Source organism: Electrona antarctica (assembly GCF_951216825.1).
Source record: "Electrona antarctica genome assembly, chromosome: 15".
Taxonomy (NCBI): Eukaryota; Metazoa; Chordata; class Actinopteri; order Myctophiformes; family Myctophidae; genus Electrona; species Electrona antarctica.
This window is the reverse complement of record NC_136796.1, coordinates 44,101,690-44,173,778: the sequence shown is the minus strand read 5'-3', so window position 1 is coordinate 44,173,778 and position 72,089 is coordinate 44,101,690. Positions and strand designations below refer to the sequence as shown.

The window sequence follows — 72,089 nt, the reverse complement described above, 5'->3', positions numbered from 1 at the left end:
CATGGTTCCCATCTAGCTGCTCTACTGGCCACTCTACCCCTGAAGCACTGCCGCCCCATAGCCCCATATAGGCCTATATGTAAAGAGTTCTGCACTGAAATCGAAATTGTGTTGTGTTGTGTTGTGTTGTGTTGTGTTGTGTTGTGTTGTGTGTGTGTGTGTGTGTGTGTGTGTGTGTGTGTGTGTGTGTGTGTGTGTGTGTGTGTGTGTGTGTGTGTGTGTGTGTGTGTGTGTGTGTGTGAGTAAACCAAGTTCAGTGAACTTGCCAGACTACACCCTAAAATCCTGAATCTTAATTGAACTCAACCTATAGGGTACATTTGCAAGTGTATGACCCAGATGGTCCTGTTACATGTAGCTAAAGCAATCACATGGGTTATCATTTCTATAGTGCAGTAGTGGAAGAAGCACTCAGATTCTTTATTAGAGTTAAAGTAGTAATGTTGAGGTACTCTGTTACCGGTAAAAGTCCTGTAATCATAATTTGACTTGGTATCAATAGCACCTCTACAAGCACACACACAACATTGTGAGGTGCTGTGAACTTCTAGATCAGCTATTTTTTTAAAAGGGCTTAATTGAGTATGTTTTGTCTTTATAATTTAAATCTTCAGAGAAACTAGTAAAGCCGTTTGAAATAATTGTAGTGGCGTTAAAAAGGGTACAATATTTGCCTCTGAGATGTACTAGAATAGAAGTATAAAGTGTCAAAAATAGAAATACTCTGGTTAAGTAAAAGTACCTCAACATTGTACTGAAGTACAGTACTAAATGTGCATAGTTACTTTCCACCACTGCTGTAGTGTACTAAATAACCAGCCACAGTTTCTCCCAAACCTCAGCCACATATTAAAAGCATAACATTGACTACAGCAGTATAGAGGGTATGCGCTAGCCTGGTTAATAAACCAGACCGAATCAGCCGTTGGCAAAAAAAAATTGCCTACCAGCGTGTTGTGTGATATTAGTCTGGCTTATTAGCCAGGCTAGGCCTGAGCTCACACCTTTCATGCAATTCTCTGTGCTCGTTGGGTGTTGTGTCATGGCCGCCCAGCCCACCGCCCGATGCGCCCCTCCCCCTCACACAACACAATGTTGGGTCAAACCATGTGACCTCCATTGGAAATACATTGGGCGGCCATGACACTACACAACATGCATCCAACGAGCACCAGAATTGCATGAAAGGTGTGAGCTCAGCCTAGGTATGCGCATGCTTAAAGTGAATGGCACATCGAGTGGCAAAGCAACATGCAAAGTGAGTTTAACATTGTTTAACGCAATCAGAGGCCTTTTCTGTTTGGATGCATGGGTTGTCAAGGCTAGAAAGTAGTTTTTTTGCCACTCAGTAGGCATTCCTGCTTAACTTCCGGGTTTGATGATGATGTCACGCACATACCCTCTATTAAAATAATAGCTGTAGTTACGGTTAAGCTACATTTGGAATAATATTTCCATTTAATGCACCTCTGTTTACATGAATTAGTCTAGAACTGAAAAAAGGAAACGGTTACAACATGTTGATAAAAGAAATCTCCAACTTTGAGCTTATTTCTCATTCACAATTTATTATTTGCAACTTGTTGAGCGCAATACATTGTGGTGTATTTCGACTATTCAACATTGACTAGTATGGTGTAATTTTAACAAAACAGTGTGTTAACAGTTTTATTATCAATCAGCATCAATCAAAACTAAGTACATATAATAATATTATAATATAAATATGGCTACTGTGAAAAAAGGACTTAAAGCTACCAAAAAATAAAAATAAACTGCCACAAAATAAACACTATAAAATATATAACATAAAAGTCTACAAGCCATATATACTATGGCTTGTAGACTTTTGCAAAGCACCCCATGCTGGCTAAAGTGTGAAAGAGTTTCAGAGGAATCAGATTCTCAACTGTCACATGCCAAAACAAAAACTAGCGTTTCACAGGGGTTGAAAGATTGAGGTTGTTGTCTGACTTATCTCTCAAAGAGAACTTCTCAGTACTTGAGTTCAGAATAGAGGAGGGGGGCATGGCTCTGATGGCTGTGAAAGCATGGTACAGGTCCAGGATGCGTGATTTCTTTCTACGTCCGTGATTAGACATGGTAACGCCCCGCCTGGTAACGCCCCGCCTGCCTCTGAGGTGGTGAGGCGAGGCAATAAATAAATAATACAAGAGAATGACAGCTTGGCACGTGCGACAGTAACTTTTATTTTTTGTAGAAGAGGCATTATTGTACTGTAAAAAGGTCTCTTTTCCCTTGATCTTTATCTTTTTAGTATTAGTACTATTAGACAGCCAAATCAAATCATAGTTGTTCAATCAATTATTAAATCAAAGCAAACGGTACAAACAATATTGGTTTGCCTCTTCTACAAAAATTAAAGTTACAAGTTACTGTCGCGTGTTGCCATTCTCTTGTACTTGTATTATTTCCCACCACGGAGTACCCTTGCATCTCGGAGGACAGGCAAGACGGGCAGTGTCGGTAGGCCAATCAGAGGCAGGCGGGGCGTTACCATGTCTAATCACGGACGTAGAAAGAAATCACGCGTCCAGGATGGCTCCACTCTGGTAAGGCTCAAGGTTGTGTTCCAGGACTCAGACTTGAGTGTCCAATAAGAGTCACCGGTTTGGGGCGACAACCTGGTAAAGGTAAAGAAAATGAATCAGAGTCATTCTTTAGGATTTTGATGCAAACTACGTAACTGTTGATGAAACAAACTTTCAAATCAGAACATTATATAATTGTGGTGGGAGAACCGAAGCAGGTATTTAGATCATTTATCTGTGTAAATGAGGTATTTATCACAGTAATATGTTATTCAGGTATATCTGTGCATCTGGTGTACTACAGATGCATAGTAGGTGTGCAGAAGATTCCATGCATTGACACGCATTGATGCGTCTGGTATTAGGGTTAGTATTGGATTAGTTTGCATTCACGTGCATCTCTTTTACCTAGCAGCTTAAGGCACACTTTCTCAGCCATGTGTTCAGTGAGGTTTTGTCACTCCCCCTAATGTCAAATACTCTGGTGTCAGAGGAAGATATCTCGTAGATAAGAACAGGCTGCGGTTTGCCAGGACCAACTCAGCATGGTGTATTTAGAACTGGGGAGCATCCTGGAGGCCAGAAAATAGAGCAGGTGGTGTGTGTGTGTGTGTGTGTTTTATTTTAATATTAAGAAGTATTCAAAAAAGTTTAGTCTGTGAAATGAAGTCCCCTCACATCTATATATAAATTACACCCTGCACATAATTCTACATTCACTCAAACTCTGGGCTCTGACTGGGGAGTGGGGAGGGAGTCTGAGATGGGTGGGCTCTGAGTCTGTGTAAAAGAAAATAAGCCACATAAAAAGGTTATGTACAGCCTATGGACAATCACAATCAGATGGAAATATTACATTTTTATGTGGTGACATAATTCAACTTTATGTTGATACCGCACACTGATTATCAAGAAAATGAAAACATGGCACTTCATGTCAAAAAGGTTGCCAACCCCTGTCTACACTACAGTAGGCTATGTGTCCTGTAACCTGTTAAACCCTTACTGCTCCTCTGGCGCTGAATTAATAGCAGCCACTGCTCCCAATATGGTAGGTTAAATGCAGAGATCAACCCCTTTCCCATTTCCACTCTGGACCTATTTGGGCACATTTGTTTCAGCTACCACAAAAACAGATTATATTTTGAGAGTAAGGTTTATATTATATTTTACACTAGTATTTTGGCGATGTAATGAGAGCATTATTTATTTCTCATGCTACAACTTTCCTCCCCTCACTTTAATGACTCCAATTTGGTCACAATGCCTTCTACTATTGTGACACTAGGGGGAGTAAAGTGCTGCTAAAGAATATCCCCCCTTTATTTTAGATGATTTCCAAAGGGAAACACTGAACCAGATAACAGATGTTTAAAACCACAGTAATTTATAAGTCTATGAAACAACTTTCCACCCAACATGAGACCAATATTACATAATTTACATGAGGCATTCATGATCCTCTGAATAATTAAAACCACCATCTTCACTTCTTTGGTTCAGCCAGAGCCTAGGGCAGTGTGTGTGTGTGTGTGTGTGTGTGTGTGTGTGTGTGTGTGTGTGTGTGTGTGTGTGTGTGTGTGTGTGTGTGTGTGTGTGTGTGTGTGTGTGTGTGTGTGTGTGTGTGTGTGTGTGTGTGTGTGTGCGTGTGTGTGTGCGCGAGTGCGATTGAAGTATTTATTAACAGTTTGCAGAATGGGTACATTTCACATGAAAGCACAACTCAATACAAATACTGTTACTGTGGACGACACACTGATAAAGCATTACACTTGTTTACAACAGGTTCCACCATTTTCAATTCATCAGAATGTGTGTGTGTGTGTGTGTGTGTGTGTGTGTGTGTGTGTACGTGTATGTGTGTGTGTGTGTGTGTGTGTGCGTGCGTGTGCGTGTGCGTGTGCGTGCGTGTGTGTGCGTGCGTGCCGTGCGTGCGTGCGCGTAGTCTGCACGGAACTCAGATGGCCAGTACACTCACGGTTGCCAGAGAAAGTAGAAACAAGAAACTCATCGGGATTCGGGCCAGGGTGATCATGATCCGGCCTCATCCAGACCAGTAGCAACTAAGAGAATCCAGAAGCTCCAGTCCAGTACATTCTTCAGAACAGTGCAGCTAGGATCCATTCCTGATGAAAGTTCAGAAACATGATGATACACCTTCCTACCTCCTACACCCATACCATACATTATAGCCTACTCCAATAACTCCATTCGGCATTCGCTACCCTGGCTTCCCGTCTCCTACAGTAAAGGTCGCGTCTCCCTCCTTCATTTGTGGAGACTCCGAGACTGGAGACTGCAGACTGACAGTGCATCCACACAGCAACAATGCCTCCTCCTCCGAGTCACTCCTCAAACCCCCGAGCTCCACCCGCCCCCTTCACACTGACTGAGTGAAAAGTGAAAACTCCCATGACGAAGCTCTACTCCTCGGCTGGGGAATGCGGCCCTCGAAGCCATCTCTTATCTGAGAGCCCTGCTATACTGCCAGTGCCAGTCCGTTGACGCTTTTAAAAGCGGTGTACTGTAAAACAACACAAGAAAGATGAAAGATGCATTTGTGTGTTTTCTGGAACTTTTTCGGAGAGTCTCTTTTTGTATTATTATTTTTTTTAATTATCCATTTTTATTTGTTGTGTGTGACTTTTTATGCCATGTATATAAATGGCGTTACTAACAAATACATTGGTAAATGGTAAATGGTGCATTTATATAGCGCCTTTATCCAAGGCGCTTTACATTTATTATTATTATTATTATGAATGTATTCATGTATAAATCCAACGCTATTTGTATTTTTAATACAACTCTACTCTGATTCCATTTCTGAAAACGATAACCACCCGTTGCCTGGCGACGAATCTAACCAATCAGGGTGTGATCAACCGTCCGGGGTATGGGATCACCAGAGCCATAGAAGCTCTGAGCCCATGCTCTGAGCGAAACTAGTCTGGCTGAACTATGGTGATTTACTTGAATGTGCAGGTTGTATGACACAAAATTCATTAATAAGGAAGAGGTGTTACACCAACTTTTATAAATATGAATGTGATTCAGGGATGTGATTCTACTGAAGCACTGAACACTGAACAACTACTGAACACAATGATCTGCTGGTCAGACTAGGTCAATAAATGTATATAATCTGTTAATACCACTTTTATACATATTGTTATAAATTATCTTAACTTTGTTGATGTTTGAATTATAAAATAAAATTGTTGCGTTTTATTCACGTCTGTCTTTCCATTCTTTGTATTTGTATGAAAGATATTTTATACAAATATATTATTTTATTTACCAATGCACCCTCAATTAAATATCTCAGTGAACATATTTTAATGGTAGTCAGATAAGTGTTCATAATTATCTTCATTATATTCATTTAAAATGGCCGGTGTATTAAAAGGAGTCGGTTGGTTGTATAGGAAAACGTTACGACTACATTTTAAAATTGGCCCCAATAACTACCTACAGTGTAAAATGTGGTCCTTGTAGGTCAACTTTACACTCAGATCTCAACAGACTTGACTGCATCCAATACTGCATCCACACAATGTAGGTTTCTTGCAAGCAACATAAAGAAACTAGATAGATTATCTAATTTCAGACATACTACCAATCTGTTCACACTGTTAGACAGTAAGGTTGAGGTTCATATCGTACCTGATTTCTTTCAAATAGTCTCCTATAACTACAACCTACATACATTGTGTCTCAATAGCAGCTTCATAATCTTTCCATCCTAGTAGTCTCAAACTGTTATTCAAACGATGCATTGTGGCAGGTAGCAAGTAGATCAGTGACTTAGCACACTGGCTGCATGATCTGGAGGTTGTGGGTTCAAACCCCACTCAAATCTTTACTTGCCAAAATCTGCCATTGACCCCCATTCTGAATTTCTCAAATTTGAAAGCACTATATTTCTAAAACTATGAAACATTTCAAAGATTCCTTTTCAGGCAAACATGTCCCCCATAAGATGAACCTAAATAGGTTTGAATGGGGTTTCTAGGTCTAAGTATGTAGGACTAGTAGCATGCCAAAGTTTGTGCTATTGCCATTGAGAATGCACTGGGCGTTTAAGTTAAATAACTCAGAAACTACAAAACATTTCAAAGTAAAAAGTTCCAGCATGTGTCTCCACAGTACGCTGAATTATAAAAAGTGTGAATGGAGTTTCTAGGGATAGTGATTTTTTGACGTGCCACTATCTGCCATTATAAATTTCTCAAATTTAAAGCACTATATTTCTAAAACTATGAAACATTTCAAAGATTCCTTTTCAGGCAAACATGTCCACCGTAAGATGAACCTAAATAGGTTTGAATGGGGTTTCTAGGTGTAAGTAGGTAGGACTAGTAGCATGCCAAAGTTATACATTTTTTCGGACGGCATACTATAGCATGTCGTTTTTCGGGATTTTGGAGGATTTGAAAAAAAGATGAAAATCATGAAAAAACGACATACTATAGTTCATGGTTTCGGACGGCATACTATAGTATGTCATATTTTCATGATTTTGGAACACTATGTCAGAGCCAGGACTTGAACCTGCGGCCTTCTGCTTCCCAGGAAGGCTCTGTACCCAGTGAGCCACTGTGCATGCTGTTCTTAAAAGGCCGAATAGATAATGACAGAAGAGCCAGGGACTTGTTTCCATTGTGGTTCATAAACATTCGAACGTCTAGAGACAAACAACAGCAAAATAAACAATAGACAAATCTCCTGTTATTTTATTTTTTGTATTTTATTTTTGTATCAATGTTGTACTCAAAGGGAACAGCAGACTGTATTGTGGCAGGTAACAAGTAGATCAGTGACTTAGCACACTGGCTGCATGATCTGGAGCTTGTGGGTTCAAACCCCACTCAAATCTTTACTTGCCAAAATCTGCCATTGACCCCCATTCTGAATTTCTCAAATTTAAAAGCAATATATTTCTAAAACTATGAAACATTTCAAAGACTCCTTTTCAGGCAAACATGTCCACCGTAAGATGAACCTTGTTTGAATGGGGTTTCTAGGTGTAAGTATGTAGGACTAGTAGCATGCCAAAGTTTGTGCTATTGCCATTGAGAATGCATTGGGCATTTAAGTTAAATAACTCAGAAACTACAAAACATTTCAAAGTAAAAAGTTCCAGCATGTGTGTCCACACAGTAAGCTGAATTATAAAAAGTGTGAATGGAGTTTCTAGGTGAAAGTGACTTTTTGACGTGCCATAGAGCTGCCATTGAGCCACATTATAAATGTCTCAAATTTGAAAGCAGTATTTTTCTAAAACTATGAAACATTTCAAAGATTCCTTTTCAGGCAAACATGTCCAGCGTAAGATGAACCTAAATAGGTTTGAATGGGGTTTCTAGGTGTAAGTATGTAGGACTAGTAGCATGCCAAAGTTTGTGCTATTGCCAATGAGAATGCATTGGGCGTTTAAGTTAAATAACTCAGAAACTACAAAACATTTCAAAGTAAAAAGTTCCAGCATGTATGCCCACAGTAAGCTGAATTATAAAAAGTGTGAATGGAGTTTCTAGGTGAAAGTGACTTTTTGACGCATTGCGCCCCATTATAAATTTCTCAAATTTGAAAGCACTATATTTCTAAAACTATGAAACATTTCAAAGATTCCTTTTCAGGCAAACATGTCCAGCGTAAGATGAACCTAAATAGGTTTGAATGGGGTTTCTAGGTGTAAGTATGTAAGACTAGTAGCATGCCAAAGTTTGTGCTATTGCCATTGAGAATGCATTGGGCGTTTAAGTTAAATAACTCAATAACCAGAAAACATTTCAAAGTAAAAAGTTCCAGAATGTGTGCCCACAGTAAGCTGAACTATAAAAAGTGTGAATGGAGTTTCTAGGTGAAAGTGATTTTTTTGACGTGCCAATATCTGCCATTGAGCCCCATTATACATTTCTCAAATTTGAAAGCACTATATTTCTAAAACTATGAAACATTTCAAAGGCCCACCGTAAGATGAACCTAAATAGGTTTGAATGGGGTTTCTAGGTGTAAGTATGCAGCATGCCAAAGTTTGTTGTGCTATTGCCATTGAGAATGTATTAGGCGTTTAAGTTAAATAACTCAGAAACTACAAAACATTTCAAAATGAGCGCAGTGACATTTCAGATCAGTGGAACGCAGCGAATCAGGCTGGAACCCAGGCTACATTAATATATTCAGGACTTGCACACATTTTCACAATTCTCAGTGGAAGTGGAACATGTTTCTTTCATTGTCTGTCAGCATGTCACATGCAATATGTGCGTAAATCTCCAAATCCCGACTCTCGACTTTTCTCTCCATATGATTTAAAAATGATAGACACTTTCGACACTTTCCCATTGTTCTGGCGACTTGGCAAGTCCTGCACAGAAAATAATAGCAGAGTCAGACCTATGAAATGAAATGAAATCTATATTTACCCAGGGTATCTGGGCTAAGCTCAAGAACTTGTTTCCAGCCAGGCCCTGCTCATAGAACACATTTCATCGTAGTGGTTCAATGCCTTGTTCAAGGGCACTTCAGTGGTGGTAATTTTAACGTGTCGGACGGCTGATTCGAACTGGGAACCTTCCGGTATCAAGACCGCGCCGCTATCCGTTCGGCCAGTGTCGCGTCCACAACCAGTTGTGAGCTTGTAGAGTGGCTATATTTTCCAGGTGTATAACACATGTCACGTTATAATGTAGGCTAATAAAAGTTCACGTGCGCACATTGTCGGCATGCAGGCGGAATGCAGTCAAGGGTGCGCCCTTTATTACCTGAACAGGAGAGAGATCATGTGCCATATATGCGCTCACTGTATACTTTCTTCTCACCAACCACGCTATATGCGATTGCATTCACACCTCTCTCTCTCTCTCTCTCTCTCTCTCTCTCTCTCTCTCTCTCTCTCTCTCTCTCTCTCTCTCTCTCTCTCTCTCTCTCTCTCTCTCTCTCTCTCCTCCATGACCATGACATGGAGAGCAAAATATAGCACGAGAATATATAGTTTCACATGCGGCTATGCACACACCACGCATAGACATGTACTGCACAATGGCATTTGGCCTGGGTCCTTTATTGGTAGGTTAATATCCACAGTTTATCTGTAGCGGTCCGCAATTAACCTATTGTTCAAGCTTCGCTTTTAAAGTTGTTAACAGTGATATATAAACATGAAGAAATACAATCGGAGATATCCGTGTAGTTTCCATGCAGGCACAAGCTGCATTTCTCACCTAATTATAGTAAAAATTATATGCGCTAATAAGCGGTGACATCATCGTTTCTCAAAAGTTCCGTTTCGCATGACTACACAGATCCACTGATCTGGATATTTTCGAAAATCTTCACTTATTAATCCGTTTCCAAAAACCTACGTTTGGCCGAAAACGCCGTTTGTGTGTGGCTGAAAGGCCCAAACGCACAAAGAAATCCATATACGTGTAGCCTGGGCCTTAGCATGATCTGTCCATTGCAATGTTGACATGATTCAAAGGGTTAGTTTTTTATTTGTGTCAGCACTGAACCACATACCGGTACACTAAGAAAGGCCTTTCAAAGACACACCCGATGCCAGTGTGATTTCGTATGGACTTTCGTATGGACTATGGACAACAAGCACATGGTCATAAAGTGACCAAAGGTCATATTTCTCTGGGTAACACTAACTATCACTAGGGTTAGCTTATATGAAAAGAAAGGTATGGATCAGATGCTTCTAAAGCTGCAAGTGTTATATTTCTCTGATGTTTGGTTCAATAGATAATGGTCTTTGTTTGACGTTAAAACCTATTTGTCAATTCCCCTATGGGACATTTCTTGTAAAGGTCCAAATGTCTCAGAAATGTGTTCCTAACCCCCAAACAAGTGTCTGTGAACAACCTTCATATTGGTTATTTGGCCTCTGACCACTAGAAGTGTGTGAACTTTGGATTTGAATTTAAAATAAAATCACACCCATGTGAAGTGAGGGGCGCTCTTACGGTATCATCATACATCATCTCATGCCAGCCAATCACAATTTGTGTCCTCACCTTATCAATGTTTGTGTTACGCAATGTTTGTGTTTACACAAACACTCAAAATGGTCCATTCATTGTCAATGGCATTTAATATTTGTGTTGGGATAAAAAACACTAAAAGATGGACAAAACTGCCTCAGCCTGTAGTTTCCGCCCCGGAGGCCCTTTAGGGCGAGGTCGCTTCTCACCCTTAGGCGTCTTACTGGTTATACCCTGGGAAATACCCAGGTTGATTGATCGATTGATTGATTGATTGATTGAAAATGTTATTAACAGTTTGTAGAATGGGTACATTTCAAAGAAAGTACAGGTCAATACAAAAACTGCTATGAGCATAAAAACAGAAAAAGCACCCTGAAGACTTGTTTACATCAGGGTCCTCCGTTTTCAATTCATCAAGACATTTATAAAGACATACAAATACACACATCTATGCAAAACAGAAATACAAATCAGCAAATACAAAACTTCAATGTAAAAATGTCCCAAAAATGTCCCATACTGTTGGACGGGCCGTTAGTTCAGGTATGAAGCCGCGGGCCGTCTAAAGTTAGACCCCGGGCCACAGTTTGGACACCCTGCAGTCTAGAGTCTGGGAGGTGAGAACAGGAACAAGTAATCATGGTGTCACACCTTAGTTAAACATTGACCTGCACACTGACAGTGTGTGTGTGTGTGTGTGTGTGTGTGTGTGTGTGTGTGTGTGTGTGTGTGTGTGTGTGTGTGTGTGTGTGTGTGTGTGTGTGCGTGTGCGTGTGTGTGTGTGCTGGTTGCAGGTCAATGTATCACATGGTGTCATCATTCATAGGTTCTTGTTGCAACAACACCACCTCCAGTATGACAGAACTGTAAGTGTGTTGATTCACAGTCAACTGAAGCGTCTGGACGCCATTTTGTTTTTTGCCACGTCGGATCAAAGCATAAAGATTATTGCAGGGTAAGTGATTTTAAACTATACACTATAGCAATAATCTGTCTAGTCTGGTGTAGCATAAAGATTATTGCAGGGTAAGTGATTTTAAACTATACACTATAGCAATAATCTGTCTAGTCTGGTGTTAAACCATTTTGTGCAAGAACCCCTCTTGGTGTTTTAAGCATTAGCTCGTAGCGCCGCGCTACGAGCTTGTAGGTCTGCAATTTTTGAAAAATCGTGAAAATGTGGCGCAAATCTTTGAATATATTCTTTCAGAGCGAACGTTTTTAACTCAAATCTTTGCCTCTGGGTGGTCACTGGAACAAAACATTTTTTCAGATGGGGGTCGGCGGCCAATTACATATATTTTTGGTGGTCCTTGACATGAAAATGTTGACATAGAAACATAGGGTTTTTCAGAAAACTGTCAGGATTTAGAAGACATTTGTAGAATCGTTCTCAGGTCTAAATGGGTTAAAGGGATAGCATTAAAATAACTTATGGAGACACAAAGGAGACTCTTTGTGTCTCCTACCGGAACCGCTGCTTCTCATCAAATGATTGGTTTAGGAATGTGACGAAAACAAACAAACAATAAAATAACCATGGATTCAAGTCTCCATGGGGAGAGTAGTCCATAGACAAAAAGTCATTTTGGGGGTGAACTGTCCCTTTAGCTGAATTCCAATACCCATAATCTCTGCCACTCACTCACTCCAGCATGGAGGTGTTACGGTGGAATTGGTGACCTGCTGAAATATGTGACAATCGTGTAGACATCACATAACGTCAGTGTCTGAATGTAAATCATTGTGGTTTGTTTATTATCAGAGTTCAACCTAGCGGTATTCAGGCCACGTATTTAAAGACCTCCATGTAAGTTATGTGAAGTCCACAAGATGGTCACGTATTTCAGCAGGTCACCAATTTCACCATAACATTCTGGCGTGAGTGAGTGAGAGGCAGAGATTTTGGGAATTGGAATTTGGTTAAGAATGTTAACCACCCCAGAGAGCCTATTTTATTCTGGGGGGAACGTTTGGCTTTGTTGTGACGCATTGTGAGCTTGTAGATCTGATATTTGTTCATGTTGTGACGCATTGTGAGCTTGTAGATCTGATATTTCTCCATGTTGTGACACATTGTGAGCTTGTAGATCTGATATTTATTTATGTTGTGACGCATTGTGAGCTTGTAGATCTGATCTTTCTTCATGTTGTAACGCATTGTGAGCATGTAGATCTGATATTTCTTCATGCCGTGATGCATTGTGAGCTTGTAGATCTGATATTTCCTCAAAGAGATTTGGTGTAGAGGGAAACGAGCGTTCCAAGTACAGAGCCAGGTGTGTTTTACTAAGAATACAGAAGTGAAGGGGTTAATGTTGTTGTTTTATACCATATACTAGAATAATCAATATCTAAGCGATGTGTGTGTGCGCACACAATGTGAGTGGTTTTATTTTATAAAAAGTCAAAAAAGTTTCTCTCTCTCTCTCTCTCTCTCTCTCTCTCTGCACCCTCTCTTCTTTCTCCTCCATGACCATGACCATGACCATGACATGGAGAGCAAAATACAGCACGGGAATATAGTTTCACATGCGGCTATGCACACACCACGCATAGACATGTACTGCGCAATGGCATTTGGCCTGGGTCCTTTATTGGTAGGTTAATATCCACAGTTTATCTGTAGTGGTCCGCAATTAACCTATTGTTCAAGCTTCGCACTCGGCACCAATACAAGTGAAATCATCCGCACTGGACTAGTAGGCTGATATATTTGGATGCAGCAGAGCAGAGCCTTTCCTCGCTGCAGTTGATGCAACATATGTTTTAAAGTTGTTAACAGTGATATATAAACATGAACAAATACAATCGGAGATATCCGTGTAGTTTCCATGCAGGCACAAGCTGCATTTCTAATTATAGTAAAAATGATATGCGCTAATAAGCGGTGACATCATCGTTTCTCAAAAGCTCCGTTTCGCATGACTACACAGATCCACTGATCTGGATATTTTCGAAAATCTTCACTTATTAATCCGTTTCCAAAAACCTCCGTTTGCCCGAAAACGCTGTTTGTGTGTGGCTGAAAGGCCCAAACGCACAAAGAAATGTGCATTTTGCAAAAGATCCATATACGTGTAGCCTGGGCCTTAGCATGATCTGTCCATTGCAATGTTGACATGATTCAAAGGGTTAGTTTTTTATTTGTGTCAGCACTGAACCACATACCGGTACACTAAGAAAGGCCTTTCAAAGACACACCCGATGCCAGTGTGATTTCGTATGGACTTTCATATGGACTATGGACAACAAGCACATGGTCATAAAGTGACCAAAGGTCCTATTTCTCTGGGTAACACTAACTATTACTAGGGTTAGCTTATATGAAAAGAAAGGTATGGATCAGGTGCTTCTAAAGCTGCAAGTGTCATATTTCTCTGATGTTTGGTTCAATAGATAATGGTCTTTGTTTGACGTTAAAACCTATTTGTCAATTCCCCTATGGGACATTTCTTGTAAAGGTCCAAATGTCTCAGAAATGTGTTCCTAACCCCCAAACAAGTGTCTGTGAACAACCTTCATATTGGTTATTTGGCCTCTGACCACTAGAAGTGGTGTGAACTTTGGATTTGAATTTAAAATAAAATCACACCCATGTGAAGTGAGGGGCGCTCTTACAGTATCATCATACATCATCTCATGCCGGCCAATCACAATTTGTGTCCTCACCTTATCAATGTTTGTGTTACGCAATGTTTGTGTTTACACAAACACTCAAAATGGTCCATTCATTGTCAATGGCATTTAATATTTGTGTTGGGATAAAAAATTTGTTAAAAGCTGGACAAAACTGCCTCAGCCTGTAGTTTCCGCCCAGGAGGCCCTTTAGGGCGAGGTCGCTTCTCTCCCTTAGGCGTCTTACTGGTTATACCCTGGGAAATACCCAGGTTGATTGATTGATTGATTGATTGATTGAAAATGTTATTAACAGTTTGTAGAATGGGTACATTTCAAAGAAAGTACAGGTCAATACAAAAACTGCTATGAGCATAAAAACAGAAAAAGCACTCTGAAGACTTGTTTACATCAGTGTCCTCCATTTTCAATCCATCAAGACATTTATAAAGACATACAAATACACACATCTATGCAAAACAGAAATACAAATCAGCAAATACAAAACTTCAATGTAAAAATGTCCCAAAAATGTCCCATACTGTTGGACGGGGCCGTTCATAATACAGTTCAGGTATGAAGCCGCGGGCCGTCTAAAGTTAGACCCCGGGCCACAGTTTGGACACCCTGCAGTCTAGAGTCTGGGAGGTGAGAACAGGAACGAGTTATCATGGTGTCACACCTTAGTTAAACATTGACCTGCACACTGACAGTGTGTGTGTGTGTGTGTGTGTGTGTGTGTGTGTGTGTGTGTGTGTGTGTGTGTGTGTGTGTGTGTGCTGGTCGCAGGTCAATGTATCACATGGTGTCATCATTCATAGGTTCTTGTTGCAACAACACCACCTCTAGTATGACAGAACTGTAAGTGTGTTGATTCACAGTCAACTGAAGCGTCTGGACGCCATTTTGTTTTTGCCACGTCGGATCAAAGCATAAAGATTATTGCAGGGTAAGTGATTTTAAACCATTCACTATAGCAATAATCTCTCTAGTCTGGTGTACCATAAAGATTATTGCAGGGTAAGTGATTTTAAACTATACACTATAGCAATAATCTCTCTAGTCTGGTGTTAACCCATTTTGGGCAAGAACCCCTCTTGGTGTTTTAAGCATTAGCTCGTAGCGCCGCGCTACGAGCTTGTAGGTCTGCAATTTTTGAAAAATCGTGAAAATGTGGCTCAAATCTTTGAATATATTCTTTCAGAGCGAACGTTTTTAACTCAAATCTTTGCCTCTGGGTGGTCACTGGAACAAAACATTTTTTCAGATGGGGGTCGGCGGCCAATTACATATATTTTTGGTGGTCCTTGACATGAAAATGTTTGACATAGAAACATAGGGTTTTTCAGAAAACTGTCAGGATTTAGAAGACATTTGTAGAATCGTTCTCAGGTCTAAATGGGTTAAAGGGATAGCATTAAAATAACTTATGGAGACACAAAGGAGACTCTTTGTGTCTCCTGCCGGAACCGCTGCTTCTCATCAAATGATTGGTTTAGGAATGTGACGAAAACAAACAAACAATAAAATAACCATGGATTCAAGTCTCCATGGGGAGAGTAGTCCATAGACAAAAAGTAATTTTGGGGGTGAACTGTCCCTTTAGCTGAATTCCAATAGCCATAATCTCTGCCACTCACTCACTCCAGCATGGAGGTGTTACGGTGGAATTGGTGACCTGCTGAAATATGTGACAATCGTGTAGACATCACATAACATCAGTGTCTGAATGTAAATCATTGTGGTTTGTTTATTATCAGAGTTCAACCTAGCGGTATTCAGGCCACGTATTTAAAGACCTCCATGTAAGTTGTGTGAAGTCCACAAGATGGTCACGTATTTCAGCAGGTCACCAATTTCACCATAACATTCTGGCGTGAGTGAGTGAGAGGCAGAGATTTTGGGAATTGGAATTTGGTTAAGAATGTTAACCACCCCAGAGAGCCTATTTTATTCTGGGGGGAACGTTTGGCTTTGTTGTGATGCATTGTGAGCTTGTAGATCTGATATTTGTTCATGTTGTGACGCATTGTGAGCTTGTAGATCTGATATTTCTCTATGTTGTGACGCATTGTGAGCTTATAGAGCTGATATTTGTTCATGTTGTGACACATTGTGAGCTTGTAGATCTGATATTTCTCCATGTTGTGATGCATTGTGAGCTTGTAGATCTGATATTTCTCCATGTCGTGACGCATTGTGAGCTTATAGATCTGATATCTCTTCATGTCGTGATGCATTGTGAGCTTGTAGATCTGATATTTCTTCATGCCGTGATGCATTGTGAGCTTGTAGATCTGATATTTCTTCATGCCGTGATGCATTGTGAGCTTGTAGATCTGATATTTCCTCAAAGAGATTTGGTATAGAGGGAAACGAGCGTCCCAAGTCCAGAGCCAGGTGTGTTTTACTAAGAATACAGAAGTGAAGGGGTTAATGTTATTGAAGTGTTTTATACCATATACTAGAATAATCAATATCTAAGTGATTGGCTGGTGTGCACACGCACACGATGTGTGTGTGTGCGCACACAATGTGAGTGTGTGTGTACACGTGCACACCTGCGTGTGCGTGCAATGCACCTGGAAGACAAGACAAGACCCGCCCAGCTCTGCCTCAGATTGGTTTACCATGATATCTGACCCTATACCTTAACCAATCATCACTCCTCTCGTCCATTAAGATGAACCAATCAGAGGTGGAATAGGGCGGGTCAAGTCTCTGCTATTTTACTGAGGTCAGAGTGACAGTAGATGACTGGATGCTAATAAACATTATAATCCTATTTTACTGAGGTCAGAGTGACATTAGATGACAGGATGCTAATAAACATAATCCTATTTTACTGAGGTCAGAGTTACAGTAGATGACTGATGCTAATAAACATTATAATCCTATTTTACTGAGGTCAGAGTGACAGTAGATGACTGGATGCTAATACACATTATAATCCTATGAAGCATATTTCAATCTCACTGATTGTAACAGAGTTGTTGAATTGCAGACATAAAGAGTTACAATAGCAGTTACCTAAAAGGTAGTGGAGTTCAGTGTGTGTGTGTGTGTGTGTGTGTGTGTGTGTGTGTGTGTGTGTCCTCAGTGAGAATGTACTAAACATCCCTGTGTGTTTCATCTCTGTGATAAACCAGACATCTTTAGATCTTTGACAGCTAATACACCACAAGTTGTTGTGGTTGATGAAGAGTCTGACAGCTAATATTCATACACATATGGTGGGGAAAACCATGCAAGGCACCAACCTGCTCATCGGGAGTAATTAGGGGTTCAGAGTCTTGCTCAAGGACACTTCAACACTATACTCTGGGGGAGCCCACAGGGATTGAACCGGGAACCTCACGGTTTTCATCCGGCTGTTCTACCGGCCACTATACCCCTGAGCTACTGTTGCATGCACCTTTGACCCCAGCCTAGAGGAAGCTTTTATGACTATATGGTCATTAAATACCTACCACTCCTACTGTACATACCATCTAGAGCTGGGCTAAGAGGTGCAGACTATTTGTTTTTATATTTGGCAGCCTAGGACATTATACCCACAGACTGGTTGTTAGAGGGTTTCAACAACTAGGACATTATACCCACAGACTGGTTGTTAGAGGGTTTCAACAACTAGGACATTATACCCACAGACTGGTTGTTAGAGGGTTTCAACAACTTGGGATGCCCCAAAAGGAGGCAAAAGGTATTGTGCCGTCTCTGCTATAATTGGCACCCACCATATATGCCGGATACACTGTTACTTTTAGTGTTGAGTGACATGCCTGTTGTATCATGAAGACATACGCCATGATGTTGTGAATTTAACAGTCTCAGACAATCTTTTCTCCACTCAGCTGGGCACACACCGTTTTTGACGCGTTTCAAATAATCAACTGTGGGAACTGTGGGAAACCCACCCAACTGCTGTTGGGTGGGTTTCCCATTCATTAAAATGTGTCTTGTTGCACCTGCCCTTATCAACCTGCTGATTGCTACAACACCCATCCTCCCCTCAAGGTGAACTCCCACAACAGGCCAAAGACACACAGGCAGAATGTCTCCTTCAGTAACCTTAAGGCCTGTTCATATTCCACTTTTAGGTGATAAGGTGACCACCGTTTGGGTGGTCACCTTATCACCTAAAAGTGGAGTATGAATAAATGGTGCATATATATAGAGCCTTTATCCAAGGAGCTTTACATAGATGGTGCATTAGATTCACACACACGCATGCACGCACACGTGCACACACACACACACACACACACACACACACACACACACACACACACACACACACACACACACACACACACACACACACACACACACACACACACACACACACACACACACACACGGCACCAACCTGCACACCGCGGCCATGTTGCCATATAAGTTAATGGCAGGGTGGTAACTAGATGCAGTTTCCCATTGACATCCAAACAGAAAAGTCCTATATGATTGTATTACACAACGTCAAACTCACCAACATTGCAGCTGTACAAAAAAGCTAGAATTATCCTCTTTCAATCTGCAAAGTGTTTGTTTCATAAAACTCCACTGTAGACATGAGCTACTTTCTGTCAAGTGTTGGAGTTTGGACTCGTTGGATATCACCCAAGAGGAGAATTAGCAAGAGAGGCCAACTTTGCTTTACTTCCTGTATCTGCGTGAGGTGGGCGGTAACATTATTAGGAGACAGGAAGAATGTTGGAGTCTATTCATTTCCAATGGGAGAGTGAACGTGAACACATCTTCTGAACCATTCCTTAACTCCATGGTCACTGAACTAAATACTGGACCAAATCATCACAAGGCACACAATATTTACAAGATATTCATAGTAAAATGGCTTCTTTTAGCGAGACAAATCAGGAGAAAATCTACTTTGTTAATGACATTTCTTTATCCCAGCAACAAACTCTCGCGAGATTTGAGATGAGTCTGGAAGCCTCTCTCTGTCCATCTGCAATTTCACGGACAACACATAGGGGGCTCTGACCCCATATTTAAGATGATAATATGTGAATATTATAATGTGAAATGAATGGACATAAAACGATTAGAAATTATCCTTATGTGCCAAAATTAGAGCTGGCATACTTGGTTTGCATATTGAGACAGGGAGATATGTAGGCACGGTTGAGGAGGATAGATTATGTAGTCTGTGTGATCTAAAGGAAATTGAAAATGAAAAGCATTTAGTTTTTTATTGTCCATTCTACAACTCTATTAGGGAGAGACTTTTTAATGAGATAGATCCAAATCATGAATTTATATTGTTGGAGGACTTCGAGAAACTTTTATTTCAAAAGTACACCTTGTAAGTTGTTTTCAATGTACTTTGTTAAATGACTTGTCAGTGTTGTTGTCTTCTTCTTCTATCGGGTTTCATGGCGGTTGGCAAACCTAAATGGTGCATTACCGCCACCTACTAGACTAAGTGTGGAAACAGTGTTGTTGTCAGGGGGGGAGGGTGGAGGTCGGGGAGAAGCAAACCACGCCTACTATATTTAGGAGACCATTTGTAGGCTTTGTGTACCATTTCGCCTCTAGTGGCTCCAATGAAGTTGGCCCATCTTCATACATAAACCATCTTTGATACCACTCAACGGCCCATGCGTACCACCTGGTTTGAATTTGCACATAATGCAGGAGTCAGCAGGACGTTGCTTTACTGAAAGTGAGCGCTTCCAAACTCTGATGGCAAGATGGCCGCCGTCTGCAAAAGGTCAATTAGGAGTTCAGAGTGTTGCTGAAGACCCTTTACTGCTCCTATAATACTGGTGTCCTCGTATGCTCTCCTTTGTGTGGACATCAATAAATGGTTAACGTGTGTGTGTGTGTGTGTGTGTGTGTGTGTGTGTGTGTGTGTGTGTGTGTGTGTGTGTGTGTGTGTGTGTGTGTGTGTGTGTGTGTGTGTGTGTGTGTGTGTGTGTGTCTGAGAGAGACCATATAGCTCCTTGTAAAACAATGTGATAAGAATGAAGGATAAGATGTTCCACAGCAGATTACTGTAAACCATGTGACCACAGCAGAGGAATATGGCCATTTGCTGATTTGAGTCTCTCTCTCTCTCTCTGCTAACTATAATTATATACTCTTATAATGGGATGTAATAATAGTACATAATAATGTTGACACAAAGTATGCAGATCCTTCTATACAATACACACAACATTGTCTGGGACTAACAAAGTGATCTCATATTAAGTAATGTCATGTTCAAATTACTAAAACACAATTAAGACACTGTCTAATGATGGTGTGACCTCACTGTTCAAGTGTCTGTATCAGAGATAGCAGCACCTTTGACCCCAGCCTAGAGGAAGCCTTTATGACCATATATGGTCATTAAATACCAACCACTTATACCATCTCAGAGATGGGCTAATATGTGCGATGGGCTAATATGTGCACACTATTAGTTTTTATATTTGGCTGGGGTTTCCCATTCATTAAAATGTGTCTTGTTGCACCTGCCCTTATCAACCTGCTGATTGCTACGACACCCCTCCTCCCCTCAAGGTGAACGCCCACAACAGGCCAAAGACACACAGGCAGAATGTCTCCTTCAGTAACCTTAAGGCCTGTTCATACTCCACTTGTAGGTGATGAGGTGACCACTGTTTGGGTGGTCACCTTATCACCTAAAACTGGAGTATGAATACATGGTAAATGGTGCATTTATAGCGCCTTTATCCAAGGCGCTTTACATAGATGGTTGTAACCCTATGGTACATACAGGGGGATTGTTCCTTTAACTGTGTTGGCGGGCTGAGCGCTCTGATGAGGAGTATTATGGGATAGCTTATGTTTACTTTCTGTTCTGGTGTGAAGGAAAGCAGTCGCTCTATTCAGAGGAAGAGAGATATTATTTATGATTGTACAGAATTAGAACCCTGGCTGATCATGTTTGTTCTTTTTAATTATGTTTGTTTATTAAATCACCAGTTCTGCAACACAGACTCCTTCTTCTTTATAGCATAGAGAGAAAGCATGAGGATTATATAGTGGTGGGGAGGATATGGTGCGTTACATTCACCCAGTCACACACCTTTACATAGGTTGTGCATTACATTCACCCATTCACACACACATTCACACACCTTTACATAGGTTGTGCATTACATTCACCCATTCACACACACATTCACACACCTTTACATAGGTTGTGCATTACATTCACCCAGTCACACACCTTTACATAGGTTGTGCATTACATTCACCCAGTCACACACCTTTACATAGGTTGTGCATTACATTCACCCAGTCACACACCTTTACATAGGTTGTGCATTACATTCACCCAGTCACACACCTTTACATAGGTTGTGCATTACATTCACCCATTCACACACGCATTCACACACCTTGCAAGGCATGCAAGGCACCAACCTACACATCGGGAGCAATTAGGGGTTAATTCAGAGTGTTGCTCAACGCCCTCCTGCTCCTATAATACTGGTGTCCTTACTGTATACTGTATGCCCTCCTTAATGTGTGTGTGTGTGTGTGTGTGTGTGTGTGTGTGTGTGTGTGTGTGTGTGTGTGTGTGTGTGTGTGTGTGTGTGTGTGTGTGTGTGTGTGTGTGAGAGACCATATAGCTCCTTGTAAAACAATGTGATAAGAATGGAGGATAAGATTTTCCACAGTAGTAAATGTGACCACAGCAGTTTACTGTAAACCATGTGACCACAGCAGTTTACTGTAAACCATGTGACCACATCAGTTTACTGTAAACCATGTGACCACATCAGTTTACTGTAAACCATGTGACCACATCAGTTTACTGTAAACCATGTGACCACATCAGTTTACTGTAAACCATGTGATCACATCAGTTTACTGTAAACCATGTGACCACAGCAGTTTACTGTAAACCATGTGACCACAGCAGAGGAAGATGGACATTTGCGGCTTTCTGATCTCCTGTCTGTCTGTCTGTCTGTCTGTCTGTCTGTCTGTCTGTCTGTCTGTCTGTCTGTCTGTCTGTCTGTCTGTCTGTCTGTCTGTCTGTCTGTCTGTCTGTCTGTCTGTCTGTCTGTCTTCTCCTCTCCTCTCCTCTCCTCTCCTCTCCTCTCCTCTCCTCTCCTCTCCTCTCCTCTCCCTTCGTCCCTCCGTCCGTCTCTCTCCATCCATTTCTCTGTCTGTCTCTCCCAATAGGTTCTCTTTCTCTCCTCTCTCTGACTCTATATCGATAGATATATGAGACAAAGCATGCAAATCCTTCTATACAATACACACAACATTGGCTGGGACTAACAAAGTGATCTCATATTAAGTAATGTCATGTTCAAATCACTAAAACACAACACACTGTCTAATGATGGTGTGACCTCACTGTTAAATCTTCCAGTCCAGAGAAGTGTCTGTATTAGAGATAGCAGCACCTTTGACCCCAGCCTAGAGGAAGCCTTTATGACCATATATGGTTATTAAATACCAACCACTCCTACATACCATCTCAGAGCTGAGCTAATAGGTGCAGACTATTTGTTTTTATGGGGTGCTAGCCCCTCCTATACACAGGTTTAATGTTTGTCTTTAGTTCAATGTTTGTTTTGTAAACGCTATTGACAATGAAGGTAAAATGTACGTCATTATGTGTCATTTACGTCATATTGTCTCTTTATTGTTAATGGCGTTTAATGTTTACATCACCATTACATCACCTAATCAAGAGAGTTAGACTTTAATATATAGCGCCCCTCACTTCACACGGATGTGATTTTTAATATTTGGCAGCCTATAGTCATTATACCCACAGACTGGTTGTTAGAGGGGTTCAACAACTAGGACATTATACCCACAGACTGGTTGTTAGAGGGTTTCAACAACTAGGACATTATACCCACAGACTGGTTGTTAGAGGGGTTCAACAACTAGGACATTATACCCACAGACTGGTTGTTAGAGGGGTTCAACAACTAGGACATTATACCCACAGACTGGTTGTTAGAGGGTTTCAACAACTAGAACATTATACCCACAGACTGGTTGTTAGAGGGTTCAACAACTAGGACATTATACCCACAGACTGGTTGTTAGAGGGGTTCAACAACTAGGACATTATACCCACAGACTGGTTGTTAGAGGGGTTCAACAACTAGGACATTATACCCACAGACTGGTTGTTAGAGGGGTTCAACAACTAGGACATTATACCCACAGACTGGTTGTTAGAGGGTTCAACAACTAGGACATTATACCCACAGACTGGTTGTTAGAGGGTTTCAACAACTAGGACATTATACCCACAGACTGGTTGTTAGAGGGTTTCAACAACTAGGACATTATACCCACAGACTGGTTGTTAGAGGGTTTCAACAACTAGGACATTATACCCACAGACTGGTTGTTAGAGGGTTTCAACAACTAGGACATTATACCCACAGACTGGTTGTTAGAGGGTTCAACAACTAGGACATTATACCCACAGACTGGTTGTTAGAGGGTTTCAACAACTAGGACATTATACCCACAGACTGGTTGTTAGAGGGTTTCAACAACTAGGACATTATACCCACAGACTGGTTGTTAGAGGGTTTCAACAACTAGGACATTATACCCACAGACAACAACTTGGGATGCCCCAAAAGGAGGTAAAAAGGCTGGCAAAGTATTGTGCTGTCTCTGCTATAATTGGCAGCCACCATAATGCCACAGACACTGTTACAGTGTTACTTTTACCCATAGAGTACAGAGTGACGTCACTGACATTCCTACATGAAAAGTTAAAACACATCCCATGATTTTGTAAATGTAACTCTACTGCACCTATAATATTTGTGTCCTTGTATGCATTCTACTTTGTGTTGACATAAATAAATGGTTACTGTGAGTGTGTGTGTGTGTGTGTGCGTGCGTGTGTGCGTGCGTGTGTGCGTGCGTGCGACTGTAATCTTGACAGGTTTCCTGAAGACCAAAGATGAGTCAGTGTGAGGAGAGAGAGGAGGAGGGAGCTGACAAACATCACATCCACAGACCAGAGTCTCCACATACAAAGTATGTTAATCCTCCATTACATTTTATTTTACTTATAAACTGCACTGTTACATTATTATTTCTTATTCTTAAATGAATACAAATCGATGCTCCTTACATTTTGGTGTTAATACTGAAACCAGGTATAATCATTAAGGAAAGTTTACACATGCACCACGTATAATGTAAATGTAAACCTAATTTTCCAGCAATTCAGTTGCAAAACAAAAATATATATATATATTATATATATATATATTTTTTTAAATAACTTGGGGAACCCCCAAAATAATGCGGTCGCGACCCACGGGTTGAGATGAGAACCCCTGGCCTAATGCACTTTGCTGCCGTTGCATCTCTCTTCCTGCACTCACATAAAATGCAGACCAGCCTCTTCTCTGTAGCGAAAATATCAGAGTGCGTCCTAACGAAGGCTTTCTAATTACACAAGCCGCCTTTGTATTGGTAATATTCATACTAGGGATGTCCCGACTCCCGGTCACGTTTTTGAGTGGTGCTAGCCCCTCCTATGTCCAGCTTTGAGTGTTTGTGTAAACACAAATATTGAAGGACAAAAGTGAGGACTCAAATTGTGATTGGCAGGAATGACATTTGTTATGATTTGATTGGTTGAGCACGGAATGTAAAGTAGTATGATAAGAGCATCCCTCACTTCATATGGGTGTGATTTTTTAGCTCCCGGTTTGAGGCGACTGTTTTTAGATTCTGATCAATGATGAAGAACTATTGAGGAAATCTTACCAACATGTGGATACACTTTTGTATGATTCCAGAAGTCTGTGCCACAGAGCAGAGTCTCCAACACCCAGCCTTCTGTCTATGAAGAGTGACTGGTCTATGGGAATACCTCCTGTCTTCAGTAATGAACCTGGACCTCCACACACACAGTATGTCAATTCCCCTGTACAATATACACACTATAACACTATATAATACACACAACACTATGGGCCAAATTCACAACGGCGTTTACGCTCATATCGTGAGCGTACGGACATTTACGAGGATTGCCACGTTACATGTGGAATTCATGAACTTGAACTTGGCATGACGTTGACGGCCGTTGGTCGTAAAATCTGCTCATTTCCAAGTCAGCTCAGAGGGTGGTGTACCCGTGATCAAGGCATGCATATATTTATTTAGAAGGCTTTAGTCTTCATGCTCAATCAATTAATAGTCCCCAAACCTCAAATAAAATATGTAGGCTGTGTCCCCAACATTGGTCAGCACATAAAAAAATGATAGCCTATACACATCCATGTATTGCATGTGCATTGCATATGCATGCGATATTAATAAATAATGCACCTGCAATATGAACCATTGACAGCAAATATTTGCAAAATTGAAAACATTACTGTACATTGGCCTACTACACACATTCTGAATAGCATTAATATGTGAATTACATGAATGACAAGTACAGAATATGATAACAATTGTAGCCTATATGACTGGTAGAACATGGGTGCAATGTGTGAAAAAGCACACTTTTCAAAAGCTAAATTCAAGAAATATTTTTGGGCAGAGTTTCTGTCAACAAAAGTGCTCTCAAGACTCTTGCTGGAGGCCTCATTCATTCAACTAGACCTGTACGTGCCCGTTGCAGTCGGCCACCGGCCTACTTGGGAACGATGCAACTTGGGAACCTAATGATATACGTTGTCATAGCACCAGTTTTAACTGTCAGCCGGTGTCCCACACGGAGATCTGTGTATGTGCCTGTGTGCCTGACCGCCTGTGTGTTTGAAGACTGCAAACTCAAAAGTGTACTTGGTAATCAATTCGTCCCACTGGCAAAGCCTGGTTGGTTGAACCTCAATTGGCTGAGGCAGAGGCTGGAAATTGCACAGGTTAAAGGAGTTGGTCTCATTAGGCCCACTGGCAGAGCCTGAGAAGAGCCTTTTTGTGGTGGTTCTGGAGAACCGTGGGTCCGACCGATTCGATACCTGGCACTGCACTCCCTGTGGGGGTGTGGAACGCGTGTGTCGAATGTGAAGTCGGTGGGTCAAACGGTTCTTGAGTTACGTGCATTACAACAGTACACACACGCACACACGTACGCACACACACAGAGACGTGGCGCATTCATAGTAGGATGCCACTTTAGCCTCGGAAAACCAGACGTTTTTTTCCAGGGAGAAAAAAAAAGTCTAGGTCCGAGTCCACTTCAATACGGCATACAGTAGTGCAAACGTCGATCACTCTCTGCTGATTTCTGATCGTCTGTACCTTTATTAAATTGACGCACACACGCACACACGTACACTCCTCTCTCTCTCTGTCGCTCTAATTCATTAGTCTCATGTCGCGCAGCTGCGTCTAGATTCTCCCCGCGGATCCTACCGGGAGCTGCCTATGCCATAGAAAGCATAGGTGGACCCCAGGCTAATGCCACTTTGACTATGCTTGCACCTCTTGGTTCTCCAACATCTGAATGTCACTAAAAACTAAACTTCAGACCTCCCAACAACAAATATTGAAATATAGAACAAAGTCATGTGAATGACTTCTTCACTTACATGATAAATATAGAAACATTTCTATGATTCCAGAAGTCTGTACCACAGAGCAGAATCTCCAACACCCAGCCTTTTGTCTGTGAAGAGTGACCGGTCTATGGGAATACCTCCTGTCTTCAGTAATGAACCTGGACCTCCACACACACAGTACGTCAATTCTCCTGTACAATATACACACTATAACACTATATAATATACACAACACTATGGGCCAAATTCACAACAGTGTTTACGCTCATATCGTGAGCGTATGGACATTTACGAGGATTGCCACGTTACATGTGGAATTCATGAACTTGAACTTGGCATGACGTTGACGGCCGTTGGTCGTAAAATCTGCTCATTTCCAAGTCAGCTCAGAGGGTGGTGTACCCGTGATCAAGGCATGCATATATTTATTTAGAAGGCTTTAGTCTTCATGCTCAATCAATTAATAGTCCCCAAACCTCAAATAAAATATGTAGGCTGTGTCCCCAACATTGGTCAGCACATAAAAAAATGATAGCCTATACACATCCATGTATTGCATGTGCATTGCATTTGCATGCATGCGATATTAAAAAATAATGCACCTGCAATATGAACCATTGACAGCAAATATTTGCAAAATTGAAAACATTACTCTACATTGGCCTACTACACACATTCTGAATAGCATTAATATGTGAATTACATGAATGACAAGTACAGAATATGATAACAATTGTAGCCTATATGACTGGTAGAACATGGGTTCAGAAGCTAAATTCAAGAAATATTTTTGGGCAGAGTTTCTGTCAACAAAAGTGCTCTCAAGACACTTGCTGGAGGCCTCATTCATTGAATGCCATTTTAGCCTCGGAATCCCAGACGTTTTTTTCCAGGGAGAAAAAAAAAGTCTAGGTCCGAGGCCACTTCAATACGGCATACAGTAGTGCAAACGTCGATCACTCTCTGCTGATTTCTGATCGTCTGTACCTTTGTTAAATTGACGCACACACGCACACACGTACACACACACACTACTCTCTCTCTCTGTCGCTCTAATTCATTAGTCTCATGTGGCGCAGCTGCGTCTAGATTCTCCCGGCGGATCCTACCGGGAGCTGCCTATGCCATAGAAAGCATAGGTGGACCCCAGGCTAATGCCACTTTGACTATGCTTGCACCTCTTGGTTCTCCAACATCTCAATGTCACTAAAAACTAAACTTCAGACCTCCCAACAACAAATATTGAAATATAGTACAAAGTCATGTGAATGACTTCTTCACTTACATGATAAATATAGAAACATTTCTATGATTCCAGAAGTCTGTACCACAGAGCAGGGTCTCCAACACCCAGCCTTCTGTCTATGAAGAGTGACTGGTCTATGGGAATACCTCCTGTCTTCAGTAATGAACCTGGACCTCCACACACACAGTATGTCAATTCTCCTGTACAATATACACACTATAACACTATATAAAACACACAACACTATGGGCCAAATTCACAACGGCGTTTACGCTCATATCGTGAGCGTACGGACATTTACGAGGATTGCCACGTTACATGTGGAATTCATGAACTTGAACTTGGCATGACGTTGACGGCCATTGGTGACAGCAAATATTTGCAAAATTGAAAACATTACTGTACATTGGCCTACTACACACATTCTGAATAGCATTAATATGTGAATTACATGAATGACAAGTACAGAATATGATAACAATTGTAGCCTATATGACTGGTAGAACATGGGTTCAGAAGCTAAATTCAAGAAATATTTTTGGGCAGAGTTTCTGTCAACAAAAGTGCTCTCAAGACTCTTGCTGGAGGCCTCATTCATTGAATGCCATTTTAGCCTCGGAATCCCAGACGTTTTTTTCCAGGGAGAAAAAAAAAGTCTAGGTCCGAGGCCACTTCAATACGGCATACAGTAGTGCAAACGTCGATCACCCTCTGCTGATTTCTGATCGTCTGTACCTTTGTTAAATTGACGCACACACGCACACACGTACACTCCTCTCTCTCTCTGTCGCTCTAATTCATTAGTCTCATGTGGCGCAGCTGCGTCTAGATTCTCCCGGCGGATCCTACCGGGAGCTGCCTATGCCATAGAAAGCATAGGTGGACCCCAGGCTAATGCCACTTTGACTATGCTTGCACCTCTTGGTTCTCCAACATCTGAATGTCACTAAAAACTAAACTTCAGACCTCCCAACAACAAATATTGAAATATAGAACAAAGTCATGTGAATGACTTCTTCACTTACATGATAAATATAGAAACATTTCTATGATTCCAGAAGTCTGTACCACAGAGCAGAATCTCCAACACCCAGCCTTTTGTCTGTGAAGAGTGACCGGTCTATGGGAATTCCTCCTGTCTTCAGTAATGAACCTGGACCTCCACACACACAGTACGTCAATTCTCCTGTACAACATACACACTATAACACTATATAATATACACAACACTATGGGCCAAATTCACAACAGTGTTTACGCTCGGACATTTACGAGGATTGCCACGTTACATGTGGAATTCATGAACTTGAACTTGGCATGACGTTGACGGCCGTTGGTCGTAAAATCTGCTCATTTCCAAGTCAGCTCAGAGGGTGGTGTACCCGTGATCAAGGCATGCATATATTTATTTAGAAGGCTTTAGTCTTCATGCTCAATCAATTAATAGTCCCCAAACCTCAAATAAAATATGTAGGCTGTGTCCCCAACATTGGTCAGCACATAAAAAATTATAGCCTATACACATCCATGTATTGCATGTGCATTGCATTTGCATGCATGCGATATTAATAAATAATGCACCTGCAATATGAACCATTGACAGCAAATATTTGCAAAATTGAAAACATTACTGTACATTGGCCTACTACACACATTCTGAATAGCATTAATATGTGAATTACATGAATGACAAGTACATAATATGATAACAATTGTAGCCTATATGACTGGTAGAACATGGGTTCAGAAGCTAAATTCAAGAAATATTTTTGGGCAGAGTTTCTGTTAACAAAAGTGCTCTCAAGACTCTTGCTGGAGGCCTCATTCATTGAATGCCATTTTAGCCTCGGAATCCCAGATGTTTTTTTCCAGGGAGAAAAAAAAAGTCTAGGTCCGAGGCCACTTCAATACGGCATACAGTAGTGCAAACGTTGATCACTCTCTGCTGATTTCTGATCGTCTGCACCTTTGTTAAATTGACGCACACACGTACACACACACACTCCTCTCTCTCTCTCTGTCGCTCTAATTAATTAGTCTCATGTCGCGCAGCTGCGTCTAAATTCTCCCGGCGGATCCTACCGGGAGCTGCCTATGCCATAGAAAGCATAGGTGGACCCCAGGCTAATGCCACTTTGACTATGCTTGCACCTCTTGGTTCTCCAACATCTCAATGTCACTAAAAACTAAACTTCAGACCTCCCAACAACAAATTTTGAAATATAGAACAAAGTCATGTGAATGACTTCTTCACTTACATGATAAATATAGAAACATTTCTATGATTCCAGAAGTCTGTACCACAGAGCAGGGTCTCCAACACCCAGCCTTCTGTCTATGAAGAGTGACTGGTCTATGGGAATACCTCCTGTCTTCAGTAATGAACCTGGACCTCCACACACACAGTATGTCAATTCTCCTGTACAATATACACACTATAACACTATATAATACACAAAACACTATGGGCCAAATTCACAACGGCGTTTACGCTCATATCGTGAGCGTACGGACATTTACGAGGATTGCCACGTTACATGTGGAATTCATGAACTTGAACTTGGCTTGACGTTGACGGCCGTTGGTGACAGCAAATATTTGCAAAATTGAAAACATTACTGTACATTGGCCTACTACACACATTCTGAATAGCATTAATATGTGAATTACATGAATGACAAGTACATAATATGATAACAATTGTAGCCTATATGACTGGTAGAACATGGGTTCAGAAGCTAAATTCAAGAAATATTTTTGGGCAGAGTTTCTGTCAACAAAAGTGCTCTCAAGACTCTTGCTGGAGGCCTCATTCATTGAATGCCATTTTAGCCTCGGAATCCCAGATGTTTTTTTCCAGGGAGAAAAAAAGAAGTCTAGGTCCGAGGCCACTTCAATACGGCATACAGTAGTGCAAACGTTGATCACTCTCTGCTGATTTCTGATCGTCTGCACCTTTGTTAAATTGACGCACACACGTACACACACACACTCCTCTCTCTCTCTGTCGCTCTAATTAATTAGTCTCATGTCGCGCAGCTGCGTCTAGATTCTCCCGGCGGATCCTACCGGGAGCTGCCTATACCATAGAAAGCATAGGTGGACCCCAGGCTAATGCCACTTTGACTATGCTTGCACCTCTTGGTTCTCCAACATCTCAATGTCACTAAAAACTAAACTTCAGACCTCCCAACAACAAATATTGAAATATAGAACAAAGTCATGTGAATGACTTCTTCACTTACATGATAAATATAGAAACATTTCTATGATTCCAGAAGTCTGTACCACAGAGCAGGGTCTCCAACACCCAGCCTTCTGTCTATGAAGAGTGACTGGTCTATGGGAATACCTCCTGTCTTCAGTAATGAACCTGGACCTCCACACACACAGTATGTCAATTCTCCTGTACCATATACACACTATAACACTATATAATACACACAACACTATGGGCCAAATTCACAACAGTGTTTACGCCATAGAGTATATATATAATAGAGACTGAACTGGCGCGAAGCTCCGCCCCCCCAGCTATTCATGTCAGTGGAAGTTGCTCAGTGGCGTTTTGAAGCACCCGGAAGACTGCCGGAAGTACCGTCTCAGAACGTCTATTTCCGCATTTGACCACCAAATTTTGGTGGTCAAATGCGGAAGTGCAACCGAGCGCTCAATGTTAAAGCCCAGCTGCACGGGGTTTCCCGGTCATGAATCCACTGGTCCGCCTGTAGTCCCTCCTCCTACCACTAGGACCCAGAGCTTCAACGTTGGAAATTCTGCCTGCCCCCTTGGTTTACGCTCATATCGTGAGCGTACGGACATTTACGAGGATTGCCACGTTACATGTGGAATTCATGAACTTGAACTTGGCATGACGTTGACGACCGTTGGTCGTAAAATCTGCTCATTTCCAAGTCAGCTCAGAGGGTGGTGTACCCGTGATCAAGGCATGCATATATTTATTTAGAAGGCTTTAGACTTCATGCTCAATCAATTAATAGTCCCCAAACCTCAAATAAAATATGTAGGCTGTGTCCCCAACATTGGTCAGCACATAAAAAAGATTATAGCCTATACACATCCATGTATTGCATGTGCATTGCATTTGCATGCATGCGATATTAATAAATAATGCACCTGCAATATGAACCATTGACAGCAAATATTTGCAAAATTGAAAACATTACTGTACATTGGCCTACTACACACATTCTGAATAGCATTAATATGTGAATTACATGAATGACAAGTACAGAATATGATAACAATTGTAGCCTATATATTCTGCTATTATTGTACAAAAGCATTATTCAACCTGTTCTGTTGTACTGTTCTGCATGTTTCTACACCATACTGTCCATGCCTAACAGGAACAAACTTTTCAGTATCACCCGTATTGCTTCCAAGATCATCGGACTTCCTACACCCACACTTTCTGATATGAACAATAATGCCATCACACGGCTAGCACTTTCGATATCAAATGACACTGATCATCCCCTGTATCGCTTCTTTAACCTCATGCCATCTGGACAAAGATACAGAACCTTGCCATGGAAAAAGGTCCGTTTTAGTAGGAGCTTTGTCCCCTCAGCCATCGCGGCTTTAAACAAACTGCCCCGCCGATAGGATGGTTCTGTACACAGTGGGGACCTCATGTTATTGTTTTTGTATTGTCTTGGTGTTATGTGCTCTGTGTTGTTTTGATGTGGGTGTTGAACAGATTGTGAAGACAAATATCCTTCGGGACAATAAAGATTATTATTATTATATGACTGGTAGAACATGGGTTCAGAAGCTAAATTCAAGAAATATTTTTGGGCAGAGTTTCTGTCAACAAAAGTGCTCTCAAGACTCTTGCTGGAGGCCTCATTCATTGAATGCCATTTTAGCCTCGGAATCCCAGACGTTTTTTTCCAGGGAGAAAAAAAAAGTCTAGGTCCGAGTCCACTTCAATACGGCATACAGTAGTGCAAACGTCGATCACTCTCTGCTGATTTCAGATCGTCTGCACCTTTGTTAAATTGACGCACACACGTACACACACACACTCCTCTCTCTCTCTGTCGCTCTAATTCATTAGTCTCATGTCGCGCAGCTGCGTCTAGATTCTCCCGGTGGATCCTACCGGGAGCTGCCTATGCCATAGAAAGCATAGGTGGACCCCAGGCTAATGCCACTTTGACTATGCTTGCACCTCTTGGTTCTCCAACATCTGAATGTCACTAAAAACTAAACTTCAGACCTCCCAACAACAAATATTGAAATTTAGAACAAAGTCATGTGAATGACTTCTTCACTTACATGATAAATATAGAAACATTTCTATGATTCCAGAAGTCTGTACCACAGAGCAGAGTCTCCAACACCCAGCCTTCTGTCTGTGAAGAGTGACCGGTCTATGGGAATACCTCTTGTCTTCAGTAATGAACCTGGACCTCCACACACACAGTACGTCAATTCTCCTGTACAATATACACACTATAACACTATATAATATACACAACACTATGGGCCAAATTCACAACGGCGTTTACGCTCATATCGTGAGCGTACGGACATTTACGAGGATTGCCACGTTACATGTGGAATTCATGAACTTGAACTTGGCATGACGTTGACGGCCGTTGGTGACAGCAAATATTTTCAAAATTGAAAACATTACTGTACATTGGCCTACTACACACATTCTGAATAGCATTAATATGTGAATTACATGAATGACAAGTACAGAATATGATAACAATTGTAGCCTATATGACTGGTAGAACATGGGTTCAGAAGCTAAATTCAAGAAATATTTTTGGGCAGAGTTTCTGTCAACAAAGGTGCTCTCAAGACTCTTGCTGGAGGCCTCATTCATTGAATGCCATTTTAGCCTCGGAATCCCAGATGTTTTTTTCCAGGGAGAAAAAAAAAGTCTAGGTCCGAGGCCACTTCAATACGGCATACAGTAGTGCAAACGTCGATCACTCTCTGCTGATTTCTGATCGTCTGCACCTTTGTTAAATTGACGCACACACGCACACACGTACACACACACACTCCTCTCTCTCTGTCGCTCTAATTAATTAGTCTCATGTTGCGCAGCTGCGTCTAGATTCTCCCGGCGGATCCTACCGGGAGCTGCCTATGCCATAGAAAGCATAGGTGGACCCCAGGCTAATGCCACTTTGACTATGCTTGCACCTCTTGGTTCTCCAACATCTCAATGTCACTAAAAACTAAACTTCAGACCTCCCAACAACAAATATTGAAATATAGAACAAAGTCATGTGAATGACTTCTTCACTTACATGATAAATATAGAAACATTTCTATGATTCCAGAAGTCTGTACCACAGAGCAGAGTCTCCAACACCCAGCCTTCTGTCTGTGAAGAGTGACCGGTCTATGGGAATACCTCTTGTCTTCAGTAATGAACCTGGACCTCCACACACACAGTACGTCAATTCTCCTGTACAATATACACACTATAACACTATATAATATACACAACACTATGGGCCAAATTCACAACGGCGTTTACGCTCATATCGTGAGCGTACGGACATTTACGAGGATTGCCACGTTACATGTGGAATTCATGAACTTGAACTTGGCATGACGTTGACGGCCGTTGGTGACAGCAAATATTTTCAAAATTTAAAACATTACTGTACATTGGCCTACTACACACATTCTGAATAGCATTAATATGTGAATTACATGAATGACAAGTACAGAATATGATAACAATTGTAGCCTATATGACTGGTAGAACATGGGTTCAGAAGCTAAATTCAAGAAATATTTTTGGGCAGAGTTTCTGTCAACAAAGGTGCTCTCAAGACTCTTGCTGGAGGCCTCATTCATTGAATGCCATTTTAGCCTCGGAATCCCAGATGTTTTTTTCCAGGGAGAAAAAAAAAGTCTAGGTCCGAGGCCACTTCAATACGGCATACAGTAGTGCAAACGTCGATCACTCTCTGCTGATTTCTGATCGTCTGCACCTTTGTTAAATTGACGCACACACGCACACACGTACACACACACACTCCTCTCTCTCTGTCGCTCTAATTAATTAGTCTCATGTTGCGCAGCTGCGTCTAGATTCTCCCGGCGGATCCTACCGGGAGCTGCCTATGCCATAGAAAGCATAGGTGGACCCCAGGCTAATGCCACTTTGACTATGCTTGCACCTCTTGGTTCTCCAACATCTCAATGTCACTAAAAACTAAACTTCAGACCTCCCAACAACAAATATTGAAATATAGAACAAAGTCATGTGAATGACTTCTTCACTTACATGATAAATATAGAAACATTTCTATGATTCCAGAAGTCTGTACCACAGAGCAGAGTCTCCAACACCCAGCCTTCTGTCTGTGAAGAGTGACCGGTCTATGGGAATACCTCTTGTCTTCAGTAATGAACCTGGACCTCCACACACACAGTACGTCAATTCTCCTGTACAACATACACACTATAACACTATATAATATACACAACACTATGGGCCAAATTCACAACGGCGTTTACGCTCATATCGTGAGCGTACGGACATTTACGAGGATTGCCACGTTACATGTGGAATTCATGAACTTGAACTTGGCATGACGTTGACGGCCGTTGGTGACAGCAAATATTTTCAAAATTTAAAACATTACTGTACATTGGCCTACTACACACATTCTGAATAGCATTAATATGTGAATTACATGAATGACAAGTACAGAATATGATAACAATTGTAGCCTATATGACTGGTAGAACATGGGTTCAGAAGCTAAATTCAAGAAATATTTTTGGGCAGAGTTTCTGTCAACAAAGGTGCTCTCAAGACTCTTGCTGGAGGCCTCATTCATTGAATGCCATTTTAGCCTCGGAATCCCAGATGTTTTTTTCCAGGGAGAAAAAAAAAGTCTAGGTCCGAGGCCACTTCAATACGGCATACAGTAGTGCAAACGTCGATCACTCTCTGCTGATTTCTGATCGTCTGCACCTTTGTTAAATTGACGCACACACGCACACACGTACACACACACACTCCTCTCTCTCTGTCGCTCTAATTAATTAGTCTCATGTCGCGCAGCTGCGTCTAGATTCTCCCGGCGGATCCTACCGGGAGCTGCCTATGCCATAGAAAGCATAGGTGGACCCCAGGCTAATGCCACTTTGACTATGCTTGCACCTCTTGGTTCTCCAACATCTCAATGTCACTAAAAACTAAACTTCAGACCTCCCAACAACAAATATTGAAATATAGAACAAAGTCATGTGAATGACTTCTTCACTTACATGATAAATATAGAAACATTTCTATGATTCCAGAAGTCTGTACCACAGAGCAGGGTCTCCAACACCCAGCCTTCTGTCTATGAAGAGTGACTGGTCTATGGGAATACCTCCTGTCTTCAGTAATGAACCTGGACCTCCACACACACAGTATGTCAATTCTCCTGTACAATATACACACTATAACACTATATAATACACACAACACTATGGGCCAAATTCACAACAGTGTTTACGCTCATATCGTGAGCGTACGGACATTTACGAGGATTGCCACGTTACATGTGGAATTCATGAACTTGAACTTGGCATGACGTTGACGGCCGTTGGTCGTAAAATCTGCTCATTTCCAAGTCAGCTCAGAGGGTGGTGTACCCGTGATCAAGGCATGCATATATTTATTTAGAAGGCTTTAGTCTTCATGCTCAATCAATTAATAGTCCCCAAACCTCAAATAAAATATGTAGGCTGTGTCCCCAACATTGGTCAGCACATACAAAAATGATAGCCTATACACGCATTGCATGTGCATTGCATTTGAATGCATGCGATATTAATAAATAATGCACCTGCAATATGAACCATTGACAGCAAATATTTGCAAAATTGAAAACATTACTGTACATTGGCCTACTACACACATTCTGAATAGCATTAATATGTGAATTACATGAATGACAAGTACAGAATATGATAACAATTGTAGCCTATATGACTGGTAGAACATGGGTTCAGAAGCTAAATTCAAGAAATATTTTTGGCAGAGTTTCTGTCAACAAAAGTGCTCTCAAGACTCTTGCTGGAGGCCTCATTCATTGAATGCCATTTTAGCCTCGGAATCCCAGACGTTTTTTTCCAGGGAGAAAAAAAAAGTCTAGGTCCGAGTCCACTTCAATACGGCATACAGTAGTCACTACTGTATGCCGTATTGAAGTGGACTCGGACCTAGACTTTTTTTTTCTCCCTGGAAAAAAACGTCTCAGAAATCAGCAGAGAGTGATCGACGTTTGCACTACTGAGTAGTGCAAACGTCGATCACTCTCTGCTGATTTCTGATCGTCTGCACCTTTGTTAAATTGATGCACACACGTACACACGTACACACACACACTCCTCTCTCTCTCTGTCGCTCTAATTAATTAATCTCATGTGGCGGAGAGTCCACAGATTCTCCTGGCGGATCCTGCCGGGAGCTGCCTATGCCATAGAAAGCATAGGTTACTTTGACTATGCTTGCACCTCTTGGTTCTCCAACATCTCAATGTCACTAAAAACTAAACTTCAGACCTCCCAACAACAAATATTGAAATATAGAACAAAGTCATGTGAATGACTTCTTCACTTACATGATACATATAGAAACATTTCTATGATTCCAGAAGTCTGTACCACAGAGCAGGGTCTCCAACACCCAGCCTTCTGTCTATGAAGAGTGACCGGTCTATGGGAATACCTCCTGTCTTCAGTAATGAACCTGGACCTCCACACACACAGTATGTCAATTCTCCTGTACAATATACACACTATAACACTATATAATACACACAACACTATGGGCCAAATTCACAACAGTGTTTACGCTCATATCGTGAGCGTACAGACATTTACGAGGATTGCCACGTTACATGTGGAATTCATGAACTTGAACTTGGCATGACGTTGACGGCCCTTGGTCGTAAAATCTGCTCATTTCCAAGTCAGCTCAGAGGGTGGTGTACCCGTGATCAAGGCATGCATATATTTATTTAGAAGGCTTTAGTCTTCACGCTGAATCAATTATAGTCCCCCAACCTCAAATAAAATATGTAGGCTGTGTCCCCAACATTGGTCAGCACATACAAAAATGATAGCCTATACACATGCATGCATTGCATGTGCATTGCATTTGAATGCATGCGATATTAATAAATAATGCACCTGCAATATGAACCATTAATAGCAAATATTTGCAAAATTGAAAACATTACTGTACATTGGCCTACTACACAGTACATTCTGAATAGCATTAATATGTGAATTACATGAATGACAAGTACAGAATATGATAACAATTGTAGCCTATATATGACTGGTAGAACATTGGTGCAATGTGTGAAAAAGCACACTTTTCAGAACCTCGTGATCAAGGCATGCGTATATTTATTTAGAAGGCTTTAGTCTTCATGCTGAATCAATTAATAGTCCCCAAACCTCAAATAAAATATGTAGGCATGTGTCCCCAACATTGGTCAGCACATACAAAAATGATAGCCTATATATATCCGAGTATCGCGCAACTTGTGCTTGTATGCCTACATCATTATATGGTTCACAAACATGACGGTTTGACAGACAGACTATTTACTATTTATATTTGACTATTGCAAAGGCGAGTGTGAAATTGTTGCAAAAGTAGGCCTAGGCTATAGCCTTGAGCTTGAACTTAAATCAATAAATACACGAGTTGGTTATGAGAGTAGCCTATACTTAATAACGTTCAGTCCGTCGTTGACATTGCTGTCAAAATAAACTGCTCTACAAGCTCATGCGGTGAGGTGCATCGCGGACCACCGCGTTCACTGTTGTGTATAACTTATAAGCTTGGGGATCTGTGCATTGTGCAGGCTGTGATGACGTTTTTCATCTGAGGACAGATATTTCCTGTTGCCTTATATGGCGTGGAATGGGCGTGGATGTTCCATTAAACCAGGCGACACCAGGCGAACCCCTTGGGAAAGAGGCGAAATGAGATACACGGGTCATTACGCCACCTTTGCTGAATGACACGTGAGCTTGTCACAGCTTGATCGGACGGATAAATACGCTATCATTACGCATTTCATTTACACCTGGTCGACAGTCGACCAGGTTGGTTGTATATTTCGACCAGGCTGGTCGTATATTTCCGTTGTGAATTTGGCCCTATAACACTATACAATATACACACTATAACACAACTAAGGACCTCAACACACAGTATTTGAATCCTCCTAATGCTTAAGATTGGATCTTTGAACCGCTCACACCAGAAGGTAATCATGGCCGACATGTGTTCTGGATCTAGGCTGGGGTACAAACGTTTTCAGGCCACGTCCCAATCTGCCATTTGTGAAACAGCATGAAAGGAGACTCCACAGTACACTAGCACTGTTCCTAAACAATAATAACATGAAAGGAGACTCCACAGTACACTAGCACTGTTCCTAAACAATAATATCATGAAAGGAGACTCCACAGTACACTAGCACTGTTCCTAAACAATAATAACATGAAAGGAGACTCCACAGTACACTAGCACTGCTCCTAAACAATAATATCATGAAAGGAGACTCCACAGTACAGTACACTAGCACTGTTCCTAAACAATAATATCATGAAAGGAGACTCCACGTACAGTACACTAGCACTGTTCCTAAACAATAATATCATGAAAGGAGACTCCACAGTACACTAGCACTGCTCCTAAACAATAATATCATGAAAGGAGACTCCACAGTACACTAGCACTGCTCCTAAACAATAATATCATGAAAGGAGACTCCACAGTACACTAGCACTGCTCCTAAACAATAATATCATGAAAGGAGACTCCACAGTACACTAGCACTGCTCCTAAACAATAATATCATGAAAGGAGACTCCACAGTACACTAGCACTGCTCCTAAACAATAATATCATGAAAGGAGACTCCACAGTACACTAGCACTGTTCGTAAACAATAATATCATGAAAGGAGACTCCACAGTACAGTACACTAGCACTGTTCCTAAACAATAATATCATGAAAGGAGACTCCACAGTACACTATCACTGTTCCTAAACAATAATATCATGAAAGGAGACCCCACAGTACACTATCACTGTTCCTAAACAATAATATCATGAAAGGAGACTCCACAGTTCACTAGCACTGTTCCTAAACGATAATAACAACATGAAAGGAGAGGCCACAGTACACTAGCACTGTTCCTAAACAATTAGCACATACAAAACAGAAGTATGATGTTTAGGCATTATTATTCTAAACCAACACACAGTCAACCAGTTGAAGAAATCACAGACGGTGGTTTTAACCTTTAGTTTTATCGAATATCTACTATCGATCAATCTATAGATTGATAGTTTTTTATTACAGTCCTGCATCATAAAATGCCCAGCCCACAAGGGCTTACAAGACAATCACTAAATGTACTTACACCAACACACCACAAACACAATACATGAACAGTTATGGATACATTGTTCTCCAAGGTAACTGTCACGCCTTCTCTATGAATTTTCCTAAAAACAAAAACATCCCAAAAAATATATGGATTCTTATCCTGGATTTCTTTTCCTTACATTTTCAGAATTTCTTACATCATGGTACAGTGGACAGTAAGCTTGTAGATCAGCTATTTTCGGTGTGCGATGTGCTTCCAAATAACAAATCAGTTGTGGCGACTGAGCACGTTAATCCATGTAGATGTAAAATGGGATTTTACAACAACAAATATTGAACCAAGTGAATTCAGATGATAATTATATAAACATTTCTATGATTCCAGAAGTGTTCACCACAGACCAGAGTCTCCGACACCCAGCTGTGTGTCTATGAAGAGTGACTGGTCTAAGGATCCCATTGTGAACTTCAGGAATGAACCTGGACCTTCAAACTCAAAGTAAGATCACTGTTCACTGGTCTCTGTGAACGTCAACTGGAAAGAAAGAATTAATCCACAAAGAAATAATTAACTAAAAAGTAGTTTTACGTTGGTGTGTGCAGAGAGACAGAGAATTATTTCATGAAAATCAAGATTTAACGTCCTGTTAAACATTTCGCCCTGTGTAGCCTGGCTGTCTTGTGTGTGTGTGTGTGTGGCGTGCACGCAGAGCGAGAGAGAGAGAGAAAGAGAGAGAGAGAGAGGCATCCTGTGTCGGTCTCGCGCTTGTATCACGGCATCCTGCACGTGCGTGAGATGTAAAAACGAATAAAATAAAAACAAATGAATATCGGGTCTGGATCGCATCTTGGTGAACTCTTGCAGTGTGTGATGCCTAGTCTGCGACCAATCGTTAAACTTTAGTGTGAAAGCCACAACGATATACCGGTAATTAGAGACTATTTAAAAAAAAGACTCCTGCAGTGTGAAATACATAACGATCTGATGACTCGCCGACAACATTAAAACTCCTACAGTGTGTAGGGGCCATAATCAGTCAAACAAATTGACAAACAATTTATATCTTAAATAATAATGTATGATTGAAAGATTTATGAATATACCATACGGTTCCATGACGTGGAGATTAATATTGTACATCAATACAATTCAGCGTGACCATATCAATGATGTAATATATCATACTATATTATTATATGTCCATATTAAAGACTTCATCTCCACAGGGAGAGGAAGAGGAGTCGTGTTGTGGCAGAGCAGGCATCCAGGTGTTCAGTGTGTGAGGAGGTTCTGACAGATCCAGTCTCTACCAGCTGTGGACACTGGTTCTGCAGACAGTGCATCACCTCATACTGGGACCAGTCTGCTCCCACAGGACACTGTGGCTGTCCCCAGTGTGGAAAGACATCCAGAACCACACCTGGACTTTTCTGTACGGTATTAAATTGGTAATGTGTGCTGTAAAGATGTAAAGTTATAAATGAACCTCAATGTTTAAAACATAAATGTTCTTCTCATTGCAGATGTCAGTCTGCAGGATGATTTGAACGATTATAAGGACAGTCTGAATAGTCTTGATGAAGTGAAAGACGACATGACGGAAGAGTCTGGAACCTCCGTCACCAGCACCTACTCAGAGCTCTATATCTCAGCGGGAGAGAGTGAAGGGGTTAATCGCCAACATGAGGTGATACAGCTTGAGACAGCTTCCAACATGAAGACCTTCCATGACGAACCAATCAACTGCTGTAAAATCTTTAAGATCCTCCTCCCTGGCAGAAAGACACCCAGCACAAGTGTTCTGACCGAAGGCATCGCTGGCATTGGAAAAACATTCTCTGTGCGCAAGTTTGCTCTGGACTGGGCAAGAGGTTTGGAGAATCAAGATATAGATCTCCTGGTTCTCTTTTCATTCCGGGAGCTGAACTTGGTCAGAGATAAGCAGTACAGCCTTCTCAAACTGATCCATGATTTCCACCCAACATTAAAGAAGGTCACAGCAGAGCAGCTCGCTGCCTGGAAAGTTTGCTTCATCTTTGATGGCCTCGATGAAAGCAGGTTTCCATTGCACTTCGACAACAATGAAATCATCTCTGATGTCACAGTGACATCATCGGTGGATTATCTGTTGACAAACCTCATCAAGAGGAATCTGCTCCCCTCAGCCCTCCTCTGGATAACCACCAGACCAGCAGCAGCCAATCAGATCCCTCCTGCATGTGTTGACATGGTGACAGAAGTGCGAGGGTTCACAGACCCCCAGAAGGAGAAGTACTTCAGGAAGAGATTCAGTGAAGAGAAGCTGGCCGACAGAGTCCTCTCACACTTGAAGACATCGAGGACCCTCCACATCATGTGTTACATCCCACTCTTCTGTTGGATCATTGCTACCGTTCTGCTGGACATGTTGAGGACACACACCACGATAGGACAGCTGCCCAAGACCCTGACTGAGATGTGCTGCCAATTCCTGTTGGTTCTGACAAACAGGAAGAAGCAGAAGTATGATGAGACTCATGATGTGAACAAGAAAGAAAAAGAAAAGGGGACACAACAGCAGCTCACAGAGACTGACAGGGATGTTCTTCTGAATCTGGGCAAGCTGGCATTTAAACACCTGGAGAAAAGTAGCATCATGTTCTACCAAGAAGACCTGGAAGAGTGTGGTCTTGATGTGAAAGACGCCTCGCTGTACTCAGGAGTGTGCACGCAGATCTTCAAAAGAGAGAGCGTGCTGTTCCAGAAAACCGTCTACAGCTTTGTTCATCTGAGCATCCAAGAATTTCTGGCTGCAGTCTACCTGTTCCACTGTTTCACGCAAAAGAACATGGAGGTACTGAAGACATTTCTGGAAGTTAAGAAATACAAGAGTGACAGCTCCCTCTCCGACTTCCTGAAAGCTGCTATAAAAAAATCCCTGAAGAGTAAAAATGGCCATCTCGACCTCTTTGTCCGCTTCCTTCATGGCCTATCACTGGAGTCCAACCAGAGTCTCTTAGGAGGTCTGCTGGGTCAGACAGAGAACAGTCCAGAGGAGATCCAGAAAGCCATCAAGAACCTGAGGAGGATGTACTCCCGTGATGCCTCTCCTGACAGATGTATCAACATCTTCCACTGTTTGATGGAGATGAATGACCACTCACTACATCAGGAGATCCAACAGTACCTGAAGTCAAAGAGCGGATCAAAGAAGAAACTGACTGGGAGCCAATGCTCTGCTCTGGCCGTCATGCTGCTGACCTCAGAGGAGGTTCTGGAAGAGTTTGACCTGAAAAAATACAACACATCAGAGCAGTTTCGACACAGACTGATCCCAGCTGTGAGGAACTGCAGAAAGGCTCGGTTAGTAGTCAATTGAATAGAAACATCCTAGAGTCAATCTGTCATTACAGTTATCAGTATAATTAGAAATGAATACTGTGCTAGTGCTAACCGACATTTGTGACTAAATTTGACTGAGGGACTGCCATTGGATTTTTTTTGAATTTTCGTTTTTTCATGTCATATGAAAGCAGGGAATCATAGCTTCAAATTTACATATTGGTTGTTCAGTTTTACCCACCAGTTTTGGAGATATGGCTTATAGAGTAATGTCTTGCAGAAAACAGCAAGTTGAGAAAACAGGCTTGAAAGGTTCACTTCTGTGGTCTGTAACATTACACCTAGCTACATGTTTAAGCATTTATTTCATATTTACATGTCGATTTCAGCTCTGACACTTATTTCAGACATGCTCTAGTATGTGAAGAGTCTGCCTATGCTATTAACTCATTTAAAAAAGAAATCTGGTCACATTTGTTGATTGTGAAAGGGAACAATAATATAAGAAACTTTTTGATATCTGTGCATATGTTTGATGCAATTTTGCTGCAATTTCTGGAGCTGCTGTTTTCCTTTTCCGAGCTTGAAAATTCCAATGAGACCGCCCTGACCGCGAACGACAACGCACTGCGCATCGACGTCGTCCACCCCTCCTATATTCGCTCGCAAAGTCTCTATTTGACCGAGGTTTCGCCACAGTCCCCAAACACTTTTATTGGTTGAGATCTACAAGCTATTATTTATTAGAATGATTCAGGGGACGTCGCAACGCAATGACCGACGCTCCATATCAGCAAAGTTTTTTGCATGACCGTCAGAACGCTCGTTGCCTGCATTTGTAGATGTGTTATATAACTCAACTCTCCAGCTGGTCAGAGCTTCACTAGCATTTCCTGGTTCTGTCTCTTGTCTCTTCACATAACTTCCATATTGTAGGTTATGAAATGTTATAATGTTGTAGGTTATGATATTTTATAATATTGTAGGTTAAATTATATGTTATAATATTGTAGGTTATGAAATGTTATAATATTGTAGCTTATGAAATGTTATAATATTGTAGGTTATGAAAGGTTATACTATTGGGGTAAATTCAAACTAACAGTAAAGCCTACAGCTGTGGCCCAGCTTGAGGAGACAGGGAACAGAAATAGAGACTGAATGCTGGTCTCCAGCAGCTTGTTTGTAAAGCTTTTACACAGTTTAGGCAGTAAATATGCAATGTTGTCAGTCTTCATTTCACTCCTTCAACTGCTGGTTGAAATCTTTGATATCAAAATGTCTATCTTCCTCTGTACAGTCATTCTGTGCTGTCAAGTGGTGTCTATAGTATGTCTGGATAACTAGATAGGAGATGTTTTAGTTAAATTCCATGACAGTGAATGAGGTATCATTTGTTTTGATCTCTTATTTAATCTGCATTTACAGACTTGTTGGCTGTCAGCTCAGCAAGACAGACGTTGAAGTTGTGTCTTCAGCTCTCAGCTCTAATCCTTCCCATTTGAGAGAATTGGACCTCAGTGAAAACGACCTGCAGGACTCAGGACTCTGTGCTTCACTGAAGAGCCCACACTGTAGACTGGAAGCTCTAAAGTAAGATACATTTACCACATTCATTTTAATCACTTCTGTTTATTTTGCACTGTATTATGTGAATATAATATGATTGCTGTGGTGAGAATATGTATAAGCTTGATATCATGGTAACCCAAGCTTATGGGCCTGAGTAGATGTTAAAATTACCCAAATATGTTTGAAAGGGTAATAACCCTTTAAGGCAAATGTATAGGCTTCTGAGCTACTTGGTCATACAACTGGATTACACACCATAAACAGCTGATGTACAAGCTCACAACGCGTCGAGGACGCAACGCTTGTGAGCTTATAGATCGTCTATGTGCGACCCGTTGTAGCTACGCCACAGTTATCAAGCTTTACCGAGGTACGCAACAGATCAACACATAATCAATATCCTGCATCTACCTACTGTACCAATCAAATATAATTATATTAGTCTAGGCATGTGGTTCCCAAACTGAGGGTCTGGACCCCCAAGGGGGTCCCCAGATGATTAGCTTGATGTGCAACTAGTGTGGTTTCTCACTCAACAGTAAACACACCAACATACAGTTTAAGTGTATACAGACTAGTATCTGCACATTTCTAAAGGTACAATTTAATGACTTTTAAAACATTTTTAAAACCAATTTGGTAAATTGGCGAATATTACAGAAGACGCAAACACAACATGTATCTGTGCAGCCGAGTCAAACTAAATGAAATGCCTGCAATTCTTGCTTGTCAGGGTATTGGGTCCTCAGTTCAAATAATTGTTTATGTGTCATTTGTTTTTATAATATCTTTTTTAATCTGCATTTACAGACTTGTTGGCTGTAAACTCAGAAAGACAGACGTTGAAGTTGTGTCTTCAGCTCTCAGCTCTAATCCTTCCCATTTGAGAGAATTGGACCTCAGTAAAAACGACCTGCAGGACTCAGGACTAGTGGAGCTGCTCTGTGGTTCACTGAAGAGCCCACACAGTAGACTGGAAGTTCTAAAGTAAGATACATTTACCACATAAATTGTAATCACTTCTGTTTATTTTGCACTGTATTATGTGAATATAATATGATTGCTGTGGTGAGAATATTAATAAGCTTGATATCATGGTAACCCAAGCTTATGGGCCTGAGTAGATGTTAAAATTACCCAAATATGTTTGAAAGGGTAATAACCCTTTAAGGCAAATGTATAGGCTTCTGAGCTACTTGGTCATACAACTGGATTACACACCATAAACAGCTGATGTACAAGCTCACAACGCGTCGAGGACGCAACACTTGTGAGCTTGTAGATCGTCTATGTGCGACCCGTTGTAGCTACGCCACAGTTATCAAGCTTTACCGAGGTACGCAACAGATCAACACATAATCAATATCCTGCATCTACCTACTGTACCAATCAAATATCATTATATTAGTCTAGGCATGTGGTTCCCAAACTGAGGGTCTGGACCCCCAAGGGGGTCCCCAGATGATTAGCTTAATGTGCAACTAGTGTGGTTTCTCACTCAACAGTAAACACACCAACATACAGTTTAAGTGTATACAGACTAGTATCTGCACATTTCTAAAGGTACAATTTAATGACTTTAAAAATAAAATTGAACTGAATTGAATCACAGCGCGTCGAGGACACAACATACTTGTGAGCTTGCAGATCGGCTATTTTCGACGTTCAACCCCTTGTAGCTACGCCACAGTTATCGAGCTTTACTCCTTACTCCTTTAGCGCCATCTAGTGGTAGCATATGCACTCCTAAGGAATGCCACCCGTCCGCTCTCACTCGACGGTGCTTGTTTCCTTTCCGGGTTATTCAGGAAGGTGGGGGCTTATGTTATGAGTACATCACCACCCGCATTAGCTCACAGCCTTTAGCTAGCATTACAACCAGTTACATTTGCTCAGCCATGCGGTACAAACTCACAAATGATTTACGGTCGCCAGGTGCGCGGCGGCGCACCATGGACAGCTCTCGAACAGCGCTTTGAAAATCCTGGAGGCTCAATCAAGGGGGCAGGCAGACTTTCCAACGTTGAAGCTCTGGGTCCTAGTGGTAGGAGGAGGGACTACAGGCGGACCCGTGGATTCATGACCGGGAAACCCCGTGCAGCTGGGCTTTAACGTTGAGCGCTCGGTTGCCCTACGTCACTCAGGACCTCAAAGTTGAGGTCCTGGGAGGGACTTCCGGCAGTCTTCCGGGTGCTTCAAAACGCCACTGAGCAACTTCCACTGACATGAATAGCTGGGGGGGCGGAGCTTCGCGCCAGTTCAGTCTCTATTATATATATACTCTATGGGCTCAATGGAGCTGGATTTAAAATATCCCATAGCTGGTGGGGACGGAGGCTCTCCATATAGACGCCTTATCAGACGACGTCACACTGATAAGAAACAGCATGCGCGCGCATAAAGGCAGCAGAAGAACACCACCTCTCATAAGATGCAATGGAAAAGTTCTAACTGCATTCACGTGTAAAAAATGCCCCATCAAACTTTCAGATGCTGTTTTTCTCCCAGTGTGGAGGAAGAATGATTAGGATTTTTATTGTGATCTCTCGCCCTTGAAATATATAATCCTTGGTTTCTGTTGTGTGCTCGCGGACCAAATGAACTGTTAATTGATATACATTTAAAGAACATTTAGTCAGTAAAATATATTCATATGGATGTCAACAAATGTATAGATCATTTAATAATCAATATACTGTACAGATATTTAAATACAATGCATGTACTATTATACCTGTAAATATATCAAACAATCTTTGCAGTAAACAATATCTGATAATAAAAAAATATCAACATCTGATAAATACATACATTGACAAGATAACGTTTACTTCCTAGTGTAGAAACCGCTCGTTTTCATTGGATCCGGGAGCTATGACGTCATTTTATGCTACACATTATTTTAGGAACAGTCTAGGCACTACTAGTTACGTTATGCCTTAAGCAGTCGTGGTGCAACACAATTTAGTAAGCCACTAGTTACAAACTAACTAGTAGTTACTAAGCCTCTAGTAAGGACTTTACTCCACAACTTAAGATTTTAGTCGACTAAATCTACAGTTGATGAACGAAATGTATTTTGGCGGGCCTTGATGTCGTCGTAATGACTGATTTTACACTTGCTGAAAATAGCAGATCTACAAGCTCACAACGCGTCGGCTATTTTCAGCATGCAACTAATTGTAAAATGAAATTAATTAGTCCCTTCCTAACATTTTAGTCTAGTTTTTATTTGTTGATGGAATTGTCAGTATATTTAGTCTTAGTTTTAGTCATCATAGCTTATAGTTTTTATTTAGTTTACATTTAGTTTTCGTCAGTGGAAAAAGGTAGTCGACGAGCATTTTCCGTCTTAGTTTTAGTCGACTAAATCAACACTGGTCTGCATGCACGGTACTGCTTCCGTAAGATTGACATTGTGAAAACATGGCACAGTATACAGTAACTTCATAAGTGATTTAAACACTGGTTTCAACCTGTTACTTAGATGTTCTTGGCCACTAAAAAATAAAACATCTGAGAGCATACTGTAGGTTATGACATTTTTTTGACAATATTGGGGGAAATCGAACTAACGTGCAGTCTTCATTTCACACCTTCTACTGCTTTGATATCTATATTGTTTTCTTCCTCTGTTATTCTGTGCTGTCAAGTGGTGTTGTCTATTCCAGGGGTTCTCAACGTTTTTGTCTGGGGAGCCCCGGAAATGCTTTGGCAATGTCGCGACCCCCGCCCCGCCCCCCTCTCCACCAACAATACAAATTGACCGCTACAATAACCTTAATAATAGAGAAAATACATCATAAATAAATACTGAAACCCAGATATAATCATTAAGGAAAGTGTATGCATGCACTGTGTATGTAAACTCTAAATTTCCATTGTCCAGCTATTTAGTTGCAAAAGAAAAAAAGTTTTTTTAATAATTTGGGGACCCCCCCCAAATTAATTTTGCAACCCCCTGAGGGGTCGTGACCCCCATGTTGAGAACCCCTGGTCTATTCCACACTCTGCTCCTCTAAATACTCTTCATATCTAGATAACTACATCGATTTGTTTTCAGTTAACTTCCATGGCAGTGAACTAGGTACAATTTGTTTTTATAATCTCTTATTTAATCTGCATTTACAGACTTGTTGGCTGTAACCTCAGAAAGACAGCCGTTGAAGTTGTGGCTTCAGCTCTCAGCTCTAATCCTTCCCATTTGAGAGAATTGGACCTCAGTGAAAACGACCTGCAGGACTCAGGACTAGTGGAGCTGCTCTGTGCTTCACTGAAGAGCCCACACTGTAGACTGGAAGTTCTAAAGTAAGATGCATTTACCATATTTATTTTCATCACTTGATATATGAATGCTGTGTTGAGAATGTATTAATAAGCTTGATATTGATATTAATAAGCTTGGGGCAGCGGTGGCCTAAGGTTTAGAGGAGCGCCCTTGTTGCCGAAAGGTTGCCGGTTCGATTCCACAGACGGGCAGGAAAAATCTGGGTCAGGAAGTGATTGGTCATCACTCACCCAACACCGCTGAAGTGCCCTTGAGCAAGGCACTGAACCCCCACCTGCTCCAGTGGAGCTGCTTAGTGGCCCACAGTATAAGACTGTGGTTGTACTGGTCAGCTCCCAGGTTTTAATATGTGTATCTGTCTGTGTGTCTCTATGTGTGCAGGGCGTTGCTGAAAATGAGCACTTGTGCTCAGCTACTACCCTGGGTGAATAAAGGATGAAAAAAAGATCATGATAACACAAGCCTATGTGCCTGAGTAGACGTTAAAATGACCCCAACCATGTTTCAAAGTGTAATATCACTTTAAGGCCAGTGTATCGGCTAATTCATCATATGACGGAATTTCTCACAACGCGTTGAGGAGCTTGTAGATCGTCTATTTTGGTATTGCGACCCATTGTAGCTACGCCACAGTTATCAAGCTTCTTAATAATATTATAATAATAATACTAATATGCTGGAAGAAAGAAGCAAACATCGTGAATATAGCCGATCTGCAAGCTCACTGTGAGGTGTTGTGAGCTTGTAGTTTGTTAATATTTTTCACATTCATGTAATGGTTACAATTCCATGTGCTTGTCAGGGTCCCCAGTTCAAATATTATTATTTTGGGGGTCAGGGTTTGTTTTAATGGAACTAAACTTTATAGTTACTAAAGCATCCAGGTGGGGGACAAGAAAGTCCTTTAATAGATGGCTGTAAGCAGGTTCTAAATCCAGGAATAATGCATATTATAAATGTGTTATTTATTTATTTATTTATTTATATATATGTTTTCATCTGATGTTTCAGACTGGCTCACTGCGGCCTGTCAGAGAGATGCTGTGAAGCTCTGGCCTCAGCTGTAAGCTCTAATCCCTCCCTAAGAGAGTTGGACCTGAGCCTCAACGTGGTGAATGATTCAGTCCTGGAGAACTGCAAGTGAGTAGACTTGGGCTGTGTCCATGTTGGACAGTGCAGTGTTTCCCTTAACAGTGTATTCACTCTGACACAACGACACAAAGCATACAGAGAGAACAATGCAGTGCCTCAAATAAACTCTAAAAGTGTACTCTAAACAACAACAATAATCTAAATTAAGAACAAGACATATCCCAGATATATGTGCATAGTAAAGTTGCATCAAGAAGGTATAAATGGAGAGTGGAGTGCTATAGGGGTTAAGGTGGAGTCTGAGGAGGTGATGAGATCCAAACTGGGCAGCAGTGAGTATGTCTGGATGAGCTGCAGGGCCAAGATAATGATAGGAGAAACACTGTAGTGTCAGCTAGTGGAGCCGTGTTAGTTAGACAGTTAGACATTGATGCATTGTTGTTCTACTTCCTACAGAGTGAAACACTGTAGTGTCAGCTAGTGGAGACGTTGTGTTAGACAGTTAGTCATTGATGCATTGTTGTTCTACTTCCTACAGAGTGAAACACTGTAGTGTCAGCTAGTGGAGACGTTGTGTTAGACAGTTAGACATTGATGCATTGTTGTTCTACTTCCTACAGAGTGAAACACTGTAGTGTCAGCTAGTGGAGACGTTGTGTTAGACAGTTAGACATTGGCCGCAGTTACATGCAGGCTGATCATTCCGAATAAATACTTCCGAATAAAATACTTCGGAAGTAATGTTTTTTGCTGCGAGTTTCCATGGGAAATGGTCATTCCGAATGAGTGTTTACATGGACGGTGTCGTCATGTGATATATATCGACGTAGCCCTGTTCCAGTGCTTCTCTCTCTCGCTGTAAGCACTGGACCAGAGAGAGAGAGAGAGAGAGAGAGAGAGAGAGTCTGTTGAACACACACACACACACACACACGCACACGCACACGCACACACACACACACACACAAAACAGAGGGGGGGCATCGCATTTATCCATTTTTCGCTGCGCGCCTCACAAGGCTATTGCATTTATTTGTGCTTCGTCTTTGCACAATGCACGTACATTGTGAAAGTAAGAGCTGATCTACAGGCTGACAACGTGTCCCATCTGTGGTCTTGTACATCGCATAAAGCATAAGCTTATCTGCACGATACACCATCGCCGCATCATCATGGCATGGAATATATTCCGGCCAAAGTACTGTAGGCTACCAGAGAATAAATTGGGTGTTTAATACTGCATCTGATCATCAATGCAATTAAACTGCAAAGCCGTTATGTTTCATGACGTTTTGGTTGCAATTTATTGGAAAAGTTAGGATATAGCCTATAAAAGTTGAAGGGGATAGGATGGACGTGTGTGTGTGTGTGTGTGTGTGTGTGTGTGTGTGTGTGTGTGTGTGTGTGTGTGTGTGTGTGTGTGTGTGTGTGTGTGTGTATGTGTGTGTGTGTGTGTGTGTGTGTGTGTGTGTGTGTGTGTGTGTGTGTGTGTGGGCTGACGGCATTGCGTCCTCTCTCCTCCACTGTCTTTCTGTGAGTCCCACGAGGCCCCGATGCACTGTAAGGCTAGCCTATATCAAACATCTTTGAAAATTATCAGAGTGATCATGATCAACTCGGGACGGTTGGATCTTTGAACACTCACAGACCAGGGGGATCATCATCACTGCTTCTTCTTTTATTCGGAATTAAAGGGGGTTAAAAGTCCTCATGTAAACGTGGCCATGATGCATTGTTGTTCTACTTCCTACAGAGTGAAACATGGAGGAGAAGATTGGCTTACTAACCCTCAACTGAGTCAACTCATTACAAAACGTGAGTATCTGTCTGTCTGTGTCAATATCACACATTAACATTTTATACACTGTTGTATACTTGGTTGATGTCCTGAAAACTCTTATGCTCTCTACTCTGTGCTCTTGGCCTGGTCCTTAACACCATCAAGATAAGGTCATGTGGTTTGACAGAAACAATGGGCCCCATTCACTAACCTGGTCGTAAATAATGTATTTCGTCTATATTGGCATAAGTTCAATTCTGACGTGTGATGCATGAAAGGTGGTGCAGAGCCGTGATGTGTGCAGATCACAGGTGTGTCTCGTTTTTGTTAGAAACTCACAAGTGATCTCTGTGTTGATCATTTGCATTGTTCTACGCTCCATTTAACAACATACAAGACAACTGGAAATAAAAAATCACACTTGTGTGAACTGAGCGGTGCAACTATACATTTATTGGTATAGTTACTGCTCTGTACTGTATTGTAGTGTGCTGTGCTCTATGCTGTACTTTGATTATTTTTGGAAAATGACAGAGTTACCGTGTGGGGGTCCCCGGAACGCGCCCAGGGGGCCGGGACGGTTCTGGCAAACCTTCCCGCGTCCGAAATGGTTGAGAAAGGACAGAGTTACCGTGTTGCAGCTTTCCGTGCTCGGACAGAGAGACATACACGTACACAGAGAGACAGACACGTACACATAGAGACAGACACGTACACAGAGAGACAGACACGTACACATAGAGACAGACACGTACACAGAGAGACAGACACGTACACATAGAGACAGACACGTACACAGAGAGACAGACACGTACACAGAGAGACAGACACGTACACATACAGCTGCGTAATGGAGAGGAGGCACCGCTCATAAAAACTACAGATCTGAGATTACAACGCGTCGAGTCGCACCACGTTGACAACTTGTACTGCAATATAGAAATACTCTGTTACAAGTACAAGTCTGGAATACAAAATGTACTTGAGTAAAAGTACAAAAGTATTGGTATCAATATGTACCTAAAGTACCAAAAGTAGAAAGTACTCTTTATGCAGAATGTCCCATTTCAAGTTTTCAAATGTATAAAAATCTTTTGACAGAAACAATGGGCCTCATTCACTAATATGCACCGTGATGCGACGCATTGTGAGCTTGTAGATCTGCTATTTTCAAATGGCCAAAATGTATATGGGCTTAAGTGGGAAATGTATGTTTTGTAATAATAATCCAAATCTACAAATAACTAGTAACTAAATGTAATGGAGAAAAAGTACAATATTTGGAATCTGAGATGTAGTGGAGTATAGAAATAAAAGTGTTGGATATTGGAAATACTCAAGTAAAGTACTGTAGCGTTTACGTTCCCTCAAGCTGTCTCACTAACTTAGAAAATAAAGGGAGGAAACAGGATTGACGTTTTAACCAGAGAACTGGGTTTTATTGCCCTTTTAATACAGGCTATAACTGGGTTGGGAGGTTTTAATACAGGCTAAAACTGGGTTGGGAGGTTTTAATACAGGCTAAAACTGGGTTGGGAGGTTTTAATACAGGCTAACACTGGGTTGGGAGGTTTTAATACAGGCTAAAACTGGGTTGGGAGGTTTTAATACAGGCTAAAACTGGGTTGGGAGGTTTTAATACAGGCTAAAACTGGGTTGGGAGGTTTTAGTACAGGCTAAAACTGGGTTGGGAGGTTTTAATACAGGCTAACACTGGGTTGGGAGGTTTTAATACAGGCTAAAACTGGGTTGGGAGGTTTTAATACAGGCTAAAACTGGGTTGGGAGGTTTTAATACAGGCTAAAACTGGGTTGGGAGGTTTTAATACAGGCTAAAACTGGGTTGGGAGGTTTTAATACAGGCTAAAACTGGGTTGGGAGGGTGCCGAAAATAACAAAGAGTCTCTCTGGCCCAATCCCAATCCGCTCCCTTGCTGACTCAATGAGCCCTCACTGATTTAGCTGCGCGTCCATGTGAAGTCCACGATGGCTTGGGGATGTCCCATTGGAATCGGTAAGTCAGTGAGGCTGCAAGGGCTCCAAATTGTTGTGAAAGGAATGGGACAGCACTTTGAAGATTCACTTTGCATCACTTTATAAAAACTGTCCTTATTCACAGCCAGTGCCTACATGCTTGGCCTATTTATATCATGTCTATTTTAGTATTTAAGCTGATCGTTTTATTATTAGTTTCATAAATACACTTTCCTGTGTGATAGGGGTTGTAATATTCATCATAATCATTATAAATTGCATTTCCATATTCTTCTACTTTGCTCATTAGTCATTTCTCATCATGTTTCCCTTATTATTATTGTTATTAAATATATATATATCCTATCCTTCCATTCCGTTTCCCTTTGAGAACAGTGAGAAAGCACTATTGTTTGTTGACATTCTAACCACGATACATAACTAATTTGCATACTTAAATGATTGACGTTCGGACGATCCCCCTCATTCCCCTGGTAACGCTATGAACTGTGGGTAATTTCTTTGTCAAAGTCAGCCAAAGTCAGCATCGATGCTGACTTTGGCGAAGGGTGCATAAAGGGGCGGGGCTGAGCCCTCACTGACTTAACGATTTCAAATGGGACATCCCTCAAGCCCTCACAGACTTCACATGAACGCGCACCTACAGTAAGTCAGTGAGGGCTCATTGAGTCAGCAAGGGAGCAGATTGGGATTGGGCCAATAGGCTGACTTTGGAAAAGAAATTACCCACAGTTCATAGCGTTACCAGGGGGATCCTCTGAACGTCAATCATTTAAGTATGCAAATAAGTTATGTATCGCGGTTAGAATGTCAACAAACAATAGTGCTTTCTCACTGTTCTCAAAAGGAGACGGAATGGAAGGATAGGATATATTTAATAACAATAATAATTAGGGAAACATGATAGAAATGACTATTGAGCAAAGTAAAATAATGTGGAAATGCAATTTATAATGCATATTATGAATATTATTATCTATGGATATTACAACCCCTATCACACAGGAAAGTGTTTTTATAAAACTAATAAAATATCAGCTTAAATACTAAAAATAGACATGATAGACATGGCAATCAATTGGCTGAGGCAGAGGCTGGAAATTGCACAGGTGAGGGTACTTGGCCTCATTGGGCCCACTGGCAGAGCCTGACCAGAGCCTTTTGTGGTGGTTTTGGAGAACCGTGGGTCCCTGCGGGGGTGTGGAACGTGTGTGTCGAATTTGAAGTCGGTGGGGCAAACGGTTCTCGAGTTACGTGCATTACAACCGTACACACACACACGCACACACGCACGCACACAGAGATGTGGCGCATTTATAGTAGGATTAGACCTGAGGACGATTCTACAAATGCCTTCTAAATTTAAACAGTTTTCTGAAAACCCCATATTTTAATGTCAGTCGTTCTCAAACATTTTTACATCAAGGACACCCAAAAATGTATGTAATTGGCCGCCGACCCCATCTGAAAATATGTTGTTCCAGGGACCCCTCAGAAGCAAAGATATGAGTTAAAAACATTTGCTCTGAAAGAATATATATATATTCAAAGATTTGCGCCACATTATCACGTTTTTTATAAAATAGCAGATCTACAAGCTCGTAGCGCGGCACTGAGTGCCGAGCTTGTAGATCTGCTATTTTTCAATAGCTAAAGTATAACATAATGCTTAAAACACCAAAAGGGGTTCCCGCCCTGAGTGGGTTAAAGCACTTGCTGTGAATAAGGACAGTTTGTTTTATAAAGTGATGCAAATTGTCATGAATGGCACATCTTCAAAGTGCTGTCCCATTTCCTTCACAACAATTTGGAGCCCTTGCAGCCTCTCACCCTCAAGCACTTACAGCTGACGTCATTAAAGTCAATGAGGGTTCAGGGCTCAGGGCTTGAGGGAGGCGATTGGGATTGGGCCTCTGTCTGTCTCTGTCTATGCTAGTCTCTCTTTGCCTACTGTCAGTGTGTCACTTCCTTTATAATTATAAAATAACAAAAGCCAAATTCCAATACCGCAACTTTCACACTCGCTCACTCCCCTCGCGTCCTCCACTCGCTCCTTAGCTCCGCTCCCAGCGAGGAGGAGAGGATTCGATGCGAGGACAGAGTGGTGGAGTGGATTTGCCTCTAGAATCGCAATGTACTCCGCTGTCATTTCAAAGCGACGGCAAATTCCGCGATCACTTATGACGTGTATCAATTCAATTCAATTCAAAGGGCTTTATTGGCATGGGAAAACATACATTTACATTGCCAAAGCAAAAGTGGTGGAACAATACAGTGTCACACAGCTGGATCACTGGAACTCCGAACCCAGTACAGTCTACAGAATAGACAATTCATCATTTTGTGCTTATAAATCAACCCCCCCCCGCGCGCTCCTCCGACAGTCTCTCCTCCGACGGTCTTTGCATATAACGGACACTATAACAGGAATTAAGTAGTCTTTCTGACTTACATATTCAGTCCACATAAATAGGCTACATTTTTGTCACCGTCATTCATAGCAGTCTGCGCATTCAGGCATGCACAGAGAGAAAAAAACTATAGCTTTTGAGTCGCGCACAATATAGCCTATATTTATATACCTACTTTCATTATGCTTATATCACACAACGCAATAAAGCCAGTGGCTTGTTGTGGTCCTTTCACTTTCACATATGTAGGCTATAGATAGGCTACTTTATCATTCAGAAGCTCTATTAATTCAGCGCTGGTGGATGGGGGTGGGGGGGGGTGCATAGTATCGGGTTTCAAGCAGTGTGCCACATGTGGAGGAGGCGGACTTATGTCACTGGAGAAAGAAAAAAACATGTACACGTGATGCGGAAATCCGGCGCGAGGAGACAACATACCCCACCGAGCCTGCACCTGATGTACACTCGCTCTATGCGCTCTCGGAGAGCCCACTCGGCTCCTCCACTCGACTCCACTCGCCTCCTCGATGGAGCACATTAACAATATTGGAACGTTAACCATTTCCGGGGCAAGCTGGAATGACCCCGAGTGACCGAGTGGGAGTGAGCGAGTGGCCGAGATTTTGGGTATTGGAATTTGGCTAAAGAGTCTGTCTCTGCCCACTGTCATTGTGTCACTTCCTTTTTCTTCGGGCTCTCCTCTTCACCAACCACCTTCGCCCATTGCTTTAACCCCCTCTAGCCTGACATATCACTGCATACCTGAACTAGGCACCTCCTCCCCCCATGAACCCCCTGGGGGTCCCCAGATGGTTGTAGGGGTCCCCAGATGATTGTGGGGGTCCCCAGATGGTTGTGGGGGGTCCCCAGATGATTGTGGGGGGTCCCCAGATGATTGTGGAGGTCCCCAGATGGTTGTGGGGGGTCCCCAGATGATTGTGGAGGTCCCCAGATGATTGTGGGGGGTCCCAAGATGATTGTGGGGGTCCCCAGATGGTTGTGGGGGGTCCCCAGATGATTGTGGGGGGTCCCCAGATGATTGTGGAGGTCCCCAGATGGTTGTGGGGGTCCCCCGATGATTGTGGGGGTCCCCAGATGGTTGTGGGGGGTCCCCAGATGATTGTGGAGGTCCCCAGATGGTTGTGGGGATCCCCAGATGGTTGTGGGGATCCCCAGATGGTTGTGGCCAAATTGGCCAAAAATGTCAAATAAGGTGTAAGAAAGTGGAAAATATTGTGAAAATAGCAGATCTACAAGCTCACAATGCCTCAAACTAAATGTAACGCCTACAATTCCATGTGCTTGTCAGTGTGGGGGGTCCCCACTTCATTTATTATAATTTTGGGGGGTCCCCACTTCATTTATTATAATTTTGGGGGGTCCCCACTTCATTTATTATAATTTTGGGGGGTCCCCAGTTAAAATATGATTATTTTGGGGGGTCCCCAGCAGTGTTGTTTTTGGCAGCAAATTTAGATTTTAGTTTTAGTCATAGTCTCTTGAATAGTTTCCATTTAGTTTTAGTCACATTTTAGTCACCTGGAATGTCTTAGTGTTAGTATAGTTTTAGTCGACTAATATCATAGGATATTAAATCTACAGTTGATTTAGTCGACTAAAATGTATTTTGGCGGGCCTTGATGCCGTCGTAATGACTGTTTTTACACTTGCTAAAACTAGCAGATCTACAAGCTCATAAGCTTGTGAGCTTGTAGATCTGCTATTTTCAGCATGCAACCAAATGTAAAATCACTTCTACTGGATCTCTTGTCCACTAGTCCCTTCCTAACATTTTAGTCTAGTTTTTATTTGTTGATCAAATTGTCAGTATATTTAATCTTAGTTTTAGTCATCATAGCTTAGTTTTCATTTTGTTTCCATTTAGTTTTCATCAGTGAAAAAAGGCAGTCGACAAACATTTTTCGTCATAGTTTTAGTCGACGAAAACAACACTGGTCCCCATGCAGTTCAAATGATTATTTTGGGGGGTCTCCAGTTCAAATAAAATCACACTGTGTGGAGACTTTGACATTCTGCCCCCTGGTGGTTGGACTCTAACCCTTCACCCAACTGTGTGTGTGTGTGTGTGTGTGTGTGTGTGTGTGTGTGTGTGTGTGTGTGTGTGTGTGTGTGTGTGTGTGTGTGTGTGTGTGTGTGTGTGTGTGTGTGTGTGTGTGTGTGTGTGTGTGTGTGTGTGTGTGTGTGTGTGTGTGTGTGTGTGTCCGCGCATGTGTGTGTTTGTCCGCGCATGTGTGTGTTTGTCCGCGCATGTGTGTGTTTGTCCGCGCATGTGTGTCTGTGACCGCGCATGTGTGTGTGTGACTGCGCGTGTGTGTGACCGCGCGCGTTTGTGTGTGACCGCACGCGTTTGTGTGTGTGACTGCGCGTGTGTGTGACCGCGCGCGTTTGTGTGTGACCGCACGCGTTTGTGTGTGTGACCGCGCGCGCGCGCGTGTGTGACCGCGCGCGCGCGCGTGTGTGACCGCGCGAGCGTGTGTGTGACCGCGCGCGCGCGCGTGTGTGACCGTGCGCGCGCGCGTGTGTGACCGTGCGAGCGCGCGTGTGTGACCGTGCGAGCGCGCGTGTGTGACCGCGCGAGCGCGCGTGTGTGACCGCGCGAGTGTGTGTGTGACCGCGCGAGCGTGTGTGTGACCGCGCGAGCGTGTGTGTGACCACGCGTGTGTTGTGTGTGTGTGTGTGACTGCGCGCATGTGTGTGACCGCGCGTGTGTGTGTGTGACCGCGCAAGTGTGTGTGTGTGTGTGTGTGTGACTGCGCGCGTGTGTGTGACTGCGTGTGTGTGTGACCGCGCGTGTGTGTGTGACCGTGCGTGTGTGTGTGTGGCCGCGCATGTGTGTGTGTGTGTGACCGCGCGCGTGTGTGTGACTGCGCGTGTGTATGTGTGTGTGTGACTGCGCACTTGTGTGTGTGTGTGACTGCGCACATGTGTGTGTGTAACTGCGCGCGGGTGTGTGTGACCGTGTGTGAGTGTGACTGCGTGCGTGTGTGTGAATGCGCGTGTGACCACGCGCGTGTGTGTGTCCGCGCATGTATGTGTGTGTGTGTCCACGCATGTGTGTGTGTGTGTGTGACTGTGCGCGTGTGTGTGTGTGACTGCGCGCGTGTGTGTGTGTAACTGCACGCGTGTGTGTGTGACTGCGCGCGTGTGTGTGTGACTGCGCGCGTGTGTGTGTGTCTGCGCGTGTGTGTGTGTGAGACCGCGCGTGTGTGTGTGACTGCGCATGTGTGACCGCGCGTGTGTGTGTGTGACCGCGCGCGTGTGTGACCGCGCGCGTGTGTGACCGCGCGCGTGTGTGATCGCGCGTGTGTGTGACCGCGCATGTGTGTGTGACCGTGCATGTGTGTATGTGTGTGACTGTGCGTGTGTGTGTGTGTGTGTGACTGCGCGCGGGTGTGTGTGTGTGTGACCGTGCGCGTGTATGTGTGCGACCGTGCGTGTGTGTATGTGTGCGACCGTGCATGTGTGTGTGTGTGTGCGCGCATGGGTGCGACCGTGCATGTGCATTTGTGCGTGTGTGTCAGTCAGTGAATGATGTATTTAATGTTCCTTGTGTTGTTTTCTCATCAGATTTCCAGCGTCTCACACTGGACACAAACACAGCACACAGAGACCTCTCTCTGTCTGAGGACAACAGGAAGGTCACACGGAGGTCAGGGGGTCAGCGTCCTCCTGATCACCCCGACAGGTTTGATGAATGCCGTCAGGTTCTGAGTACACAGAGTGTGACTGGACGCTGTTCCTGGGAGGTAGAGTGCAGTGGACTGGTTGAGATAGGAGTGGCTGACGGAACAATCGGCAGGAAAGGAGGTGGTTGGGACTGTGGAAGTGGTGTTGACTGTAGGCTTGGAGGGAATGACAAGTCCTGGAGTCTGGACTGTGGTGGTCTTAGTGGTACCATTTACTCTGTCAGACACAACGGACAGCAGACTGTCCTCCCTGTCAGAGCCTCTAAAGGCTCCAACAGAGTATCAGTGTATGTGGACCGTCCCGCTGGGACTCTGTCCTTCTACACAGTGTGCTCTGACTCACTGAGACACCTGTACACCTTCCAGACCACGCCCACTCAATCTCTCTATGCTGGGTTCATGTTATACCTCTCCTCCTCAGTGTGTCTGTGTGAGCAGAGATAGAGTCTCTATGTGAGGGTGACATCATCAGGACGCCATGGTTACTCAACATGTTTGAGTGATTGCAGGTTGTCATGGTTACCACCGTCGCCACGGGGTACTTTGACACTATAGCCGAGTCTGACATCATGGACTCCATATTTGGGCATGAGTGACTCATGACATCACGGTGACATCATCGTGATGATGTAATAAGCATCACTAGTGACATCACACATTACAGCTCCTGGACGTTGTCATGTCAACTCCCCCCATGTATTTGACCTTTGACCCAATGCATTGTGAGCTTGTAGATCTGCTATTTTCAAATAGCAAAGTAATATATGGTTAATATTTGATCATTTAGCTTCTAGGACCCCCTGGAACCCCCTCAAGGACCCCCGGAGGACCCTGGACCACACTTTGAGAACCAGTTAGTGTTGATTTCGTCGACTAAAACTGACGGAAAATTTTCGCCGACTACTTTTTTTAAACTCAGGAAGACTAAATAACAAAATAAAAACTAAGCTATGATGACTAAAACTAAGACTAAATATACTGACAATTTCATCAACAAATAAAAACTAGACTAAAATGTTAAGGTGGAGAAGAGATCCAGTAGAACTAAAAGACAAGTCATGTTATGCTTGGTTGCTGAAAATAGCAGATCTACAAGCCCACAACGCGTCGCATTGCGACACGTTGTGAGCTTGTAGATCTGCTATTTTCAGAGCCCACAACGACAAGCGACACGTTGTGAGCTTGTAGATCTGCTATTTTCAGAGCCCACAACGCGTCGCATTGCGACACGTTGTGAGCTTGTAGATCTGCTATTTTCAGCATGTAAACTCAGCCACCAAGGCCCACCAAAATACATTTTAGTCAACTAAATTAACTGTAGATTTTGTCAACTAACATCTTATATTTAGTCGACTAAAACTAGACTAACACTAAAACTTTTCAGATGACTAAAATATGACTAAAACTAAATGAAGCTTCATTCCAAAGACTATGACTAAAATAAAATCTACATTTGCTGTAAAAACAATTGGGCGGGAACCCCTTTTGGTGTTAGATTATGTTGTGCTTTAGCTATTGAAAAATAGCAGATCTACAAGCTCATAGTGCGCCACCGAGTGGCACGCTACGAGCTTGTAGGTCTGCTATTTTTGAGAACGACTGACATAGAAACATAGCTTTCTCAGCGGATCTCAGGTCAAAATGAATGGGGTTCCCTGGTACAAATATGTTCAAATGGGGGTCCCTGGTACAAATATGTTCAAATGGGGGTCCGTGGTCAAATCCATATTAATGTCAAACTCTATGGTATAAATGAGTCATCACCAGGCCCGAACGGAATACGCGGCCGCGGTGTTCCGATGAAAACGCCGCAGATTTTCCGCGGAAATTTAACCCGTTCATGTTGTAGTTTACTTTACCCAGGCCAGCATAATATTAACCAGTGGATGCATCCCGCCCCTCCCTCCTCCCCTCATTCTCTACTGCTGACTAATATGTTGGAGGCTCTGGACGAGAATATTTAATATAGCTTTATATCAAAACTTCAAAAGCTGTCGGAAGTCTTTTTTTTCAAGTGCCGTATCTGTTACCTTCGCTGCCCTGACTGCATGGCTGGCTGTCATCACTAGTGTCCAAATGCCGGTGGTCGCATATTGCTCGTGCACAACGCAACAAACAAACTTCGGGAGAGAACGCCACTATAAGCACTGTTCATGGCCACGGACAACGAGAGCACAGTCTAACTGCGGAGGGAGAGTGAGAGCTGTTTCTGTTTGTGGCATGACGTGCTGCGAGCTCACAGATCTACGCTTCATGCAACCAGAGCCTGCAACGAATGTACCCGTACGTTTGTTCTATTAAAGGGTAGATCGCTACCGTTTGGGGGCTTAGCAGCACCCCAGACGGTAGCCGATCTAGCCTTATAGAACGAACGTACCGATATGCTGTGAGCCTAGCCTGTTGCTAACGCGACCCCCCCTGCTCTCTCTCTCTCTCTCGCGCGCGCGTCTCTCTCTCTCAAACGCAACTCTCTAACGCGACTCTCTCCCCCGTTGAAGTTGCAATAGTTGGATCACTGCAGTGTTGCACTGTTCATATTAGCTGCTTTGATATTATAGGAAATGGCCTACCATACATTTTGTATTTTACATTTTATGTTATTAGTATTTGCATCTGAACTTGTCATTAGCCTAACTGTAGGCATAGATACATACCATACCATAGCCTATTTGAATAATAATAAATAGGATAGTAAATAGTACTGTGACCAGATTTGACTGAGGGACTGCCATTGGATTTCTTTTCATGTCATATGAAAGCAGGGAATCATAGTTTAAAAACGTTAAAATGACCAGTGAGCACCTGCAACTGCACTTTTTAATTTTTTATGAGGACTTGGTTTCAATAAACGAGTCCAGTACATTTTACAGGGTGCTAACTGTCTAACAGACCCAAAATGTGATTTATTCATTATGATCTGTTTGAAAAGTAGAAATATAGGCCTCCTTCTTATAGCTGCCTCCTTCCAATAAAAGCCCGGTATCAGAATCGGTTAAGACAAATAAAAGCCCCGGATTATAAATGAGGATTTACGGTAGATCTTAATTACTTTGTTGTGGTACTTTAAGGTTTATTTGGCATATTTAGAGTTATTTTTGCTCTAAACACATTGATTATAGTCCTGGATAACTGTCTAAAACCTTCAAAGAAAAAAAAAACACTCCGCAGAATCCCGCAGATTTTCCTCCGGAGTCACCGCAGAAAAACAGAAAAAAACCCGCAGATTCCGTTTGGCCTTAGTCATCACCACAGGGAGCTTTAGATCTTACATTAGACTAGATGTCTGCATGGGTTGGTAGACGGGGAGAGTCTTTGACCTTTGACCTGGTATACGGGGAGAGTCTTTGACCTTTGACCTGGTAGACGGGGAGAGTCTTTGACCTTTGACCTGGTAGACGGGGAGAGTCTTTGACCTTTGACCTGGTATATGGGAGAGTATTTGACCTTTGACCTGGTAGACGGGGAGAGTCTTTGACTTTCTGAAGCATCCTCTGAGTAACTGCTGGTGCTCAGTGTGGAGGCTGCAGCAGAGCTCAGTGTGGAGGCTGCAGCAGAGTTCAGTGTGGAGGCTGCAGCAGAGTTCAGTGTGGAGGCTGCATCAGAGTTCAGTGTGGAGGCTGCAGCAGAGTTCAGTGTGGAGGCTGCAGCAGAGCTCAGTGTGGAGGCTGCAGCAGAGCTCAGTGTGGAGGCTGCAGCAGAGCTCAGTATGGAGGCTGCATCAGAGTTCAGTGTGGAGGCTGCAGCAGAGTTCAGTGTGGAGGCTGCATCAGAGTTCAGTGTGGAGGCTGCAGCAGAGTTCAGTGTGGAGGCTGCAGCAGAGCTCAGTGTGGAGGCTGCAGCAGAGCTCAGTGTGGAGGCTGCAGCAGAGCTCAGTGTGGAGGCTGCAGCAGAGCTCAGTGTGGAGGCTGCAGCAGAGCTCAGTGTGGAGGCTGCAGCAAAGCTCATCTGCAGCAGAGTGGGTTGTTTCTGGACTTCACCTTCGCTGTCGTTCCCTTTTAGTTGTTCTTTGAAGGACAGGGTTCTGTCGAGGGTCACAACGAGGTGGGTTGGATTAGAGGCAGCTTTAGCTTGAGTCCACTCAGATGGATGTTCAGTTCTCTGGCAGCTTTAGCATTGTGGAGATGGAATACGCTGGAAACTTTTTTTGTTGGGCTTGGTTTTAGGCGCCAGGTTTTGCAGAACTGGTCCAGTTTTGTAAAGGTATTTGGTGAGCACCTGTTCCAGTCGGTCAAGGTCTGGTGGTTTGGAATGCCAGACAGATGTAATCTGCATAGATACATTTGCAGGAGTTGGTGGATGGTAGGTTGTTTTGTGTAGAGGTTGAACAGGGTTGGAGCTCTAGAACTGAGCCCTGCGGGACTCCATTTCTCTGTGTTCTCAGTGTGCCTGTGTTCTGACCTAGGTGAACTCTGAACCTCCGGTTGGTCGGCAGAGTTTGAATTATTGCCGTTGTACAAGCAGGTAGCGTCCTTTGTGAGTTCCACTGTGAGGTCTTTGTGAGTTTCACTGTGAGGTCTTTGTGAGTTTCACTGTGAGGTCTTTGTGAGTTTCCCTGTTAGGTCTTTGTGAGTTTCACTGTGAGGTGTTTGTGAGTTTCCCTGTGAGGTCTTTGTGAGTTTCCCTGTGAGGTGTTTGTGCCAGACGGTATCAAAGGCAGCTGTGAGGTGGAGGAACACAGTCCCTGTCTTCAGTCATCTACCATGCAGACATCTACACCCCCCCACTGCTCCACTTCCATCTAGACCAACCCTCCACCAGCTGACTTCACCGTCCAATCAGCTTGGACAAAGGAATGGGAGTCCAAGGAGGTCCCAAACAAACAGTAATCATTTTCCTCTAATGACTGTAACTGATTTATGAACGGCAGTAATGCCCGATGTCCTCAGCCACTTTCATTAGTGTTCAATCTTTTTATAATATTTGTATATTTGATATTTCTATATATTGGGCAAATGTATTGACATTGTTAATAGATACTGATAGCTTTTATCTATCCAGTCTGTAATCACACCTTGGGTGTGACTGTGAGGTGATGATTAGTGATGGTGTGCACCTGCACATCGTCACCACTCCTTCAAAAGAGACTTGACTCCCACAACTCCTCACACTGAAGAAGGCTGTTAGCCCAAACGTTTGTCCCGATGAAATAGAGAAATAAACCTGCTTGATGTTTGCAACCTTTTATGATGTTGATTTAAGCCGGTGACGCACCATAAGTCAGAGCGCGGTACAAGAAAGTTGACTAAAACAAATGCTTGCAATGATTTCAATGTGTTTGTAAAGGTGTCTAGTAACAAACAAACGTGTACAACAAATGTTTGCAATGATTTCACAATCATGAGAAATGGTTGACTAAAGGCCTGGTCAATGAGGAGGAGGGCCATTTACATGTAAAATGGCCTCGTTATGTTTATTTTCTTTTCGTTTTCTTTTTTTGTTCGAATAATGTACAAATATGTATGAACAGGAAGGACTGTCAGTTGTATTCAATGTACTTTGTGAAATGTGTCATAATCCCATATGGGATGGGCCAAAGTGGCATGACACGAAAATAAATATTTCATTCATTCATTCATTCATTCATACATTCATTCATTCATTCATTCATTTGATATTCTCATTATTCACATGTTGTTGTATGATCATGTGTAGAAGTCATAATTGTTTAATAAATTGATTGTTGATATGGATGCACGATTAATCGGTAGCATAAATCGGAATCGGCCATATCGGCCATAAAAATGCCATATTGGTATCGGAACAGTCTCAAAATAATACAGATTATTTAATCGGTTTTAAATGAAAAATGTAAAAAACCATCAATGAGTTCAATATAAATGAAAAGTGTCTAGTACCTCTAGTTTTACATCAAATATGATGTAAAATCTTAAGTAAAAATAAACTTTACATTTTTCTACATTTAATTTGTGTACTCATCTCATTCAGTCATTCAGTTGTGAAAACAGACAGTTGGAAAAGAGTATAGGCTATTTATTGATTGCTTTAATACTTTATTAACAGGCTTTGGGCCAAGCACCTATAGGGCCTATAGGCTTGTTTCCATTGTGGTCCTCTGTATGATATCGGAATCGGTCACAATCGGTATCGGCAGATATGACTCTGCAAATAATCGGATATCGGTCATAATTTCATAATTGTGCACCGTTGACAGTCTGTCGTTGTTCCTGTGTATTAATATTCATAGTGTGACAACATGTCCACAATAAGAACTACGCTGGATCCAATCGGAACACACGTTATTATTTCATGTATAAACAATGTTTACAGCTCAACATTTCTCTCAAGAATGTTTCTGAATACATTTGAAGCGAGAAACAGACACTGAACGCACTGACCGGATATTGATTCTATTTCTCCAACACTTCCCGTTGATTTCTGAGGCACGTTGCCCTGGACTCACCTGGCATAAACTAATGGAATTCTTTCATTCCTGTAAGCAATGAAATCCACCTTCCTTTAGTTTTTACTCATGGGTCAATTCCCATTAATTACCCTAACATCTAACATCAGTTATTATGGTGGGACTTGGAGAGCCAAATATTTTCTTCTGGTACTTCAGTATAAAAAGGTTGGGAACCAATGGCCTAATGGACTACTTTCATTACCGTAAGCAATGAAATACTTTGTTTCATTTGTACTTTTGGATCATTCTGGTAATTTATTGTGTACGTAAATAGCCATATATTGGGTCGCCAACTGAATAAGGAATAAGGAATCGTCCCTTGTTTGGAAACAACAATAAGACACACTTTGTTATTTGTAAACTAAAAGACATGTCCGTTATTGAACTGATAGGAGACACACTTTGTTCCTTATTTGTAAACTAAAAGACATGTCCATTATTGAACCAATTGATGGAATCAATCAATGACACATCCTTCAAAATCAGTTCAAACAGCTCATATATATAAACATAGAATACAGCTTGTTAAAATACATTCATATACATATAAACATATAGTAGAATACAGTTTGTTAAAATTAATTCATATACACACTATAATACAGATTGTTATTTATCCTCTTAAACCCTCTAGACTTACTAAACTGGACCTGAGTTGTCTCTGTACTTGGACCACTTCTTTTCTATCTACACCAAATGTTGCCAAACATAGTCGTCCTACAGCTTGTAGATCTGATATTTTTGGCTGAAGGTTCCCCCCAGAATAGAGGGTATGTGAATGACATCATCATCATACCCAGAAGTTATGCGGAACGCCTACTGAGTGGCTTGTAGATCTGCTATTTTCATTTCCTTCTTTCTTCTCAAACGTTCTCTTGCGTTCGTTTAGCCTAAACTTCTTAAACTTCCTACATTTATGTATTGTAATGCATGAAATTATGTTTTTGGAATATGTTGGAACTTGGAATACATGTAGGCTAATTATTTTCTCACTTTAAAAAAAGAAAAAAAACGTATTATAATATAACCTTACAGGTCTGTAACTCTGAGTGTAACACAATACACATGGAACCAAATGGACCCTTACACAAAACTGTAACTGAACTATGACCTTCTGGAATTAAACCATTACAAATAATCAATGGATTATATTGGTCCTTAAAGTCCTCAAAGTTATTTCAACAGGTTCACTGAGTGGCTGTAATCTGAATCCATTTTTGAAGAGCGGATGACATGTTTTAAATCTGTGTTTAGAACATTTAAATACACACAATTCATTAATTGCCAATCACACTGATAACAGTAATCACTGCCTTAAATAAAATAAAAGCCATCTAATTATTCACCAGCAAAACACAGACTGTGCACACAGAATGACCACAGTTAATATAAAAGAAGAGTACCGGTACCTCAAATTGCCATTGCTGTACTTTAATATAGAGCCTTTATGGAATGTATTATATTGGGTAAAATTATATACCTGGGATTAGAGGTAGTGGCAAACTTTGTGTTTATGGTGTGACAAATGTTGTGTCTGTCTCTCTCAACCGTGGATGTTTATTATTTTAATGTCATGTCCGATGTTTGTCCAGCAGAGGGCGACAAGACTCACACATTTGGTGTCACACATTCCTCGACCCCATTCAGACAAGGAGCAATCTGAGAACCCATCGTCAAAAAATAAAGGAAAAATGTATTTTTTCCTGTGAATGTGACGTTAGTCAACAGTCTGTCTTGAGAGACTAGACAAGAAGAACAGTTCATTCAAAGTGAGCAGAAGACTCAATGCAGTCAGTGGACATCCATTTATCTGGATTTTACACTGACACAACAGAAGACTCAATGCAGTCAGTGGACATCCATTTATCTGGATTTTACACTGACACACTGGCCCCCAATGATGGAGAGTTGGTAACCAAATGTACCCTTGTAGATCTTTAACTCTTGAGAGTGTACAATGAAACCAAATGGACCCTTATGGCTCCATTTGGTTTAATTTGATGACATCAAATTAGTGTTAAACATCTGCATTACTTAATTTACGAGAAGTGCACAATTATAGAATGTAGAATTGTTATTTTGATCAACGTTTGCCTGTTATCTCTCCTATGGTACCAATTATCAATTCAACATGGAATTGTGGACAAAATCTTATCCGACGGCAACAGAATATAAGTTTTGGGTCTGAAAGGCTGGTCCGAGTGGCAATATTATACTATAACAAATTGCTACAAAACAAAAGCCTCATAGCCAGTCATTTTGGACATAAACAAGAAGGGTTCATTTAGGTCAGATAATGATGTTGTAGGCCGACCGACCGTGCATGTTTAAAGATGTACGCTTTACAATTTTCAAATATATTTATTGTATAATTATAATATTATAATACTTCATCGTACAGTCAGTGTCAGGTGTGTGGAAAAAACACAGATCTACAAGCTTAAAACCTCTGTCACGTTGCGTCGAGTTGTGAGCTTGTTGTGAGCTTCCACTGTCGTGTGGAAGCCTCACATGTCTAATTTAGACATGTGACGACAGTGTTTGGATGGTTTGATGGTGTCTGGATTTGGCCGCTATGGCAAACCCGAAGGTTGCCGGCTCGGGCACCCTAGCTAAATCACTAGAGCATGCCCTGGGCTACATCTGTGCCAAATTTGGTGCTTCTAAGACTGATTACCGCAAAAATATGACTAAAGTCTCGGACTATCATCTGAAATAGTGTCCATATAGCCTATGTGATGATAGTCATTAAAGCTAATTATGCCGATTTACGAAAATTGCTCAACAATGCAAGTTAGCATCCGGCAGTTTCTACATGCTGGGGACCATACTAAACATTTGTAACATAAAACGTTGGTGTACTCAACATGTCCGGGTTCACATTCTGGCTACTAGACTATCAGTTTCTACATGCTGGGGCCCATACTAAACATTTGTAACATAAAACGTTGGTGTACTCAACATGTCCGGGTTCACATTCTGGCTACTAGACTATGTATGGCTTTTGAAATTACGTCATAAGGCAGTTTGTTTAGGGCACTAATGACGACGTGAGATGTAAAAAGAAAAAAACATACCCGTGTTAACCCATTTTGGGCGGGAACCCCATTTGGTGTTTTAAGCATTCTGTTATACTTTAGCTATTAAAAAATCACACCCGTGTGAACTGAGTGGTGCAGTGACGTCACACACTAACCATAGCAACCATGCTCACCTGTGCGTGGGGCCACGTACAGGTACACGGGTACATACACGGGTACACGGATACAGACAAAGCTGGTTGTTGGAGTGGTTTGCACCACTCAAAAATAGCAGATCTACAAGCTCATAGCACGCCACCGAGTGTAGCTTGTAGGTCTGCTATTTTTGAAAAATCGTGAAAATGTGGCACAAATCTTTGAATATATATTTCAGAGCGAACATTTTTAATTAAAATATTGGCTTCTGGGGGGTCCCTGGAACTACATATTTTGAGATGGGGGTCCGTGGCCCAATAGAGATAATTCTGGGGGTCCTTGACATGAAAAAGATTGAGCACCGCTGACATAGAAACATGGGTTTTTCAGAAAAATGAAGACATTTTTTTATCGACCTCAGTCCAAAATGTGAGGGACGCTCTTCTCATTGTACATCATCATGACGTAACCATTTGCTCAGACACATAATGACGTAAACTCTCCTTTGTCAATGGGAATTGAATCTTTGTGTAGGACAACATTTGCCGATTTGCTCAGACACATAATGACGTAAATTCTCCATTCATTGTCAATGGGAATTTAATGTTTGTGTAAGACGAAAATCGACACTAATAGCTGAATATAGGAGCTCCTCAAATATTAATATAATAATAAATATTATTTATTTTTGAGGCGCGGTGGCCAGCTTTCCGGGTTTGTGTGAACACAAATATTGGCTTGTTGTGATTGGCTGATCACCCCACAGCGATGAATTGATTGGCTGAGTACATATATATTAAAATTTGAAGCTAAAAGTGAGGGCAGAAAAGCGGGGAGGGAAAAGTGAGGACGCAAATTGTGATTGGCCGGAATGAGACGATGGATGATGATAACGCCCCTCACTTCACACGGGTGTGATTTTTGAGGGGCGGCGGCAGAAAAGCCCAAAACAAATCTTAAAAAAAATTAAATAAAAAACTTTGGAGTTACAATGGATTTGTATTGGTGTGTGTGTGCGTGTGCGTGTGCGTGTGCGTGTGCGTGTGCGTGTGCATGTGCGTGTGCGTGTGCGTGTGTGTGTGTGTGTGTGTGTGTGTCTGATAAAACGAGGCAAATCTAAATACTGAATGGAGCAACTGAACATCTGGGGGTTCAAAAGCCCACATATGGATAACATAACATTACCCATATATTTTCTTTTAAGTGAAATTATTTATTTAAATGTTTTAATCATTGTACTGTCTATAAATGATTAATTTGAACATGCATATTTGTAGGCCTATATGTCCATTTATATTGCACCGTTTGCTCCTTGATTGTTTTCTAATGCCTGCTTATATTTACGTTTTCTACTGTCTGTTTGCTCTTTGTTTTCTTTGAACCTGTACAGCACTTGACCAGCTGGCCCTGCAGGTTAAACACTATAGAAATAAAATGGACTTGAGTTGAGTATAGGCTAGGCTATGTGTGTGTCTTCTTGTAGGCTACAACAGTGCTTCTCAAAGTGGGGTCCGGGGACCCCCAGGGGTCCTTAAGGGAGTTCCAGGGGGTCCCCAGCTAAATGATACAAAATAGACCCTTATGGGTATATGTAACTCTGAGAGTGTACTTGAAATGTAACCAAATGGACCCCAATCAGAGTTCAATTAAATTTGATTTTACAATATAATTTGGGGGTCTCAGAGATATAAATTCCATTAAATGGGGGTCTGTAGGTAGACTAATGCATGTCAAACTGGAATTAAACAGGTTGAGAATCACTGCTAGAGCCGTAAAAATCTTCTCTAATGGGGGTCCGCGCATCTCTTCAAATGGGGGGCCGCGGGCTAATTAGTGTCAATTTGGGGGTCCTTGACATGAAAAAGTGTTGGAACTACTGGGCTACAATTAAGACACACACGCAGGTCAATACAAAAACTGCTAGGATAAAACCAAAAAAAGCAGTAAAGACTTGTTTACATCAGCTATAGGGTCCTCCATTTTCAATT

At 42.0% G+C, this 72,089-nt stretch overlaps 1 protein-coding gene and 1 long non-coding RNA gene across 2 annotated transcripts; both read left to right on the top strand.

Moving 5' to 3' along the window:
- Nucleotides 1-34,249: 34,249 nt before the first annotated feature.
- LOC306938883 lies at nucleotides 34,250-40,828 on the top strand. Its single transcript, XR_013791787.1, has 3 exons — nucleotides 34,250-34,359; nucleotides 35,238-35,351; nucleotides 40,721-40,828. It is a non-coding gene; the product is annotated as an uncharacterized lncRNA (long non-coding RNA).
- Nucleotides 40,829-41,450: 622 nt separating this feature from the next.
- Nucleotides 41,451-60,945, top strand: LOC306938109 (protein NLRC3-like; the record flags this gene model as incomplete). Its single annotated transcript, XM_079522125.1, has 10 exons — nucleotides 41,451-41,455; nucleotides 41,563-41,768; nucleotides 41,860-43,678; nucleotides 45,086-45,242; nucleotides 45,571-45,599; nucleotides 49,361-49,537; nucleotides 50,529-50,657; nucleotides 52,363-52,424; nucleotides 60,383-60,780; nucleotides 60,868-60,945. 10 exons carry the CDS (start codon nucleotides 41,451-41,453, stop codon nucleotides 60,943-60,945), a joined length of 3,060 nt encoding a protein of 1,019 aa, XP_079378251.1.
- Nucleotides 60,946-72,089: the final 11,144 nt, after the last annotated feature.